Below are 72,089 nucleotides of genomic sequence, written 5' to 3'. Positions count from 1 at the left end.
AACCGCACGACTGTGCGTTGCATGATGAGGGCAGCTATGAACGACGAACTTAGTCGTAAGTTCAAGGATGCGCACCCAGAGGAGATCATTCAAATATTGAATGAATCCTTCGGTACTCCTGAGGATGCAAAGAGACACAAAACCTCCTGCGCAGTATTCAATGCCCGTATGCGAGAGGGAGCTTCAGTCACCGATCATATATTGTACATGATTGAGCAGATTAAATATCTTAGCAGATTTGACTTTTCATTGCATGAACAGTTAGGCAAGGATGCTATCCTCAATTCGCTATCGAAATCTTACCTACCCTTTCTCAGTCATTATAGAATGATGAAGCCTGCGGTGAACTAACATGGTTTGCTAAGGTTACTGCAAACTTTTAAGAAGGATCACCAGCTTCAGAAGGAGCCAGTAAATTTAATGGGAGGTTCATCTGCAGGGTGTCGATCTCTAGGAGAGAAAAGAAGAAAAAAGTATAAAAATCTCATGTCGTCAATCTCAAGCAGAGCAAACTATCAAAAGTTAACAAGAACCAGGCAGAGTGCTTCTTCTGCAAGAAGCTGGGTTATTAGAAAAGAAGCTGTCTTGCTTATATAGCCATCCTTGACCTAAATGGGCCTAAAAATAAGAGAAAGAAGCAATCGATTGCTTCACAAGGTACTTATATGATAACTCCTTATAATTTCTTTATTTGTGATACTACTACCGAGTATTGGATACCGAAAGTCCTATTAATATATGCAATTCATTGCAAGGATTGCAGGTAAGTAGAAAGTTTTGAGAGGGTGAGTGGTTCCTTAACATTGAAGATGGAAGTCTTGTTACAGTTCTGGCCTTAGAAACTTTGCATCTTGTCTTCGAGTTCAGTAGTGTCATGTTAGATGATTGTCATTTTTATCCCTCTTTTTTGATGAATTACATCTCTGTAAGCTTTTTGGCCAAACTTGGTTACAAGTTTATAATAAAAGATAATTTTTGTGATATCATTATGAATGATACTATAATTATGCGTGGACAATTAAAACATGGCATATATATAATATCATGACTTGTTAATATAATGTACACACCCAGTAAATATCCTAAATTAAATAATATCAGTGAATCCTACCTTTGACATTGTAGGCTTGGTCATGTGAACAAGAATATAATTGACAGGTTGATCAAAGAATATATTCTTGAGATAAATGATTGTAAATCATTGTCTACCTATGAGTCCTGTCTGCTTAGTAAGATGACTAAGTCATCTTTTAAGGAATGATGTGAAAGAGCCAACGATGTCCTAGGTCTAATACATACTGATGTATGCGGGCCTATGAATATAAGTGCCAGAGGAGGATACTTCTACCTCATTACTTTTACAGACGACCTATCGAGGTATGGGTATGTCTGTCATATGAAGCATAAGTCAGAATCATTTGAAATGTTCAAATGATTCCGTACTGAAGTAAAGAAACAAATTAAAAAGAGTATTAAGATCCTTCGATCAAATCGAGGAGATGAATATCTCACCAGTGAGTTTCTGACATATCTGGAAGAGAATGAAATTCTCTCACAGTAGATCCCTCCTGGAACACCACAATATAATGGGGTGTCAGAGAGAAAGAATCGAATCTTATTAGATATGGTCCGATTTATCATGGGCTTTGCGAGTCTGTCAATCTCTTTCTGAGGATATCTTTAGAAACTGTCTGCTACATTTTAAATAAGATGCCCAGCAAGTCTGTCGATAAAACTCCATATGAGATATGGACTGGACGTAAGTCAGTGCTCTCATATCAAAGGGTCTGAGGGTGTCCAGCTTATATCAAGTATTTAAAGACAGATAAACTTAGATCGAAGTCTAACAGATGCTTGTTCGTAGAGTACCCAAAGAAAACTAAAGGGTACTGTTTTTATCTCACCGCAGAATAAAAGGTATTAGTCAGTAGTCGGACAATCTTTTTGAAAAAAGAGTTCCTCAGAGAAGGAGCTAATGCCTGTAAAATTGAACTTGATGAAGTTCATAAGGTGGAAGGACTGATATACACAGAATTAGATTTGATTGATAAATCAAATCCAGAGCCAATAGAGGTGCCATTAAGGAGATCCATAGAGTACCACGTCAGTAAGATAGATACTACGATTTTCTGATCTGAGATGATGACCCCACTAAACTTGATGAGAACGATGAGGATCCGATCACCTATATAGAGGCCATGCAAAGGCCCGACTCGCAAAAATAACTTGAGGTCATAAAATCTGAGATGGAGTCCATGAAGATCAATAGTGTATGAACACTAGTTGATCCATCCAAAGGGATAAAACCCATAGGGTGTAAATGAATTTTCAAGAAGAAAAGAAGAGCAGATGGGAAGGTAGAGACTTATAAAGCTTGCCTAATTGCCAAGAGGTACCATCAACATTATGGTATTGACTATGACGAGATATTCTCTCCTGTGGCAATGCACAAGTCCATCCAAATTATGCTTGTTATCGCTGCACACTTAGATTATGAGATCTGACAGATGGATATCAAAACTATTTTTCTCAATGAAGAGCTAGAAGAAGAGGTGTATATGATACAACCTGAAGGATTCACATCCACAGATGAGTCAAAAGTGTGTAAGCTAAATAGGTCTATTTATGGATTTAAGTAGGTGTCTAGGAGTTGGAACATGCATTTTGATAAGGTGATCAAACGTATGGCTTCGTTCGAAATAGAGAAGAGCCTTGCATCTACATGTAGGCTTTCAATTTTGTAGTCATCTTTCTTATGCTGTATGTGGATGATATACTGTTACTAAAAAATGATATCTCAATTTTGCAGAGTGTGAAGCTGTGATTATTATCATAATTCTCTATGAAAGACTTAGGAGAAGCATCCTACATCTTTGGAATGAAGATCTATAGGGATAGATCTAGAAAGTTGCTTGGATTGTCTCAATCTACGTATATCGATATCTTGTTGAAGTAGTTCAACATGGATAATTCTAAAAAACACTATCTTCCGATAGGTCAAGAGATTATTCTTTTCAAGAAGGATTGTCCGACAACTTCTGAGGAGAGAGAATGCATAAGTAGAATACTATATGCTTCGACAGTGAGATCTATCATGTACGCTATGATATATACGAGATCGGATGTGGTCTATTCACTAGGGGTAGTGAGTAGGTACCAGTCTGATCCGGATGAGAAGTATTGGAAGATTGCAAAAGTAATTCTTAAGTATTTAAAAAATATTAAAAATCAATAGCTTATCTATGAGACAGTGACCTAAAACTTGTGGGATATACTGATTCTAGATTTCAGTCAGATTGTGATGACAGTAGAAGCATGTCGGGCTACGTATTTACTCTAAATAGAGGAGCTGTTTGCTGAAAGAGTTTCAAGCAACATACTGTGATCGATTCTATATGCGAAGCGGAATATAATGCGAAGCGTAATATATGCGAAAAGGAGAGCTTAGCCGACCCTTTCACTAAATCTCTCGGGATCAAAGAGTTCAATGATTTCAAATGGAATATGGGTATAAGATACTATCCCAATTGGCTTTAGTCCAAGTGAGAGTTGTTGGGAATTGTGTCCTAAAATCAATCATATGATGATTGAGTTCATCTTTGTATGTGAATTATTGATTATTGAATAAAAATTATTCTGATATTTTTTATCACAAAGTGACATCTTTCTTGAACTCCTGTATGGTAATGAAGTCCTTAGAATTATGCTAGTGTACGATAAAGAGAAGATTTATCGTATAGTTCTTAAACATATTCATGACCAAATGATACGTCATTATAGGACGATGATGTTTATCGAGTGGAGGTCGTTGTGTGCTATATGGATTAATTATCCTCTTAATCAAGGAGTGTGGTGACACTGGTATGGCATATAGGTGAGATGTAAGGGTACATCATCACAAAATAAATGACTCACCTGCTGAGCATTCTACTGTCAAGAGCTACTCGTGAAACACATGAATATAAGTATCCTTCAGATCTGAGATCACTATAGTGACTTGCAAGCAACTCACTGTGCTTTGATGCCGAACTATCTGAATTTCTAATGCAGTGATGGAAGGCTACTGGATACAGTCAAGTACTTGCGAAGTTTGTGTATGGATCAAGATGGGATTGACCTCTCTAAATTATTAGAGTTGAGGTATCACTATATTTTAATTTAGCAAAGTCTTGGCCAGGGTAATCCATGAGATGGATTTGAAAGGTTGAAATATAATGCGGATGAAGTAATCTCAGCTGACAATTAACCTGAGACCATCCTAAAGCATTCAGAGTCAAAAAGATAAATTATGTGGTAACCATATGTATGAATTCTAAAATATTTTTTTACGATAATTAGACCTATCTGAACGTCGAAAATTATTGTTAGATGGTATCTTGATTAGTGCAGGAGTTGGTTCTTGTGCTACCAGCTTAGTGTTTGAACCTATGGAGTCACACACACAAGTCAGACAAAATAGGAAGGAATTGGCCTATGTTTATATATCTAATTTAAAAGTACTTGACTTGATTGAACATATAAGCTAACTTAATTGAGAGTTAAGTTATGGATCAAATGGGATTGAAGAGTTAACTATGTCTAGCTAGCACTACATATGAGGTTCAGATTTGATTTCGGAGATGAATAGTTTCTGATCTATGATCCATGAAGCATATGAAAGATTGAATTTAAATATTGATTAATTTTAAATTAAATCTGAATTAATTAGGCTTAATTAGGTCCAAAATTCAAGTTAGACTTGGTACAAAAGTCCTAAAGAGTTGATTGACAGTCTTTCAAAATTATTTCAAACAAACTTCGAATTGGATTCGAATTGGATCCATTTCGATGAGGTATGAAAATTTTTATTTGTACTAAAATTTTTCTCTCATGTGGGCCGACCAACACCTAGAATGGTGTTAGTTTGAGGTATCCCATGTGGGTGAGGGAGTGGATGCAAATTGGTTGTCATATGTGATGGCAATTCTATCTTATATAAGAATTCTTCCTTCATGAGTATTGGATTGATTCAAATTAGATTTGAGTTAGGACTCTTATACTTATTAGGTCATAAAAATTATCTATAAATAGAGAGGGTCTCTACCTATGGATATATAGCAAACAAATCAGATCGAGAGGAAAGAAAGAGAGAGAGGCGTGAGAAGAGTGAGAGGTCCCTTCTTCTCCTTGGCCCTCTCCTCTTGTTTTCGCTCCTCTTCCCTTGGGCATGGATCCATCTTGGGCATCCCACCTGCTGGTGTGAGGTGTCACACCAGCAAATCTCCCCCCTCGTTTGATTAGATTGTGAAGGCAATTAGATTTGAGTTCATCCTGCTTTCCTGCGACGTCTGACGTACATGCGAAGTAGAGGATCTGCATATTCAGGCCTCCATGAAAGTTTATATCAGATTATTTGAGATTTGATCTCTGATTCTACTGCCATTCAGATAAGAATTTGGTCCTTAATCGTATAGATGAATAGAAAAATTTTTAGATGCAATCTGGACCTTCCGAAGAGATACAGTTTTCCTTCCCTTCAGAGTTTAGGTGAGAGTCCAAACTCCTTTGGACTCTTAATTTTTGATGCCACCACATCTAATCTTTTTGCACCCCATATACCTCATGGAAGAAAGGATTTAAGAATCTTTCTTGCATGTCAAAAAGGAGAGGAAGGCATGGAAAAATTGGCATCCAAAATTGAGTTGGCGTGGGACTTGATTGTGGCGCATGGAAGAGAGGAATTTTATCCACATTGGACTCTTCATTAGGTGGCTGGATTAAATCAATTAAAACTCTAACCAATTCTAATCATATTAGGAATTGATTAGACCCAAATAGATAGAAATCTAAATTTGATTTGGAGTCCAAACTATTTAAATTAGGTGTCACCTAATTAGAGAAGGAGTCCTAGTCCTTTTGGACTCTCACTTGGTGCTTGAGTCAAACTCAATTTAATCCTAATCCAATTAAGATTTGGTGCATCTAAGAAAATGAGAATTTCTAGTCTAAATAGAAATTCAAATATTCTTATTTAGATTCTAGTCTAATTAGGAATTGAGTCAAACTCAAATCCTAATTCAATTAGGAATCATTCTCCTATGCAATTTAGATTATCTTATTACCCAATTAGGTTTGATCAAATCAAATCCATATCAAGTCAAATTAAATCTAATTTAATTAAACTTGATGCAAGCCCCATAACTCAATCAAATTGAGCTAATTAGTAATCTAATTGCTAATTAATCCTCCTTTAACTCACTAACTCTTTAGCGAGTTACGTAATGCAACTTTTGTATTGGATCAATCATTAATCAAATTGATAATCAAATCCTATCACGATTCATAATCATAATTCAACCTTCTGATCAGTCAAAAATCTCTTTGTGTGTGATTCCATAAGTTCTATTTTATCTAGTAGTGAGATATATTGTGATCCCTATCACAATATCATTGAAACTCTTTTCAATAGATTGGAATCGTTCCAACTATGTCTACCAAAGATCATCGATCATCAAGATGATACTCGTGGGTCTCACAATCCATCAGTGACACCTAACAGTATATAGTGATAATCCAGCAAAATAAAAGATGATGAACCTTTAGGTACAACTAACATATAATATGATATAGTCCTTCTATCATGAGTTCTGACCAGATAGCAAGTCATGGATAGATCATCAAACTTTATCATGGATCATATGATAGATTCAATCAGCTCAAGTCTATGTATGATCCTCATGAAAAAATTTTTTCATTAATCACACTGCTATGGCATAAACTTAAGGACTCAGCTTCATAAATCTCATAGGACTACTTCCTTCTGCTAGGATTGATAGATTTCATCTAGGTGTACATCCGACTCTTACAGTGGACCAACATCCACTATAAGGGCTCATTGAGATCCATATTTATGTGTAGTCAAACTCCAACAGCCTCACTACGAGCAGCTGTAGCACCGTAGATCAAAGGATCAGTCATACAACTATAGCATCGAGAAAGTCACTAACGAGTGAGCAGATATCCATGTGACTTCTCGTGTTGGTCACGCTCAGTGCTAGTTGTTCTCTAACAACCACCTGCACTCTTGCTTCAGTATCACTACACCGCAAACTCGAGATCCATCTGTCCCAAGGAAGGGATCCATGCACTGATCTATCTGGATCAATCACCATCCTCATGATGATTCTATGACCAAGAGTAATTTAAAAATTAACCATCAATGATACAAGTCTTAAATTCTCAACTCTTTGAGAATATGTGTCATCATCTTGTTAATCCTTTGGATGATTCATGGACACATAAAATATGAATGGTAATATAAATGCCCACAAAGTATAAGAACATATCCTAGAAATATAATATGCGTCAGTCAAGATTAGCTTCCAGGACATACATCTAACAATCTCCCGCTTGCACTAAAGTCAATCTGCCATCTACCAAGCCCTATCTTCATAAGATAGGCTTTAGTCTCTGGCTAGCTAAGTGACTTACCAGTGGGTTAACCACATCACATGTGGAGTTTGCTCTCTGCACCTCTATGTATTTTTATTTGAGGTAGTCATGTATTCTGCTGCTCTATGTGCTTGGATATCTGGTGAGACCTAGTCTCCTTAGCAAGGGCTATGGTGCTATTATCTTTGCAGTATAGTGTCATGGCATCTGATGGCATGACATTTGTAACTAACATTAGAACTAGAATACATCTAACACATTTACAGTGTACTCAGCTTCCATCAATCGATTACTTGGAACTCTTCCAAGGTATCGACATAGGAACACACCCTATGATGTAGACATTCTACCATCAACATCAAACATAAAATCTGAATTGGTGAATCCTTCCACTCCTAATTTTGATCCTTCTCTAAATTAAGAATAAATCCTTAATTCTTCTCAAGAGCTTAAGGGTATTTTCACAGCAATCCAATGCTCTCAGCCTGGATACAATTGATATCTACTCGTGTGATTCACAATATTAACTATATCAGTTCAAGTATATTATATGGCATACATAAATATCCAAGAGGATAGCAGATCCCTCTCTGCGATTTCTATGCTGAACCCTTTCAGCATCTAGTCTCTGTATTTTATCTATGAAAATACAAGCATCCAATTATATCTATCTCTATAGATCTTTAGGATATTTGCTTTATGTCTTTCATGAAAAATTCTATATACAACCAAATTTTAATCGATATTAGTATTGAACACTCCTACTGACCCTTTTGAAAATATATAATTTCTTATTTTTGATCAAACAATTAGATCATATCATCGAAATGAATGTTCCAACTTCAAGAGTATTATAGACTTTGTGATCTCTTATAACAAGAAGTGAAATCCAAAAGCTACTCCATATAGAAATCTTTAAAAGATATCTAGTCAAGAAAGCTATTTCATATCCTTTTTTTAGAGTTGATATCTAACATCGCCTCATTGTAGATTTTAGAATTATCTCTATATTTTCTATTTCCCATGAGAAATAATTTTTTCTACATCCTCTGTTAAGCAGACCTAAGTATCTTTTGAGAGGATTGGAGATCCTATTATGTGTATGAGGTGGAGGGGGAATAAACATCTACTGGCTTATCAACAATAGGTTCTTTAGATCCTATGGCTCATTGCTTTTCAGAGATACTCTCTTTGAGCTTAACTTTCCTCCCACTGCTTCATCTTGGTTAAATAATTTTCTAAAAAAAAAAGCATGTCAGGTCATAATCACATTGTAATCCTTTCATAAGGTAGTATCCCAAACTCTTTTAGGATGAGCTTTATAGACCTATTCTCTAACATATCCACCTACTGTCCTTGGCACAGGCTGGACATCCTTAGATCTTGAAATAATCAAGATTCAGTTCTCACCATGCCATATCTCATTCGATGTGGTAGAAACAGGTTTAGAGAGAACCCAATTCTATAGAAATAAAGCATGTCCCTAAAGAAATAAAAATAAATCAGTGAATTCTATCATGGATCAGACCATATCTCATACAGTATCATGACTCTTCTTATCTCGCTGAACTGAGATGTACTAAGAGAGGTCCAATATGAAACTATGCCATTTTATGAGATAATCAAAAAAAAAATTTTCATTGGTATTGCTTCCTCGATCTGATCGAAGTATCTTTAAGAATTTTTTGATTTGCTTCTCTACTTTACATCTGAATTCTTTGAACCTTTCAAAAATTTTAGATTCGTATCTCATATACTTACCCATACCATGACTAATCATTGGTAAAGATAATAAAACAAAGATAACTCTTTTTGTTAGCACATCATATGGGCTACATACATCAAATGTGTATAAGGATAAGTATCTCAGTGGTCCTTTTTTTTTTGTCCCATAAGAGTAGTTTGATCATATTTTTTTAAAGAAATGATGCACAAACTAGATATGACTCAATAGTCAATGAGCCCAAAGATCTATATTTTTTCAGTTTGTTAATCATTTCTTCTCCAATATGACTTAGCCTAAGATCCCATATATACTCAAGATTTATCTCAACTTGGATCTCTCAAATCCAATGGCATTTACTGTTTGCTCAATTAAGTTCACAGATGCATCACTATACAAATGATAGAGACTGTTCTAAGAACTAAATCCAAACGATAATCACAAAAGACAGATACTCATAGCCACAGTAGCAACTCTTGCCCTATTACCAATTAAGGATTACTTCCTCAGCCCTCTACCTTCTCATCGACTCTATATAAAATCACTAGAGTCTACAACTCAACTGAGAGAAAAAAAAATCATAAGGATTGTATTGAGCAATTTTGATATGCCTACTCTAGGCATGTCTTTGTTTCTTTAGACTCTCCAGATATTTACCTCTGAACTCTTTCAAGGTTCTTTGTTAGTTACAATTTGATCGATTCAGATTAGATGCCAAGATGGTCATTCACATGGTAGTTTACCATAAACTATCCATATAAACTAATCAAGAATCACAGGATCAAATTCACAAGCAATTCCTTATGCATGGTCATGTCGAGCCTTTTAAGCTCCTTCATGTCCTTAATCATCATCAAATAACGATCATATACTGACTGCCCATCACGCATCTCATATGCTATGTGACTCCGATTATCTCATAATACTTATAGATGAATTAATATGTCATTGGCAGTGAACATGTGCTCATGCATACGTTGGAGTTTATCTAACATGACCTTCAATATATAGCATCTATCTTTATTATCATTGTCCATCCACTCATCAAGTATAGCTCGTTGACTTTGGATTGGATAGGCTGTTAACATCAGAATAACCTAATAGAGAATATTGCTTAATTTTTTAAAATTTAAGAATAATTCTTAGGTTTATGAGCCGGTCTATGTAATTGATTTCGGTTAATCGGTTGATATCTGAGATTTAAGCTAGAGGATTGGAAGCTAACATAATAAACAGTAGAGAGCAAAGATTCTAATTGGATGTTTGTACTTATTTGATAATTTGCTCTAAAAATTTTTAGATGCAAAAAAAGACTCTCACTATTTTATCAGATCTCTCACACTCTTCGAGTGGAGAAACGAAAATTCTAACACGATAACTGAATTTTTAGTGGGTGCTGCAGTCCCACCGATGCCGTGCACCTCACCTAACAGTTATTGGTAATATGAATAAATATCGATGCGTAGATAACTCTTTGTCTAGATGCTTTCTAAGTATATTGTAGCTACTTGATCTCTAAGTTATGTGGGCTCATCTAACAGTTATTGTCCGCACTCCTTAGTTAAGTCAGATCCACCGTTCACAAGTAGATGCAAAGCCATCATTGGGTCTCTCACCTAATAGTTATTAGGCCTAATCCCATCTTTATCTTGGAGTAACTCTTTGCTAATAGAGTGATTGCGTATTTTCGATGCAACTGAACCACTGTGACCAGTCGAGAATAATTAATGTCGATAGCACGCCCGCACATCTATAATGGTGGAAGACCATTGGACTTAATATTTACAGAAAAATTTAGATTTAGATCTCATTTAATTAGTCATCACATAATTGATCTAATTGGCATGGGCTAAATTAAATCGCCAAGCAATCATATTTGAGACTCAATCTTCCAAATTAGTCAGATAAGTAGAGATTGATGGGGGTCTTCCGTTGCTTTTCTTAGATACTAATAAATTGATCAAATCAACGAACGAAATCAATTAAATAACCATATTTTAATTACTTATCTTAGATACCAATTGGTCAATTGATCCAAATAGGTTAGCTTAGGTGAATCAAATTCGAACCATAGAGCCAAATTAAGTCCTTAGGTTAATCGATTCTATATATGAATGTCAATCGATTTCAATCAACAATAATTATATGATCTTAAACTCTATTGATCTTATCCTAATCAATACTTGACTCGATTTGATCAATTGCTAAATTGATTTAGACTCAATATGATCTAATCAGAAATCCTAGATATAATCTAATTATATGACCTAATTTGATCTACCCATGACCAATCCCTCATGTATAAATACTAATTTTAGATCTTAAATCTAAATTTTTAGATCTAAATTCTTTGTATGAAAAGTATGTTTTGATCTCGAAATAATTTCATATCATACATACAAACACATATCATATACATGAACAAGTTCAAATTATAGAAACAAATTTTAGCCCTAAATATACTTTCATATATCATATAATTTGATTACCTAGGGGGAGGTGGCTATGTGATTATATGTAATCTTACTATCCTGCGATCTTGCAATAAGAAAACTTCAAGATCAAAATACCCCCATCAAAATAAATCAAAATAAATTATGGGTGGTCTCAGTTATTGAAAATAGAAAAGAAAATATAATGGATGATGTCATGAAAAATGGTTGGTTTCAAAATTAAGTTGTTCCTCTAGAAAATAGACAATAATCAATAAGTAAGGATGGGGGTACTTTGAAAAAATTAGCTTATATTCTATGTAATCTAAATTGTATATCAAATACTGTAATATAGGATTTTCTGTAATTTGACAACAATATTACTGCACATATCAAATACTGCAATATAAGATTCTTTGTAATTTTATCAAATAATCACATTCCCTTTGCAATCACATTATCATAGCAACATTATCTATGTAATACACCAAACGCCACCTAAGATAATGGAAACAATATCAACTGCATCAAAGCACCTAGCAAGCAAGTAAAGGCATATCCAATGTTGCAAGCAATGAATTTGGTAATTTAGTATTGCTAGTGAGAATTCAAGTAGTTCTGTTCTATGGATTGCCTATTGAAGTAATGGACTACTTCTGCTTATGACTCCTGAAAAAGAAGTCAGTACAAATTACAACCTACTACCTCATCTTTACTGATGGCAAAGGACTAAACAAACATTATTCTTCACACAAAAAAAAAACTAGAAATTATCGACACAAAAAAGTGCTCTCTAACCAAATGCAAGCTTTTTCTCTCAGACAATTGATTGAAAAACTCCACCCTGAAAAATAACAATTGAGAGTGAATACCTTTAACATTGGGTGCTTTATATTTGTATTATATGTTTTCACACGTGCATATTTTGGTGCAGATGGAAAGCATTAGTAGCATGCAGCTTTAAGTGAAGTTGGACAATCGCGTGAACAAATCAATTTCTACCCAAAAATAACACCTTTTTTTATAGATTTGAAATATTTATGGAATATGATCTAAAATTTGTTGATGTAAATTTAGCTTATATCCTCTAATGCAGATTAGTTCCTATTTCTAGTATGGATTTTGCTACGATGCTCTAAAAGATAATTTAGTCTTTCTATAATTGATTTATTTTTTGACCATTGGATTAAAGATAGATGCTTTGGATTTCTCCATTAGCACTCAGTGGGAGCACCAAATATGCATGACTGATGCGATAAATATTTCAAAGATCAAGATCAAATTGAATACTATTTTTTTTTTCAAAAGCCTTCTTGCCATGCTACTATCCCAAATCACAATTTTCCATTGGGGGTGGGTGGTGGAGTTGGGGAAGATCCGAGGAGGAGTTGGGGAGGGGGGATGTGCACTGAAGGTGGAGGAGGGGCGGGGTGGGGCGGGGCAATGTGGGGCAGTGGTGGCGTCACTAAAGGTAGAGGAAGAGAAGGAGGAGGAGGAGGTGGTGGGCGTGTGCACCAAGGGTGGAGGAGAAGAAGCGGGGCATCGAGGTCATCACCAAGGGCGGCATGAGTAGGAGGTGGTGCAGTCGTAAAAGTCATGGGAGGGAGGGCAGTGGCTTGTGGCGGGCGATCGCGGGAGGGGGGCGGCCTATGATGGAGAAGAAGAGGAGGGGAGATGTCTCTAAGAGCGAGAAGGTCTGGTAATTCAGAAAAATCTCAACATCCACCCTCCCATTCTGCTCGCCCTCAGTCAAATGCCACAAGGCCCCACAACCCTAACACCATTACCCATAGTCGAACTTGTCCTCTTGCCACTGGTGTAAACACCATTCCATTAGGTCCTACATGCTATCGAGATGCCCTCACTCATAGAGTTTCTCATTCCTCAGGCTGTTTTCCTCCATGTTCAATGCTTGAACCTGGCATTTTAGGAAAGGCTCCCAAGTTCGTCCGAATCCTGCATCCATCCTCTGTTAGGAGTTGGCGTGAAGCAAAATCCCGAAAACAACATCCTTCTTCATCATTCGCTATTGTAGTTTCATCACTAATAAAGAGTTTAAGTCTTCTCACCAACCAACTCACTATTCCAATGGACGGGACCTCTCAGTTAACAGTATTAAAATTGATGGATATGTACCTAGTCATTTGGCCATTTATGGTAAATCAGACTATCGATGGAATGGCGATACTACAGTCCGCCATTCCTCTACACCTTTGGCATCAGCGCCTTTGCCGTTCACTACGTCAGGTCAACATTCATCACTTCCCATCCCTCCTCCCCACTCCGTCCACTCCTTGGCTTTTGAAAAAGGATACTGCTATCGTTGTGGGGATTCAGGCCATTTCAAGATTGAATGTCAAAACCCTCTAAGATGTTTTCGTTGTAAAAAATTTGATCATCCCTTCAAATGTTGCAAGGTGCCCCTCATCATTTGCCAGAAACCTCCGATAGTCCAAACCTCTTCCAAAACCTATAGTGAAAGCCAAAGCCCTGAAATGAAAAGATCAGAGAGCTAACAGAGCAGACATATAGCCAAAGCTTTTCTTGCATTCACATTCGAAAAGGCTGTTGCTTCTTCCTACCTAAATCGTGCAGCCTTTGTCAAGGTGTTTGGAAGAAACATAAAAATAGATGATGTTTCCCTCACTCTTTCTTGGAAAGCTAGAGTATATGGGTCTGGTTAGTCAAAAAACTTTCCAAAGGTAACACGTTCTTTGTCGCCTGCCCTTCTTTTGAGGTTGTTCAAAACCTTGCCACCCTAGGGCACATCAAGGGTGATGGTTTGATGGTTTCACCCTTCTAGTGGAACATGGGAATCAAACAGTTGATGGCATCTCCAATCAGTTTTGATTTAAAATTTCTACCAGCTTGTTTGACCTTTCTCTCATTTACTGGAATGTCAACACAGTGACCAGCATTATAGCAAGGAGTCCCCCTTAGGGCTAGCCACTCCAGTATTCGAATGGAGGACCTAACTAGTTTCGACCTCCACTTCCTATGTGAAAGTCTCGAGTCTATGCCAGAGTTCATCAATGTCACCATCAGGGCTTTCTGATATCGAGTTAGGCTAGTTGTTAACTTCTCAATTCCTTACAACCCTTACCTCGACTAGTCATCCTCCTTCAATAACGATCTGGGTGATCTAGGTGATTCCAAAGTGAAGTTCTAGTTTGGCTTAGCGTATCATAGCCATCCCCGTGATCCCGATCATCGACATGGTAGTTTTTTAAGTACAAACTCACTGGAATGACGTCCCTCTCCATCTAGCTCACACCTCTAAAATCAAGGTGCGCTCTCTCTTTTGGAGTGGCTCAACAGCCCTTTCTCAAGTTTTCAGTTTAATTGTGACCATGCCTACATCCTGTCTGATCATCCCAATATTAACTCTACCATCTATATCCCTTTAGATCTGCTCAAACTAGCCATATCTCTCCTCAGAATAGTGCCTACCATACCTGTAGAGGTTTCAAATTCAAATTTTCTCTTGGACAGCTCGACCACTATTGAATTGGCCCCTGCTAATGGTTCTTCCCAAGCTCATCTTTCTTTGGATGCTGCTCATGAGATAATAGGCTCTAGCACTCCTATTGGTCTGAAACCCCCCCTCCCCATGCCCTCCCAGACACACATTTTCATTACCCAAGTCTTTGCATCTACATCCTTCAGAGCATCTCCCATGACAAATCATCGACACCCAAGCCAACCATAAACAAGAGAAGTGCCCAAATTCATTCAAAAAAACTTAAATCCTTGGGTATCGTCGAACATCCACTTCCTGTTGAAGACCTCCTCTTTATCAACTCCCTTAAGGCTGGAGACATATCAAAGATGGCCAAGAAGTGCGGTCTGCTACTACCTGAAGACGATAAGGCCTCCCCCATCCTGCATATGAAGGCTCTCGAAAAGGAGCGTTGCTCATTTCCCCTCTTGGCTGGAGGAGACATAGCATCTGCTTGAGAAGGTTCGTGCCCTGCTCATTTCAATAATGTTTTGGTTTGCAATATCTATGGGAAGCTTTGGGCAACTTTTTATGAAATGGGTAGTGAGTCCTGCTTCTTTCTCACCTAAAGCATATGCTAGCTTGTCTTCGGAGCTAGTGTTTTGTAAGTGGGTTACTATATGATCTTCCTATGCTTTATGTTCCTTCTTCTTAAACTGTATCTTTTTTAATGTTGAAACAATGGTTGCACTACTCTATCATCTGCTGGATCTTTGCCTTCTTACCATTGAGCCTGAATATTCTCTCATGATTATACTATTTTAGAATATTCGAGGATTGGGTTTATCCTCAAAAAAATGTCTGGCTAAGGAGACAATCAAGAAAGGGAATAGTGCAATTGTATGTTTCCAAGAAACAAAGCTGAGCCATTTTTCTTCTCCCACTATTAGATTAATTTGCGGAACCAAATATGACGGGTTCCACACACTAAAGGCCATTGGCTTTGCTGGAGGCCTTCTTACAGCATGAGTTCAAGATGAAATCGAGGGAAAGCCATTCCATAGAGGAAACTTTTCATTGAGCACTGAGTTTTATTCGAAAAGATTAGATGCCAAGTTTGTCATCACTAATATTTATGGTCCTTATGACCAACTCACTTGTCTGGAGTTCTTCTCTAAACTTAAAGATCTTGATCGTTCAATTAATATTCCTTGGGCTATTATAGGAGATTTCAATGCTACCAAGTTCCGTACTGATAGGGAGGGAGCTACAGAAAGCAATCATTCCTCATAGATTTTCAATGATTTCATCTTCTCATAAGGGCTATTAGAGATCAACCTGTCTTCATGCAGGTTCATCTGGTCAAACTTCAGAGATCAACCCTATTTGGCCAAGCTTGATAGATGCCTTGTATCATTAAAATGGTATAATTTTTTTTCTGCTTCCTCCCTTTCGCCTCTACCAAGGATACTTCGGATCATATTTCCCTCCTCTTATCCCCAAGGTGGCAGCATTCAGTCTGGAATCTAAATTGAAGCCATTTCTATTTGAGAACCTTTGGTTTCTATATGATGGTTTTGACAACTTGATTAAAAAATGATGGTCAGAATCCCTATCTTCAGAGGATGGCACTGTAAATATGGTCCTCAAACTTAGATACCTTCATACCAATCTTAGGAGCTGGAGTAAATCTACAGTCAGAAACATCATCACTAACAAAAATATCATTTCAAGTCAGATAAGTGAATTTGATGTGTTGGAAGAACAATGCGGCCTTGACTCTGAGGAACGAGCCTCCAAGGCGGACCTTAAGATGAAGTTTGACTTCATTCTAAAGCAAGAAAAAATCATGTGAAAATAGAGATCTCGAGCTATGTGGTTGCAAGAGGGTGACAGAAATATAAAATTCTTCCACATCTCAACATCCAACAGATTGAGGAAGAATCAGATTATGGAGATATATCACAATGACAAAGTTCTCAAATCTTAAATAGAAATTGAGTAGATCTTCCTATCTTATTTTCAGTCCCTTCTTGGTACACTGGGAGTTAAGCTTGCAGACATCGATTGAGAGAATCTTTGCTCTGGTCCTCCACTAGATTTGATGTCGCTCATCTCTCCATTCACTGCTAAGAAAATCAAGACAACAGTTTTTAGCTTAGCCAAAAACAAATCCCCCGGCCCAGATAGTTTCCAAATCTCCTTCTACTAGAAATATTGGGATTGCATTAGCAAAGATATCCACAAGATGTTCTCAGCACTCTATAGCAGTGAGTGCAGTTTTTTCAGATTCAACTATACTTATATTTCTCTGATCTCTAAAAAATCGGACAACCCTCAGTTTGAGATTATAGGCCCATTAGTATTGAAAATGGGATGATCAAGATTATTTTCAAAGTACAGTCAAATAGGCTCCAAAATAAAATAAACGATCTGATGTCGGACTGCCAATCTGCTTTCATTAAAGGGCGTTTAATTTATGAGAGCTACATTTCTGTGGCTGAACAAATCTCATCCATTAGGCACACCAAACAACCCACAATCCTTTGCAAAATCGACTTCGAGAAGGCGTTCGACAACATGTCATGGGATTTCTTGTTTGATCTCCTTTTACATAGAGGCTTTGACATCAAATGGTTAAGTTGGATGAAGATCTTATTTTAACTTCCAACTCAGCTCTAGTTATTAACAACTCTGTTGGAAAATGATTTTGAAATTGAAGGGGGCTTAAACAAGGTAACCCCCTCTTTCCATTGCTCTTCATTCAGGTCACGGATGTCCTTACTAATATTCTTAAGGCTACTAAAATAGAAAAGCTACTAAGTAACTATTGTCCAAGCAGTCTAGAGGGATTTTCTCAATGCCTCCAATTTACTGACGACACCCTACTCTTCTCAAGCGCAGAGAAATATGACATCAATGATCTCAAATTGATTCTATATAGTTTTGAATTGATTTCGGGTTTAAGCATCAATTTTTATAAAACTCAGCTGTTTGGGATTAATATCAGAAATGAAACCATTGCTGCTCTGGCCTCCATGCACGATTGTAAAGTCTCCTCTCTTCCCTCCCATTACCTGGGCATACCATTGCACCACTCAATGATTAGCAAAGGTGACTAGACATTTCTCATAGAAAAAATTTCAAAGAAGCTTAGTGGTTGAAAGCAACAAACATTTTCATTGGTGGGTCGTCTCATTTTGATCAATTCAGTTCTTAATGCAATCCTAGTGTTTTGGATGTTGGTGATGAAAATTCTAGCTGCAGTCATTCAGATAATCAATCAGAAATGCAGAAAATTTTTATGGGACAGTCAACTCCCACATAGCAGCATTAAGAATCTTCTTAACTGGAAACAAGTATGTCGACCTGGATGATATGGTGGTCTTGGTGTTAAGGATCTTACCATCCTTAATTAGGCTCTCCTCTTGAAATGGTGGTGGAGATTTTTAAGATTTCCTCAAAAGCCCTGGTGTCAGCTAATTAACCACACCTACTACTCAACAAGATCTGTATTACGGACATCTCGTTGTCTGCTCCAGCTAGCTTCTCCCTTCTGGAGGAACATCATCAAACTGGGGGCCTTATACAAGTAGTGGTTCATTTAGTCTATCGAAAATGGCTACACAATCTTATTTTGGACAAACCATTTGATCGATGATAGCGAGCTAAGTGTCTTATTCTCCAATCTCTTCTTCTTTGCTACTAAATAAAACTGCTCTGTGCATGAATTCTTGTAGCAACCTGAACCCCAAGTTTCATTCAAACATCCTATGAATGCTCTCGCTCATAGAGAACTCCAATACCTCTCTACCCTTATACAGAACTTCTCCCTCTACTCGGATCTGGATAACGGGCAATGGAAGTGGGGTTCAAATGGTGTCCATAGAATCCACTCCTATTACAATTTTTTAATGCATGGTTGTATGATCTCACCTATAGGGAGAAGGTTCTAGGGGCTCCCAATCTCGGAGAAGGCAAAATTATTTTTCTGGTTTACTTATCATGACAAGATCTTGACTAGGGAGAACCTGGCAAAAAAAGGAGTTATTACTTCTGAGAATCGTTTGTTATGTGATGATTTTGGCGAGTCTCTTAACCACCTCATGATGTAATGCTCATTCTCAAGACTATACTGGCAGATCATCTTCTCATCACTCAACATCCCTGACCTGCCACCTTCCTTTTCAGAAGTTTAGAATTCATGGAGACATTCATCCCAAGTCAGAGCCATGTTTTCTGCCATAGAATGCTTATTCATAACATCGGTATGATACCTTTGGAAAGAAAGAAACGCTAGAGTCTTCTGTTTTCACGCTACCATGCCCCCTACAACAGCTAAAAGAGCAATCTCTATCTATCTTAGTTGGCTAACGGTTGCTCCTCATCTAAATATCAGTTATATGCTCTCTCATCTTTCTCAGGCCGTGCTCTGAATGGAGCCCCAATATGTTGTATTTTTTTAAAAATGGTCTGCTCGATAATGCTCACGTAAGTGGTGAAAAGTGATCGTATATTCAGAGGGTGACTGCGTACAAGTTTTTACAGGTTCTATTTTTATAGGTCCCTTATGGGTTTTATAGATTTTTACAGGTTTTGTTACAGATCTATAAGTTTTCTTGTTAAATACACCTTGCATTGCATCATTTCTGTAAAGGTCAAAACCACTGGTGGCGTTCAAGGCTCTAGACGAAATGTGAGCTCTAGTTTTGGTACAAGTCTCTATTTACCTTCCAGCGAATTAAGATGTTTGGATCATTAGTTTAGTTCTATCATTATAATATCTTAATATTATAAATATCTCTCTCAATGGTGGAAGCATCTTACTTCCTCCATATTCCTCAAAAAAAGAAGAGGAGGGGGGTAGAGGCAGTGCGGTCGTGAGTAGGGGGGCTGTCTATGGCGGAGAAGAAAAAAGAGGGTGGGGGGGCACTGTTTGCGACAGAGAAGAAAAAAGAGGGTGGGGGGCACTGTCTGCGGTGGAGAAGAAGAGGGGGGGCACAGAGATGACACGGTCATGTGTGCGGTAGAGAAGAAAAAGGAGGTGCAGTCTGCAATAGAGAAGAAGAAAGGAGAAGAAGAGGAAGGTGGGGGGGGGTTGGAGATAGCGCGGTCGTGGGTTGGGGGGAGGGTGGGGCAGCCTGCGGTGGAGAAGAAAAAGGGAGGGTGGGTCTATGGTGGAGAAGAAGAAAGGGAGGGGGGGTCTGCAGTGAAGACAACGTGGTCGCGGGTGGAGGGGGTGTGGGTCTGCGGTGGAGAAGAAGAAAAGGGGAGGGGGGGCGAGACGGCACGGTCGCTAGAGGAGGGGGGCGGCACAAGGATTTGGGGGGGGTGGGGGCACGAGCACCAGTGAGGGAGGTGTCGGAGAAAGGGAAGGGAAGATTGTAGGGTGGGGTGGCACGAGCACCAGGGGTAGGGGGGAAGATCGCTGGGAGGCAGGCGGTGGGCAGAAGGCGGGGAGGTGGGCGGGTGGTGGCGGGTAGCGGTGAGGAGAAACAAAGAAGAAGGTGGAGGATAAAATATAGAAATAAAATATAAAAAAAAGATAATAATGTAATACCTTAAATACCCTTTATAATAAAAAAATATTAAAAGAGCACTATAGCAAAACCCTTCTAGTATTCATACAATGAAATTTAAGAAAATGAACATCTTAGATTCATCGGTCTTAGATAAATCAAATAACTCTAAAGTAATCTAGCCATCAATAGAGATAAGAGCAAAGCCTGAATCAAAGAGCAATCCAGATTACAAAATATTAAGTAGAGCAATGGGATAACTGACTGTATTATTATCAACATGTGGAATGTAATAGGATGAGAGCAGGTGATGCATGAAATGTCTATATAGGCAATGGTACAAGCATGTGATGCATCAAATGTGATATAAGAAATTGACTAGTTGGAAAGGATTTGCCATGGCTGCCAATTTTAGAAATTTGAATGTCAAATCTCATATGAAGCTCAAAAGAGTGCCCATACAACCTCTTCTATCATGCTTTCTGAGCTAGTTCAAAGCTTCGAATCAGATAGTTTCCCACTATGCTTCTTTCAACGCTTCGGGGATTTGGTTAATGGTAACCTCCTCTTCCTCTTCCAATAGTTTTATGATGGCAATATTGACCTCACTAGAATTAACTATGTCATTCTCTCCTTAATCCTTAAGAAAGAATCTGCTAGGGTATCATATTTTTGGCTTATCAGTCTCATTCATGGCTATATCAAGATAATCACTGACGTTTTGGCTATTTAGTCATAATTTTTTATGAATGATTTTATTGATCATGCTTAGATAGGTTATATTAAAAGAAGATCAATAATGAACCATATTCTTTATGCTAATAAAATTTTGTATCACTTAAGAAAGGTAGATATAGATAGAATTATCTGTAAGATGAATCTTTTGAAAGCTTTTCATAAAATTATTCACAAGTATTTGCTTAAAATTCTTCTATTTTCATGATGGATTAGATGGCCAAAAATCAGCCCTACCTCATGCAAAATTATGATAATTGTTAATGGTGAGATTTGTTAATGCAAAATTATAAAGGGTATTTTCTTAAATATCCTTTATAATAAAAAAATATTAAAAGAGCACTATAGCAAAACCCTTCTAGTATTCATACAATGAAATTTAAGAAAATAAACATCTTAGATTCATCGAACTTAGATAAATCAAATAACTCTAAAGCAATCTAGCCATCAATAGAGATAAGAGCAAAGCCTGAATCAAAGAGCAATCTAGATTACAAAATATTAAGTAGAGCAATGGGATGACTGACTGTATTATTATCAACATGTGGAATGTAATAGGATGAGAGCAGGTGATGCATGAAATGTCTGTATAAGCAATGGTACAAGCATATGATGCATCAAATGTGATATAAGAAATTGACTAGTTGGAAAGAATTTGCCATGGCTGCCAATTTTAGAAATTTGAATGTCAAATCTCATATGAAGCTCAAAAGAGTGCCCATACAACCTCTTCTATCATGCTTTCTGAGCTAGTTCAAAGCCTCGAATCAAATAGTTTCCCACTATGCTTCTTTCAACGCTTCGGGGATTTGGTTAATGGTAACCTCCTCTTCCTCTTCCAATAGTTTTATGATGGCAATATTGACCTCACTAGAATTAACTATGTCATTCTCTCCTTAATCCTTAAGAAAGAATCTACTAGGGTATCATATTTTTGGCTTATCAGTCTCATTCATGGCTATATCAAGATAATCACTAACGTTTTGGCTATTTAGTCATAACTTTTTATGAATGATTTTATTGATCATGCTAAGATAGGTTATATTAAAAGAAGATCAATAATAGACCATATTCTTTATGCTAATAAAATTTTTGTATCACTTCAGAAAGGTAGATATATATAGAATTATCTGTAAGATGAATCTTTTGAAAGCTTTTCATAAAATTATTCACAATAATTTGCTTAAAATTCTTCTATTTTCATGATGGATTAGATGGCCAAAAACCAGCCCTACCTCATGCAAAATTATGATAATTGTTAATGGTGAGATTTGTTAATTGGATTTTGTGTAGATGAGGATTTAGGTAAGGTGACCCTCCACTTCTTTCATTTATCTTTATTGTTGATCCCCTTTGAAAAATACTTAAGAAAGCTGCAACAGCCAGGCCTTTTGAAGGACTTGGAAAACCATGGATCTTTGATGGAACTAGGATCTTGCAATATACAGATGATATATTTGTGTTCGGCCGAGCAAAAAAGGATCACATTACTGTCTGGAGATAATTCTTTTTATCTTTGAATCGTATCTCTACTCTATTTTCTGGAGATAATTTTTTTTAGCTTTGAACCATATCTCTATTCTCCATCAATTACTAAAAGAGTTCAATATGCTAAGTTGGATGAAGACATATAGACAGACGAAGTACAAGAATTGGCTTAATTGCTTTTATTCTCCTCTTCTACTCAATTTAGCATAAGACTTTTCTCATCAACGAAGTATGGGCATGCCACAAAGTTTGTTTTGACAAGTCAATGGAAAGACAAATAAATAGATACGTGGGTATGCCATCAGCATTAATAAAGTTGGAAAGAAGATAATCGAAGAAAAAATATGAGAGTAACATGAGTCCATATATCTTAATCTTTAAGAATTTTCACCACTATCATACTACCATTTAAGAAAGATAGATTGAAACATGAGCTATGGTAGAAAAATTCTTAGTCAATACTACTGTTAAGATACCGAAAAGTAAATGATAAAATAAAGCTAAGATAAAATGGCATTCATTGATATCAATAATCAATGATTTTCTCTTCTCAATATTACAATTTGATATTTATAAGAGGCTTCCTATAATTGGTAAGATAGGTGCAAACACTCAGAATATCACATATGTTCTATTTCATAGAGGTGCCAAGCAAGGGCATAGAGATGCCTACTTGGCTATGTGGTTGGACTATTGCATAATTATTTGTATGTTTGAGGGAAAGACTTAGAAGGACTAGCTTAAGTGTGGCATATTGAGGCACCGCATGGATGTTTGGATTAAGAGAGTACTCTCCCATGATAGCTCAAAGAAGGCTTCCATAACTCAAGCCTTCTCTTCCTTAGAAACCTTGGAGTTCTCCATCTCATCCGATGAGAGCCTTGTGCTACTTGGATCTTGGACTTGGGCTTATCCACATTCTCTCTCTGCACACAACTGCTAGAGGCACCACCAACACTTGTTCTAGCGGATACAAATTCCCCATGACTTGGTTGAATAAGAAAGAATTTAGATCCTACTTATTGTTAGGATAAGCATGCTTTATTGTGGTCACAACTAAATTACTTACCTGCGTAGTAGCAATTCAGGAACTCCAATCAAAATTTTCTTTTTAAGGGGCTTGGTTTTTATCCTTATACCATTCTTCTTCCCGGAGATGTACATGCACCAAAATCCATCTCAACTAGCATATAACTTGTGCAATGCATGGGTATAATTTTTTTTTATCTATTTTCAAATTATTCTTGATGTATAATATAATAGTGTAACAAATTATATTTTAAATATTTTATAGGTTTGTCAAAGCTAGAATTATGTCATTACAACATTATAACAGATGTTGCTTGAAATCATGGAGTAAATTACATATGTGTAGGCTAGAGTATATATTATACTAAATTTTAAATTCACAATTAATTTGAGTTTAGTTAAAGCTAAATTATAAATATATAGTTTGAGATCATATATATATATATATATATATATATATATATATATATATATATATATATATATATATATGATTATTTTGAGTTTAAGCTAAAATTAAATATGATTATATGAATATATAATTGTCATATATAATTATAAAAAATTAAAGATATAGCCATTATATATTATATATTATATTAAATAAATTATAAATATTAGATATATTTATTTCAATTGTTAGATTTTTTAATTATTATAATATTTATATAATACTTAAAAAAATATTATTTTATAATATGTAATTATTTAATATATGATTTTAACCAATACATTCATTTTATTAATGCATGATTTTTATCTTATTAATGATAAATGGAATGCAAGAAATACTTAGATTTTATTATTAATTCTAATATTCACATCGTAACTGGAGTGTTTAGGAATAAAAATTATATGGGGTAGGCATATATGCCATCATATAGGATGGGCCTAATTTTATGCCACACTTTCTTTTTCGTATTTTAAAAAAAAAATCTAAAAATCAAATAAGGATTAAATTTCTCATATTAACACAGTCTGTTAGTTTTATAATTGAAATAATAAAAAAATAAATACATACTTAAGAGAGACTTTTCGGGACCTTCCATATCCTTTTTCTTCCTCATCAAATTTTTCTATTCATTATCTTTCTCATCAAGCCATTTTTCCTACTCATAAGGTCTTCCTTCGAGTCTCTTTCTTCTCTTCCAAACCCCATGCATCATCTCTCATATTCATGAGATTTTTCTTGAGACTCTTTCTTCTCTTCCAAATCCATTTTCTTTTCTAAGATCTTTGCATCTAAAAGCTTATAAAAATTATATATTATTTTATCTAGAAACGTATATTAAGATGTTGAATAAATATTTTACTAGGTGTGTATCAACTAGTCATATATTATATACTAATGGATACTAAGTTTGGTAAATTATGTGTCAATTTATCTGTATATGTCTATTGGACTGTTGTTGGATGTACATAAAAAAAACTTACAATATATATCAGTAAGCTATTTAGTATATATATCATTTGTCTATGTGCCGTGTAGTAATGAATGCTATATTTTGAAAATTATATGTATCACTTTACTTAGAGGTATGTATTAGGATGTTAGATGAATATTTTACTAGGTATGTATCAATTAGTTATATACTATATATTGATGAATGTTAAATTCAATAAACTATATATCAATTTAGTTGTAGATGTGTATTAGGTCATTGCTGGGTGTATATTAAAAATTATTTATAGTATGTATTATCTGAATGTATATTTAGAATGTATTATGTGATCATATAAAATGTATCGTTAGAAAATATATGTTAAAAATAAAAAAAATATTAAACTAATAATTTTGTTAATAAAAAAATTTTAATTTTTAAATTTATTTTTTAATATTAATATTAAAAAAATGCGGCAAACTATAAAACCACCCCATATGATATTTTATAGTGCCCATATGATTTTTCTTCGGTGTTCGGTGCATGGACGCTACCTGTGCAAAAGCACACACGTCAATGGACAAACCACAGCCGTCCAATGAAAAACGGACGAACGTAATTCCAAGGTCCCACACCCAACCAAACCATACCGGCTCTCCAAACACGGGGACCACAGATCCCAGCCTCACGATCTCCAATCAACGGCTCTAGCTTCCCTCTTTCATTGCAAAACCGACGGACCCATTTGCTTCGTTAATTAATAAATTTATGTTTAATGCTCTGTTTGTATCACGAAATGTCACTCCCCTCTCGGGGTCCCTAACCTCTGCTCTCCTTCTCAGATCTCTCTTCCTCCCTCTTTCCCCACCCTTCCTTCTCGAGTCGATAAATATATCCGGTCCCTGGTCGATTCTCCCAGCCCCAATCTTGGATTGCTTGTCTCGAGATCTTTAGTGGAAGCAATGGTTGTTTGCAAATGCCGCAAGGTATTCCCGATCCAATTTTCTTAGCTCTCTTTTCCCCCTAACTCTCGTATTAGATTTGATTTTTATGAAGCCTTTTCTCATTCTGGGATTTTTAATGGGCTGCGGAGTATTGGAAAGAGAGATTTCGTTCATTCAAAGAAACCGTTTACTATGCGGGGTTTTGATGAATTATGGCTGTTCTAGTGTCGCCATCGATGGATTTGTTTTGTTGTAATCGTGATCAATTGGTTCGTCGTTGATTGGAAGCTGGTTGAAGGGATTTGATTCCAATTCTGTTTGCTAATGGTTGACATTAGCTTGTTTGGTAAGAATTGATTCAGTTAGGGTGTAAATTCAGCTAATCTACAATGCGGTAATCGTGTTTGAGAAAAGGATTGGTGCAAAAGTCTGGGTTTTGGGGGGATTTAGATGGGTTGGTTATTTGATTTTGCTCTGATAAAAGGGAAACCATGGATCTGTGCAGTAACGTCTAGTGTTATTGAGTAGACTTTAGCATTACATGGTCCTTAATCTCAAGCATGGTATGCTTAGCTGTACTAAACGTTTTTCATTGTTTCGTTTGATATCTGATCCTTTTTTTTACTTGTGGTTTTTTGGATCATTACTAGTGGAGGTTTTTGGTTTCAGGCGACCAGGCTTTATTGCTTTGTTCATAAGGTGCCTGTTTGTGGGGAATGCATCTGTTTTCCAGAACACCAAATCTGTGTGGTAACCATCTGGACTTCTGTCATAATATGCATGTAGACACTTTTCTTTTTAAATTCTAGTTATGATGATTGCATGGAAAAAATGGCACATCTGGAATTATGATTCATGAAAAAAAATCATCACATCCTGGATAATATTCAGCTAAGAATGAAAAATTGCCATTCTATATAACATAATTATATTTATGAAAGTAATCAAGCATAGAGCTTGGTCAGTTTACTCAATTCAGTTGATTTACAAAGATTTTGTGGAGGCAACATCACGAACAGGATGTTTAACATCTGAAATGTTGCATCATGCAAGTGTATTTTGCATGTCCCCATTATTCTGTATATTGGTCAGTGCAGAATTTTTGCAATGTATGTATCATATGCTATCTTTGTCAGGTATAGCTGATGTCATTTTTCTATTATTTTATAAATCAGAATGAGACGCATGCAATTTGATATTGTTTCTTCTCTTCTAGTACTATTAGATGAATACCTTTATGATGGCTTTAATAATGTTAGAGAAGAGGAGGCAAGTACAAGATACAAAGCAAATGAAAAGATGATGACATAACAGATATAGCAATAATATATTGCTATCCATAGTAGCTTCTAATTGTTAAACACCACTACTGCTAGGTAAAGTTCCAACTTTTTCGTTTTGGGTTTTATCCACTCTACCGTCTAACCAAAACTTTGGTGGGAAGTGAATTTGGATGCTTTTTTCCTTCGTGTTTCTGTGTCTCTATGACAACATGCATTGGATGTGCCAAACTCTAGTCTGCACTAATATAAATTATGGATGCTTGCATCAAATTCAGAATAAGATCTAGTTATTATCTTCACCTTTACGAGGCATCATGATGTCATTTTGAAGCGTGCTTTTAGTCATACTTTCCTCCCATTACTGCCACCTGAGGTTACTGAGAGTACACTCCTTATTCTTAATCTATAGATACTTGAAGAAAACACTATATTATGGTCTAATTCAAATACTTTGTCATAGCTAATACTAAAGCATGGACTATTGGTCTCATTTTCTTTTCTCTTGGTGGTAGTGTTAGGGGTGGGGCAATAGCTACTGATAATTGAGAAAGATGTTTCTATTTGAATATCATAGGTATAAAATACAACTTTAGATATTTCAACCAACTAGAAGAGCCTTATTAGAAAAGAGTCCAACATTTTGACATGGAGTGAATTGACATAATGCTTGTTCTTTTTGTTACATTTACAGAATATATGTACAAAATGCACATTTGACAAACATTATGCTTATGTATTGAAGCATACTCTTCAAAATTCATGATTGTGGTTTTTAAACAGCTTTAGACTTATGCATGTGGGAACCCTTCTTGGTATTAGAAGAAAAAAGTTTTGGCTTTTTGGATAAAAATAAGGCATCTTAGATGCCTGAAAGGCATGAAGTGCTAAGCAGCATTTTTAACTTATTATGGGGTTTGGAAGTGGGCATAGCAGTACTTCAAAGTCTTTCAAAATCATTAAGCTCTGCACAGCACAGAACATGCATAGGCAACTGCCCAACTGCCCACACATTGTCATTCTTGAAACTTCTTTCTTCTAGCAACCAAAGGAAAGCTTTTCTTCAAATTGTGAGTTATCTTGTGACCTGTGTTTTCTGCTCTCTATTTGGTAGATTTGTTTCTGATATGGAATCATGTTCTTATAAACCTACCCTGCATATGCTTTATGGAGGGTTCACAAGAGATGCTATAGAAGAAAAAGGAAATTCGTGTTTCAATCCCATAGTTTGCTACATCAATAGTGAACAGAAGACTCATTACAACAACCCGGTCTCATTTCCCTCGTGCTTTTTAACTATTTTCTAGATGGGCATATTCTTTATGAATTTGATAGATGAAAAACTTATGTTCATATTTGAATTCTCACATTAGAACAGTGCTAAAAGAAAGAAAAGAATAGATGATAAAGAAAATGAAATGAGAAAAAGGAAAAAAAAAGGCCTCATCCAAGCTGTTGGAGAAACTATTTACTATTATTTCTCCTCTTCTTCCTCAATCTCTTGTTTCTCCTTTTCTTCTGTTCCACCTGGGCTTTTCAATTATCTGAACCGAGGTTAGCAACAAAAACCTTCTTGAGAATATGGACTTGGGATTCATGGAGTTAGATGATAGAAAAATAAGGGCTCAAGTTCAATGTTTCTCACTAAACACCTATAAATGTGTTCAGTTGGTCATAATCATGCATCTGGTTATGGATGGTGATTATTTACTCTCTTTTTTTTAAAAAAAAAATTGATCTATTAAGAAGCAGCTAACCTACAGGCAATGATGAAGCCCATGATTATAGGGAGCCGTTTTATCACCTAACCTCATGGGGTGGAGGAAAAAAAAACTGGGAGAATGCAAAAAGATTTGCCAAACCGTGGTTGGTATATGTTGAAGCATTTTGGGTTTGGGAAAAATCTAGAAGAGCTTGTGAATATAAGATATTTAATCCCACTGACACCACCTGCACACTAGCAGCCAACTCAAAAAATTCGAGTGGGATGCATATCTGAATTAGATACATGTTGGACACTTGGATTCTTATTAAGTTCTTTGGTCGCAGCTTCTAAAGATTGGTGGAATGTTAGACTGTTCCAACTATGATTTTGACCCTCCATTTCCATTGTGAGGAGCGAGTAGTTGTTCTTTTTAAAGGGATATAGAAATTGAAATAACTTTACTAAATGATTTTTCCTTAAATCTTTGAGTTAATTGAGCAATTTGGGTGAGAAACATTTATATGAAAGGAGCTTAATATACATTTTCTTTTTTTGCATATAAACAGTTATATGTTTAAATGTCTATAGTTTAGTTAAATTACATATTATCCTACATATCCCTGTATCTCTTTTTTTCCCCTCTTGCCAGGTCTAACACTTGGATATGCATCTGAATTATATTCTCATGTCTATGTCCATGCAACACTGACTGATACCGCCATTCCAAAATTTGTTGTACTAGTTACCATCAACATTTTGCACTGGCCCCATCTTCAAGTGGGAAGATTAGTTGTGCTACAAAGATGTTGATCCAAAATTCCTTGTTCTTAACTACCATTGCCATTGAAAATCATTTCTTGCTCAAACTTGCCAGTGCCTAAAATGCACCAGTAAGCTTCATTCTTTGGAGATAAATTATCTCCTAAGCATCTTTTATTGATTATCATAATCATGTGAATATCTTGATAACGGCATCCAAGCATGACAAGTTTATATTCCCCTTCCCCTTTATTTTGTAACAGTAATTTTTTGCTTGCATCTTTTCTCAGGATGTTGTTCATTCTCTTTATTATTTGTATTGACACATCTTTATGCACATGTAACATGTATACATGAGACTTGGGTATGTGTATAAACATATCTGCAGTTACATATACATGAAACTATTGTGATAGCTTTATTGCATTGCAATAGCATAAAAAATTTCTTCTTAATGTTCTACGACAGGACCTGATCACATTTATTTTTCTCGATCTTTTAGGTTAAAAAATACTCTGATTGGGTAATTGATGGAGAGTATGATTGGCCTCCTAAATGCACTTTGTGTAATGCTGCACTCGAAGCTGGAAGTGATCAGACTACTCGATTGGGTTGTTTGCGTATGTGATACTTTGCCTGTACATTTATAATTTTAGTTTTCAAGAAAGTTGTATTACTAGAAAATATCATGAACCTAAAGAGCTTTCTCTTTTGCTCATTTCAGATCTTATGCACACAAATTGTTTGGTGTCACATATCCAAAGCAATCCAGCACAAACTACACCAGCAGGATACATCTGTCCTGCATGTTCTTCACCTGTAAGATGCTGTGGGAGAATCTTTGCATAAATTTTTCTTGTTTGTACTACCTTTTTCTTTTCTCTTGGCAATTAGTAGTTTGATAGTATTTTCTTACAACTTGAATGAGCAAAGTAAAATAGAAGAAATGCATTTTGTTCTGCAATCAACCCAATTTTAGCTTTTGCTTTATCTTTTTTTCTTTTTTTTTTTTTTTGGTTTGAGCCGGGGGGGGGGGGGGGGGCGTGTTGCGGTGGTGGTGGGAGGTAACAAGTTGGCTTATGTACAAAACTCATGTCCGCTGGTATCATGTTTTATCTTTATATCATTTAGAATATTTGTTCTGAATTGGTATCCAAATGCCTGACAACCTTAAACGGGGGGGGGGGGGGGGTGCGTGTGTTGCGGTGGTGGTGGGAGGTAACAAGTTGGCTTATGTACAAAACTCATGTCCGCTGGTATCATGTTTTATCTTTATATCATTTAGAATATTTGTTCTGAATTGGTATCCAAATGCCTGACAACCTTAAACCAAGGTTGAGATGTCCATTTTTCAGGTCAGCTATGTCTTACCTCTACAGACCAAAACCTCAAATATACATTAGGTAAAATATAAGGAAAAGGGCGGTAAATGCTCTATCATAAAATATTAAAAATTAGAAAATGGGCTATAAGAAAACTTTATAGGTTTACAAGTATTTCATCCTAAGGTTCAATTTACTACTAAAATTATTGTTTGTTTTAGTTGATTCATAAATTTAATGAGGAAGACAATTTTTAAATCCAAAATAAATTATGAGATAGAAAACTTGGTAGCAAAACTGTAAACATGCTCTAGGTAATGAATACAGTAGACGTCAAGTATATATTATCTTTTAATAATAGTATTATGCACAGCTATCAATATGGTATAATTTGTTGACACATTTAATTGTCACTTTCCCAATGTTTATTGAAATGTTAGTATAAGATTAGCTACTGCCAAAGGCTTTTGCATCACCATGTTTGCTTCCCTCGGTGCTTCCTATTTGCTGGCTGCTTCCCTGCTATTAATTGGGAAATTATATACTCCATCTAATAGTGCCTTATCATGAAGACCAAGAGCATCATTATCGTTGTCATCATTGTCGTGTCCTTGTTTCTAATTTGTTTATGGTGAGGTTTTATGTTTCAATTGAAACCTATCTCGTCAGCTGAAACTGATTTGGTTGCAGCTGAACTGAAATTGACCCCCAATATCTGGTTTTGGTTAGTTTTGGCAGTTTTGGCCTAACTGACCATATTCAGTCAGTTTTGGCCAAAAATGATCGAAACCAAAAGTATATGCTTTTCTTTAAGTTTCCTGTTGGTGTTCATGTCATATTGGAGCCATTAACTTGTTACTTGAATATGTATGTTTTGTATTTAGAACTTTCAATGTCTTTTTTCTTGAATAAAATTAAGGTATAGATAATAAATATGACTGTTTCGGGCTGAGATCTCTGTTATAAAAAAAGCCCTTATTATCGTCACTTAAAAGACTAATGTAAACAACTAATACAGTTCACCTCATAGGAGTAACATCCTTTTTTTAATATAAAAAAAGTTATAACTATAGGCATTTTGTTATATAGCCACTTAACTGTGAAATAATGAGTAAGACTGCCTAAATTCAATATATGTGTTAGTTACACTGAAAAATGAAGAGTAGTAGGCACTAAAATGCTTCACAATTGCCAATAGAATGAATTTTTGACCAGTTCATGTTCAAGAAGGAAATTATATACATTACATATCCATAGTACAAAATACTAGTATGCTAAATAAATTTCACTTATATGTAATATTAACTTAATCCTCAAATTGTTAAAATTACACATATAAATAATATATGTAACAAAAAAAGTATTCTAAAATGTTATTCAATAACTTTTCCAAGTTTGTTTACTTTTTCTTCTTTTTTTTTTTTGTGTGATTTTTCTTTATTTTTTTGCTAAATCTCTAAAACTTGGAGTGAAACTTGTGATACCACCAGAATTGCCGAAATTAAAACTCCACAAGCCTGATTGAAACTGAAACCGAAACCAAGTTTTCAAACCTTGGTCCATGGTTGTCATCAAGACTCTGCCTACTTGCAATCCATCTCCAATCTTGGGATCAAATGTCAATATTCTACCATGGCTATCACACCATTATCAGCATCGTCCTTACATAGTGATTCATTGGATTTTACTTATGTAATCCAAGTTTTGACTATTCCTTGACCCGATACTTAAACACTGATCTTCATGTTCTTAGCTTCACTAGACCTACACCTAGTGGTTTATTTGTTAATCATCGATATTGTTCAAGTATTCATTATCTTATCCATTTAAAAGTAGGTGCTTCTTCATTGCTAGTCCGGTCATCGACAGGGATATGTTTTCCAATATGTAAATTGGCTGACAGGTTTCTCGATAATACACTGCAGCATACAACAGGTTCACAGCTAATGTCATTTGGACAATGTGATGCTTTGATTTTAAAAAAAAAATTTAAACATACATAGCCAGCTAAAAATGCTCCCTTATTTGTTCTGGTCCTGATGTGAGGGTCTATGCTCGATAATAGTTAAAGCGTACACTGCTTGGAATTGAGTTTCTATAGGAATTCTTCTCCAGTTTTCATTATTGATAAGCATAACTATCACAATACTAGATACCTATTCTAACAAAGCATCGGCCTAGGCTTAGGCAGTGCAGGGAGGGTCCTGTTTAGATTTTTATTTTGGCCCTGGTTAGGGTATTAGGTGTTTTAGGCTGGTGGATTCTAACTACTCCTTTCTTATTGGTCCTCAAATGCCTTAGTTACAGCTTACAAATTTCACTAAAATTTGATTTTACTTTTCTAATTTTTCATTAAGTATTTGTCATTTGACTTTTGGTAGAGTTGCTTATTGTTCTTGGTCACTAGGATTATTGATCATTTCTCTTATCAATTGATGCTACTGGAATATTTGAGTATTAGAGGCCGACATGTCACATTACGCTTAACTAGATCCTTAAATAAATGTAAAAAATGTTTCCCTATTTACCTAGTTTTGGTTAAATATATTTTGATAGTTTCCTAAAGTTTTTTTTACATTTGCCTTTTTAATAAGACACTCCTAAGAATCCACTTATGAGGCCACCTTTCCTCTAAGCACTATGCGGATTCCTTGGCTGCCCACATACTGCAACCACCTTTTAAAACACTATTAAATTGAGCTAGTCCTCATTTTTGCTAACATTTTGTTGAAGGTACTGTTCCTATCACCAAACAATTTTCCATCAACTCTTTATCTATGGCATCCTATTTTTCCTTCCACTTCATCTGCCCTCATCTGTGAACATGATACTAGGTCTTTTATCTGATTTAGGATGAATACTGGGACTTGAATTCAGTTACCTTTTTCTCTCATCTATGGCTAGGGACCACCCTATATCCTTGTCACAATTATTTGTATTAATGGTCACAAGTTGGATTGTCATTAATACATGTGCAATTTGCCTTCCATGTTATGCCTTACTCTGATGATGGACCACATGACCTACAAATGATATTTCTTAGAAAAATAGCAAAAAAAAAACTTATGTAATCAGTAAAAAGCAAAACTTAGGTACCCTGTTTTTTGAGAGAGCAAATATGAACAGGTAATCAGGTATCCTTTGAGCCAAAATACTAGCTCCACAAATACATATCATGACCAGCTTGATAGATTATATTCTTATCCATAAAAAAATTAAGGACATGTTTTATGGATTGGCTGAAGTTGATTGATGAGAATGCTTGATGTATTTTCCTTTATTATATATATATTAATGGAAATGTTTATAGTATTTGTTGGGTATAAAATATCCACAGCCGAAGTCCTCAGCGGGATCGACTACATGACAACTCCGCCCGGACTCCTACGGGAGCCGGGCTCCGTCACCGACAATTTCAACAGCGAGCAAACTCCGCCCGGACTCCTACGGGAGCCGGGCTTCGTCCTCAACTCCAACAGCTGCAAGCAGCCTTCGTCCGGACTCCTACGGGAGCCGGACTCCGCCGACAACGTCAACCGCAAGCAGACTCCGCCCGGACTCCTATGGAAGCCGGGCTCCATCCTCAACTCCAACGGCTGCAAGCAGCCTTCGTCCGGACTCCTACGGGAGCCGGACTCCGCCGACAACGTCAACCGCAAGCAGACTCCGCCCGGACTCCTACGGGAGCCAGGCTCCATCCTCAACTCCAATCGCTGGTAAGCCTCCGTCCGGACTCCTACGGGAGCCGGACCTCTCCTTTGACTTTAATTGCAGGGAAACTCCGTCCGGACTCCTACGGGAGCCGGACTTCGTCCTCAACTCCAACAGCTGCAAGCAGCCTTCGTCCGGACTCCTACGGGAGCCGGACTCCGCCGACAACGTCAACCGCAAGCGGACTCCGTCCGGACTCCTACGGGAGCCGGGCTTCGTCCTCAACTCCAATAGCTGCAAGCAGCCTTCGTCCGGACTCCTACGGGAGCCGGACTCCGCCGACAACGTCAACCGCAAGCGGACTCCGTCCGGACTCCTACGGGAGCCGGACTCCGTCCTCAACTCCGACGTCTACAGACAGATCGTGTCCGGACTCCGTCCGGACTCCTACGGGAGCCGGGCTCCATCCTCAACTCCAACGGCTGCAAGCAGCCTTCGTCCGGACTCCTACGGGAGCCGGACTCCGCCGACAACGTCAACCGCAAGCGGACTCCGCCCGGACTCCTACGGGAGCCGGGCTCCATCCTCAACTCCAATCGCTGGTAAGCCCCCGTCCGGACTCCTACGGGAGCCGGACCTCTCCTTTGACTTTAATTGCAGGGAAACTCCGCCCGGACTCCTACGGGAGCCGGGCTTCGTCCTCAACTCCAACAGCTGCAAGCAGCCTTCGTCCGGACTCCTAAGGGAGCCGGACTCCGCCGACAACGTCAACCGCAAGCGGACTCCGTCCGGACTCCTACGGGAGCCGGACTCCGTCCTCAACTCCGACGTCTACAGACAGATCGTGTCCGGACTCCGTCCGGACTCCTACGGGGGCCGGACTCCGCCAACAACTACAACCTCAAGTGGACTCCGCCCGGACTCCTACGGGAGCCGGGCTCTGTCCACAACGTCAGCTGCTGGTAAGCCATGCCCGGACTCCTACGGGAGCCGGACTCTGTATCTGATTTTGATTGCAGGGGATTCACCCGGACTCCCACGGGAGCCGGGCGCCACCCACGACCCCAATCGCAAGGAGGACTACGCCCAGACCCCTACGGGGGCCGGACTCCGACCGCTGCCGAGCTTCAGCCAGCAGATCTGCACTCCCAGGCCACAATCACGGCCACGATCTTGCTCCACTTTCTGCGGCGGACTCCGCGCAGCTCCATCACTCCCTGACAGGCCGCAGTAACGGTCGCAACACTGCTCCACTCCCTGCGACGGATCCCACGCCCACGCGGCTCCATTACTACCTGACAGGCCACGATAAACGGCCGTGATCCTGCTCCACCTCCTGCAACGGATATCGCACGATTCTCCCATCCGCTGGCAAGATGCGACAGCATCCGCGCCCCACTTCCCGCGGCAGATTCCACGTGGCACGCCCCAGTGATGGCCACGGGTCTACTCCACTACTCTTCGCAGTAGATTCCTCCTGACTATGAGCGGCCCACTACCAGGCGGTTACAAACGTCGCCATCAATCCGTTACCTCCTCCGCCTATAAAAAGGGGGATCCAGATACGTTATTCTATAAGCTCATTTCTTATCTCAAAACTCTGCTAAATTCTCCGTTCGAGCACTCCATTCTTGTTGAGGCAGAGAACTGACTTGAGCGTCGGAGGGTCTTGCCGGAGCAACCCCACCTCCGATTTAGACTTCCTTTGCAGGTCCCGGCGGCGACCGCGGCTTCTCCAACTCCAGCTTCTCCGGCGCAAGCAGATTTTTGCACCAACAGGATTGGCGCTAGAGGAAGGGGCCTGTGTCTTCGCAGTACCCTTGTTCTTAAAGGAGTGTTCAACGGAGCCGCCTCCGATCGTCTCTCCGACACCCACTCCTAATTTTTCCCCGCGAGATCCACGCTCGATGCCTCCACGCAAGGCGTCCACACGACGGTCAATGGCCTCCGCGGCCAGATCTCAGGCTCCGGCCTCCCCTCCTGTTTCTCAGCCTCCTCCTCCAGCGGCGGCGGTCGGCGCGGAGCAATTTGACTTGCTGGCACAGCAGGTCAGAGGCCTCATCGAAGCTGTGCAAGCAATGCAGCAGCAGCAACTGCAGGCATCGGCGCATCCGGAAAGGGCATCTCCGGAATGTCAGAACCCGACGGCTGGGCGGGCCACCTGGGCCAGCCGCCCCGTCCTTCCCGGAAAAACAAATCCGAGGGTAGAGAGCCCTCAATCGGACCACGACTCCACCCCTGGAAGATCCCTGCCCCCGCTCTGCTAGAGGATCCTCGAGACTCGAAGTCGAGAGGATTTCCTGGACCGGAGGCTCCAGGAGATGAACCGACGGATTGAAGAACTCCGCCACGCGCCCCCCGCTTATGGTGAGGATATTTGTACTGACCCTCCCTTCTCTCAAATGATCATGCAGGAACCGATCCCGCCAAACTTCAAGCTTCCCCAGTTCGAAAGCTACGACGGGACTTCGGACCCGGTTGATCATCTGGAGGCCTTCCGGACGATGATGCTGCTTCACGGCGCTCCTGACGCCATCTTATGCCGGGCTTTCCCGTCTACTTTGAAGGGAGCAGCGAGGAACTGGTACTCGGCCTTGAAGCCGGGTACCATCTTTTCCTTCGATCAAATGAGCCACCAATTTGTGGCCCATTTTGTCAGCAGCCGGCGCCCCCGGAAGGGTTCGGAGTCCCTCATCAACATCAAGCAGAGGGAAGGGGAGTCCATACGGGCCTACGTCAACCGCTTTAACATCGCGGCGTTGGAGGTTCGGAACTTGGACCAATCAGTTGCCATGGCCACCCTGAAAGGTGGCCTTCAGAAGAATGATCTTTTGTTCTCCCTGGAGAAGAAGTACCCCAGGGATTTTGCCGATTTACTGGCTCGGGCTGAAGGATACGTCCGAGCGGAAGAAGCCTTCAAAATGAAGGACGAAGAGACAGCAAGGGAGCGGCAAGCGGGAGATTCGAGTAAGCCCGCAGTTGAGAAAAGGCCAAAGGAAGCCCGGCCGCATTCTCGATCCCCTCCTGGACATAAGCGCACCCATACTCCACCCCGGGCACGCAGACAGAGAAGCCCGGACCGCGGGGTTCGGCGGGGTTCCCCACTAGGGAGATTCCGCAACTACGCCCCCCTCAACGCCTCGAAGGCCCAGGTATTAATGGAGGTCAGGGAGCAGCTCCCTAGGCCGGAGAGGATGCGCACACACCCCAGGAAGCGCAATCCCAACAAGTTCTGCCTCTACCACCGCGACCACGGCCACGACACAGAGGAATGCATCCAGCTCCAGGACGAGATCGAGGAGCTCATTCGGTGAGGTCGACTCGACAGATTCATCCGCCGCAGGCCTGAGGGTAGAGGAGACCGGCCAAGAGCCCTTCCACAGCCTGAACCGCAGAGAAGGGAGGAGCAACCCGGGGACTGGCCTCCCATCGGGACCATCGACTCCATCACCGGAGGGCCTCAAGGAGGAGCGGAAAAACTGTAAATGTATCACTTACGATTTCACCTTGAATCTAATTTCCTTTCTACTTAACGTGCTCTTCCCACCTGGCGTGGATTTATTATGACTGGATATGATCCCTCCAAAAACAAAGCCATGTCAGGAACAGGAGGAGAACCTCGTCCTGACATGAGTAAAGTTAAAGGCCCGGTTCTTTTAGACCGGATGGGGGGAGAGGCCTTACAACGCCCTAATGTGCCCCCACAGCCATGTCAGGAACAGGAGGAGAACCTCGTCCTGACATGAGCAAAGTCGAAGGCCCGGTTCCTTTTAGACCGGATGGGGGGAGAGGCCTTACAACGTCCATATGTGCCCCCACAGCCCTGTTAGGGACAGGAGGAGAACCTCGCCCTAACTTGAGCAAAGTCAAAGGTCCGGTTCTTTTAGACCGGATGGGGGGAGAGGCCTTACAACGCCCTAATGTGCCCCCACAGCCATGTCAGAAACAGGAGGAGAACCTCGTCCCGACATGAGCAAAGTCGAAGGTCCGGTTCTTTTAGACCGGATGGGTGGAGAGGCCTTACAGCGCCCTAACGCGCCCCCACAGCCAGGCTGGTAACGAGAGGAGAACCTCACACCGGCTCGAGCAAAATGGAAGGCCCGGACTCCTACGGGAGCCGGGTTCCGTTCACGACGCAAAGGAAGACTTCACCCGGACTCCTACGGGAGCCGGGTTCCGCCTACAAGGAAGACTTCACCCAGACTCCTACGGGAGCCGGGTTCCGCCTACAAGGAAGACTTCACCCGGATTCCTACGGGAGCCGGGTTCCGCCTACAAGGAAGACTTCAGCCGGACTCCTACGAGAGCCGGGCTCCATCCACGACTTCTGCAGCAAGGGTTAATGGTGGCGAAACCTGACCAGCTAACAAGATCAGATGAAAGGAAAAAGCCCCCTTCCAACGACGTCTACATCAGGCAAGTCAAATGGCAAGAAAGGTTCGGCAGACAGCGATATTAGTGCAGCGCGCGGACGAGGTAACGCAAAACGCTCTTTTTATTCCATTTCCGATATACACACTACAAAGTCAGGAAGGCCGAGGAAAGAAGGGCAAAACGACAAAAAGGAAGTAACTACACGATAAGACAGAAAGACAAAAAGGACTCTAAGGAGGTCCTGCTCCCTCCGACCTAGAGTTATCTATTCCGTCCCTCAACCAGGACTGCCTCAGATTCTCTATTTCTCCTTCTAGCTCTTCCCTCTTCCGCAGCGCGTCCTGGAGCGCCCGACGAAGTTGCTGGCTCTCAGCCTCCGCCTCTCGACGTCTCTTCCTCAAAACTTCGGACTCCGCCTCCGCGTCCGCGACGGCCCGCCGCTCAAGTGCCAGTTGGATCTTCACTTGTTGCAGCTCGGCTGTCTTCTCCCCGAGGGAGACAGAAATCCCCTCAACAGTGCCTCTTAGGGCTTGGAGCTCTTCAGAATCTTGGGCGGAAGTAAGCTGCGCCCTGTTAGCCAGCTGCCTCTGGAGACGAACGACTTCGTCGGCCGCCGTCCGGAATCTCCCTTTATACTCTTCCACCTGCCTGCGCCAGCTAGCCCGCTGTACGTCGCGGCTCATCTCGACGTCTTGAAGCTGCTTCTGAAGGTCGGAGACCTTCTGCGACCATTTATGTTCATCATCGACCCGGGCCAAGAGCCGGGATGAATTTCCTTCCAGCTGGCCGATCTTCCTCTTCGCAGCTGACAGTTCCACCTTAAGGGCGCTGATCCTGGCTTCTTGAGCCCAAATTCGATCGCTGGTGCTTTTCTTGCATTCCTCGAGTTCCTTTGCGAAGTTCGCCTTCCTCCGGCTGTAATCCATGATCGCCTTCACGTGGAGACTCCGAAAGTGGGCGGCCTCAGCGGCGGCTTCAGAATGGCCTTCTCTCGATTTGCGGAGCTCGCCTTCCGTCTTCTTCAACTTCTTCGTCAGGTGAAGGACCTCCTTTTTCAACCGCTGGATCGTCGATTTCAGCGGGACCCCCAGGGGCAAGGGGAGTGCTTCTGCAGGACACTGCCATCGGAAGGTAAAAGCGTCAAAGAATGACTCATTGCAAGAAGAAAAGCAGAAAGAAGGAGAAGGGGGAAGGAGAAGCCGTCCACAACAAGAAATTCGACTTTATTGAATGATTTTTGAAGAAGACAAACGGAAAAGAAAAATTGCGACGAAGTAAAAGTACAAAGATCCGAGGTCTCAGACCTCAGGGGCGGGGGGTGGAGAACTCGGCGCGGGGGTTGCGACAGCAGTGGCGGCCGACGAGGGATCGGCCTCGTCTTCAGACTCCTCAAGGAAGCTGAGGTCGAGCTCGGGGAATTTGCTGGCCACCTTCTCTTGGCAGAGATCGAACCCCTTGATGAACGCTTCCTGGCCGAATTGGACGTTCAGGTCCCTCATCTCCGCGGAGGCCTTGAATTCCTCCACCGCAAGGGCTCTGGCCTCCGAGACCAGGACCGGAGTTTGCTCGACCAAGTGGGCGACCTCGGCCTCAGCCTTCCTCACCGATTCCTCCAAGATCTGCCTCTCCTCCTCCCGGGCCTGCTTCTCCCTTTCCAGGGCCTCCTGGAGGGCGGCGACTTCGGCCGTCTTTGCTTGGAGGCGAGCAACCTCGGCCTGGCAGCGTTCCTCCACCTGAAGGACGTCCCTCCTCGCACGGCTCACCGCCTCGATATAGGCGAAGAGCTGGTGCCCAATCTGCAAGGGCGGCTGGGGAATGAGAACAAAGGCCAAGTAGCCGTGTAAATAAAGATCCGCTTACCTCAAGGAAGGACCCCAAAGAGTCCCAAGCCCGCTGCTCAGGGTCGGCGCGGTCGATCCTCTCCACGACGTCAGATAGAATGCAGCCGTCGATCAGCCGCCTGATCAGGTCTCTATCATTGAAAGGATTCTCCGACCCCTCCTCGGAGCAGAGGGACTCGTCTGCAGCAGTTCGGTGGCTACTCGCCCTGCGAGCCATCGATTTCCTCCTCCCTGCGGCGGGCGCCTCCGTGGAGCGAACCCCTGGAGCGGGGGCCCTAGTCGGCGGGCTCCTCGAGGAGGCCCGGGGGGCCACTGGCTCGACATCTGAGGGAATGTCGATGGCCGGAGTCGCCTGGACGGGCGCAGCCAGGCTCGTCTCCTCCACCCTGGCCCTCTTCGCCGATCCGAAGGTCCCAGCGCCTTTTCTCTTCTGAGCCCTCATGCCCCTGGCGAGCATCCGCGCTGCTTCGGCGTCCATTCCTAAAAAAGAGAAGAAAAATGGGAAAAAGAAGCAACACCAATCAATCAAGAGTCAGAAGTCAAAAAAAAAAAAAAAAAAAAAGAAGAAGAAAAAGAAGAGAAGAAGAAAGAGAAAGGGAAGGAAAAAGAGGTAAAGAGAAGAAGAGAAGAAAGGCAAGAAAAGAAAAGATAAGATGAATACTCGCTGGATCCTGGGGGCTCAGGCCGACGTTGAAAAGAAGTTGCTCCCTCAGAAGATTAGGAAGGGAAGGAGCGGGATAAGTTAGAAGCTTCTGGGCGGCCTGGAGGTCGTCCTCCCCCAGGCTGGGAGCCCGGCGGACAGAATCCCTCAGAGAGCCCCAAGGGGGCAGGCCCAGTTCCAGGGTCGGGCAGTGGACGAAGAGGTATTTCTCCTTCCAATTGTGGATTGAAGAAGGAGCGCCTTTCAGCAACCCCTTCTTACCGAACTGGGAGGAGAAGTACCACCAATCCTTCGCCGAAGGATGGCGTTTGAAGGTATAAAAATGCCTAAACAAGGAGAGAGACGGCAGGACCTCGACTACGTGGCAAAGGGAGAGAAATCCTATCAAAAACCTAAAAGAATTCGGGGCCACGGAAGCCAAGGAGATGTCTAAGAAACGGAAGAGGGCGGCAACAAAAGAAGGAAGCGGAAGCCGAAGTCCGGCACGGAACGCTTCCTGGTACAAACAGAAGCGACCAGGTGGAGGATTACTGGCCCGGTCAGAAGGGCCTGGCAGTTCCAAGTCGTACTCCGGAGGAACTCCATACTGAACCCTTATCAGAAGGAGTTCCTCCGAGGTCAAGGAACACGGAATGGCGCCCGGCGCGAAAATCGGGCAGGGCCCGGCCCCAGATGCAGGTTCGTCTACAGAGACGGGAACCTGAGGGTTTGAGGCGGAAGAGCTCTCAGAACTGCAGGGAGCAGAAGAGCCAGAGGACATTTTGAGTAGTTTCGAAGGGGGGATCTAAAGGACCCTAAGAAGACGGACCGAAAGGGGAACGAGAGACCACAGACTAACTCGGAGGGATGCAAGAAAAATAATGGCAGAAATGAAATCCCTAGGTGATGAGAAGAAGGTTGGCACTAACCTATATCACTCTGAGGGACCTGAGGGACGGGAGATGCCTACGGCTCGAGAAGACGCTCACTGAAGCAGGGCTCTCGAAGAGAAGACAGACGCTGGTGAGAACTCAGGAACGGAGTAGGACGCCTAAAGGTGGGAAGACGGGTTTAAATAGACCCTGGGATCCGGCGCCATAATGATCGCGAATCCCCCAGGCCAGTCCGCATCCGACACGTGTCCCACTCCCCTCTGGCAGGCGGCTAAAAGCGGCTGACGGTTGGCAGGATTATAATTGCGCCGTACCTAGACCAGTGTACCTGCGGGAATTTCGAAGCGTCCCCTCGTACCGCTCCAATTCGAAAAGACTCCGGCACGCGCACATTTAATGCCGAAATATCTGGAGGCGGCAGTGCGTAGGATTCGAAGGGGCGGCTTCGGCTGTGCCCATCTCTCTGTCTGTACTTCCTTCGTTTGAAATTCAAACTCGGAAGTAGGGGGATCGGTGTTGGGTATAAAATATCCACAGCCGAAGTCCTCAGTGGGATCGACTACATGACAACTCCGCCCAGACTCCTACGGGAGCCGGGCTCCGTCACCGACAATTTCAACAGCGAGCAAACTCCGCCCGGACTCCTACGGGAGCCGGGCTTCGTCCTCAACTCCAACAGCTGCAAGCAGCCTTCGTCCGGACTCCTACGGGAGCCGGACTCCGCCGACAATGTCAACCGCAAGCAGACTCCGCCTGGACTCCTACGGGAGCCGGGCTCCATCCTCAACTCCAACGGCTGCAAGCAGCCTTCGTCCGGACTCCTACGGGAGCCGGACTCCGCCGACAACGTCAACCGCAAGCGGACTCCGCCCAGACTCCTACGGGAGCTGGGCTCCATCCTTAACTCCAATCGCTGGTAAGCCCCCGTCCGGACTCCTACGGGAGCCGGACCTCTCCTTTGACTTTAATTGCAGGGAAACTCAGCCCGGACTCCTACGGGAGTCGGGCTTCGTCCTCAACTCCAACAGCTGCAAGCAGCCTTCGTCCGAACTCCTACGGGAGCCGGACTCCGCCGACAACGTCAACCGCAAGCGGACTCCGCCCGGACTCCTACGGGAGCCGGGCTTCGTCCTCAACTCCAACAGCTGCAAGCAGTCTTCGTCCGGACTCCTACGGGAGCCGGACTCCGCCGACAACGTCAACCGCAAGCGGACTCCGTCCGGACTCCTACGGGAGCCGGACTCCGTCCTCAACTCCGACGTCTACAGACAGATCGTGTCCGGACTCCGTCCGGACTCCTACGGGAGCCGGGCTCCATCCTCAACTCCAACGGCTGCAAGCAGCCTTCGTCCGGACTCCTACGGGAGCCGGACTCCGCCGACAACGTCAACCGCAAGCGGACTCCGCCCGGACTCCTACGGGAGCCGGGCTCCATCCTCAACTCCAATCGCTGGTAAGCCCCCGTCCGGACTCCTACGGGAGCCGGACCTCTCCTTTGACTTTAATTGCAGGGAAACTTCGCCCGGACTCCTACGGGAGCCGGGCTTCGTCCTCAACTCCAACAGCTGCAAGCAGCCTTCGTCCGGACTCCTACGGGAGCCGGACTCCGCCGACAACGTCAACCGCAAGCGGACTCCGTCCGGACTCCTACGGGAGCCGGACTCCGTCCTCAACTCCGACGTCTACAGACAGATCGTGTCCGGACTCCGTCCAGACTCCTACGGGGGCCGGACTCCGCCAACAACTACAACCTCAAGTGGACTCCGCCCGGACTCCTACGGGAGCCGGGCTCCGTCCACAACGTCAGCTGCTGGTAAGCCATGTCCGGACTCCTACGGGAGCCGGACTCTGTATCTGATTTTGATTGCAGGGGATTCACCCGGACTCCCACGGGAGCCGGGCGCCACCCACGACCCCAATCGCAAGGAGGACTCCGCCCAGACCCCTACGGGGGTCGGACTCCGACCGCTGCCGAGCTTCAGCCAGCAGATCTGCACTCCCAGGCCACAATCACGGCCACGATCCTGCTCCACTTCCTGCGGCGGACTCCGCGCAGCTCCATCACTCCCTGACAGGCCGCAGTAACGGTCGCAACACTGCTCCACTCCCTGCGACAGATCCCACGCCCACGCGGCTCCATTACTACCTGACAGGCCACGATAAACGGCCGCGATCCTGCTCCACCTGCAACGGATATCGCACGATTCTCCCATCCGCTGGCAAGATGCGACAGCATCCGCGCCCCACTTCCCGCGGCAGATTCCACGTGGCACGCCCCAGTGATGGCCACGGGTCTACTCCACTACTCTTCGAAGTAGATTCCTCCTGACTATGAGCGGCCCACTACCAGGCGGTTACAAACGTCGCCATCAATCCGTTACCTCCTCCGCCTATAAAAAGGGGGACCCAGATACGTTATTCTATAAGCTCATTTCTTATCTCAAAACTCTGCTAAATTCTCCGTTCGAGCACTCCATTCTTGTTGAGGCAGAGAACTGACTTGAGCGTCGGAGGGTCTTGCCGGAGCAACCCCACCTCCGGTTTAGACTTCCTTTGCAGGTCCCAGCGGCGACCGCGGCTTCCCCAACTCCAGCTTCTCCGGCGCAAGCAGATTTTTGCACCAACAGTATTGATACCATATCTTTATCATTCATATGCCTCTACTCTTGGAGTATACCCTTTAAACCCTTGTCTTTTTCCACCAAGTTTTGTATGTCATGTACTTTTGAACCCTTCTAACAATTTCTTGTCCGTTCTCTACTTAAAATTGCTGCATTTCAAGTACACATCAGAAAATTTTGTTTTAGAAAATTAGAATTATTATCATACGACTGGAAAATCATGTATTCAAAAGCGCTAGGTGCCTTATGATATTTTTTTCCTTGGTTTATACATCTCGAGTTGAGGGTAGAAACTTGCCAACTCCTTGGACCATTTGGATGGAAGAATGCTTTTTGCAGCAGATTGTAATATTGATCCCTTTCAACTTTAAATTATCAACTATGAAATTATTCTACTTTTATGTAAGTTTGTCCTGAAAATCAATGCATGAATTTGCTTGATGTTAAGTAGCGCTTTGTTGTTGCAGGTATGGCCTCCTATAAGCATTAAAGATACAGGATCTTGCCTCCACTCAAAACTCAAGGAAGCAATAATCCAGGTAAGACCATTATAAGTTTTCTTTCTTGAGTGATCATTATATTACTGTTTTCTTTCTCTACCATTCCTTTATCTTACAAAATCTCACAACCATATTTCTAACTTTACAAGCTTCTCTCCATCTATATATGTTGGCTTCATGATTGCATTCAAGGCTAAATCCTTGATCAACATAGGTGACAATTGATTAAAATAATATGCGCTAGTTGACATTGGTAAATAAGTCTATTCTTTAATGACATGATACATTCTGATTACTAGTGACTCTCTATGCATAATTGCATATCATTGTCCTAGTTTTTCTTTTCCTTTTTTTTTCTTTTTTAATAATGCTCACCTGTTTAGGGCTGGATAGTAGTGGCAGTGAAATTATATTGTTTATTTCCAGACATGCCTAACCACATAGACTAGTGTCAATTTGCTCTTTTTTGTTCATGATACAACAATTTGCTCTTTATTAATATTAAATTGTGGGATCATGCTGAATATTTGATTTGTTGGATAAACTTAAAGTTTGATCCTTAAAGTAAACTTCGAATATCATATTCAAGAATTCTAGGTTGAGGTTTTATTTCCTGTGTCACAAGTAAACCTTTTGGTGCCTTATTTATCATCCTTGTGAGTTTAATCACAATCCAAGCCTTCCAGGTATCTAGCCGTTTGGATATTGTATCAAGCTTCCAGAAGCTACATATAGCAAAGATCTAGCTGTTCGACTCCATGCACCAGAACTAGCCTTTTTGGATTTCGATTTGAACTTCAAGACGTCAGATCTATTTCCCTATGAGATCTAGCTTCTTTGGGTTTTCCTTTTAGCATCCAGAAGTTCTCAAGGACATGAGATCTGTTTCCTGCCCTTTTCATTTAGAAGCAGTGATTGTCTACTTTGTGATCCCTTTTCCTTTTACTTTTCTTTTTGGTTTTCTAGAGCATTGATGTTAAGTAGTAATTCACCATCTTACACACAAAAGGTTGCATTGGAATTTTATTTATTATAAGTTAAAATAATGGAATTGTTAATCACCCATGAATAGTTCATGAGATTTTATGCTAGTAACCACTACGGCAACTGAAGGTCAACCGAGTGTTTTTTGTATTTTATGAAGCAGTGAACATTTGGTTCAATATTCTAAAAGAATGTGAAGCTGGACAAAACTTTAATATATAATCATATCAGCCACTTTTTTTGCTTCCTGTTTAAAATAATATATTAGAGAAGTGATCAAGGTAGTAGTTGAGCTACATTTGTCTAAATGCAAATGTCCTTTCCTTTGAATATTGATTGAGCATGTGTTTGTTGCCTTATTGAGTTTTAGTTATGTTAACATCTTGGATTTCAAGCCAGTGCTTAGCATATTTTAGTTGCTGTGACTCTAAGCTATACTAAGGTCAAGACATTTTGGATTCAACTCAGTAACAGTTGTTGCCAACTCTTTGATGTTTTGCAGAGTGGCTTGGAAAAAAATGTATTTGGAAATCACCTTGTCTCGTTGCCTGCAGCAGAGAGCCGTGTTCCTCCTCCTGCTTTTGCTTCAGATCCACTTATGCGTGCATCTGGTGTTGAAGATAGAGATAAAAGTAGTGCAGATTCATTTCCCAAAGAAGGAAAACACCCGGATGAAATATACACATCTGCTGTTGGAACAGGTTCTACTAAACTTTCAGAACCAGAGATTGTTGAAATAGATGGTCCTAGTTCTTTAGGAAACCAATTTAAACCAGACCAAGAGCCCAACTTCATGAAAAATGCAAGCCCCAAGGGGGTAAGTGATATCTGAGCCAATAATCAGCCCTTTTCAGTGCTTTTAGTGTCAAATTTAATTCATAGACTGTGCATTCATACAAATGTAAATGGTGCTTGACAAGTTTTAACATCATGCAGCCTGGTGCTACCACAAGAAAGGGGACTTACCATGTTGACAGACAAAATTCGGAAATATCATATTATGCTGATGATGAAGATGGAACACATAAAAAGTACACAAGAAGGGGTAAGTTATATGGAAAAAAGCTATATCCCTAATCATACTCTCTATTAAGTATTTGAGGATGTGCCCTTTAGTTAATAAGGTTCATCCGGCTTGAGATTATTAACATGGACTCTATTTCATCTATATTGGATCGGAGCTATTAATCCTATTTCTTCATTGTTTCCTAATGGTAACTAAAAACAAAGTATTTAAAGATCAGAGGGTCAGTACTTAGTGTTTCGATGCAAAAAATTGGCACCCGCAGGTGCTAGGATGCCAAAACCATCCATACCAGTACTAGTATGTACCATATTGATTGGTCCATCTTAGTGTGTATCAATGGTTCTGTACCAACACTACTAGTTCATATTGATGGTTTTGTATTCTTTTTCTTTAAATCCTACAGTGGCATCCTGTGCTTGAGCTGTTGAAGTCATTGCATAGATGTGGCTGAAATGGGTTTTAGCTTGTTGTAGACCACTGTTATGTTTGTGCAGTTAATATTGCAGTCTCTTATCATATCCATGTGCACAAAATGCTGTATTATGAATCTCTGCATATAGGGTTTGGTCCATTCTTATCCAGCTAGTTCTTATGGATGCATTTGGTCATAAACTGGTTTTGGACCTTTGTCATGGCATACGCTGTGACGTTGAATTTGAGGAGGCCTTCCTGGCACAGGCAGGACCTGATCTGCCTTTTTGTGGACCAGTGCATTTTGGACTTGAGTCCCACCCATGCTAGATCTATATTGTCCCACAGTACCATCCCTCGTGTGGCAAAGGGCCGGGTGCTCTGCTTGGGCTGGTACGGGGCTGTCAAGGACGTCTTCTGTGTTCCTGGCTGGAACTCAGTCCAGCTATGTGCACACCTGCATCTGGCTCCAGGTGGAGACTCAAGTCCTGGCCCTGCCAAGTCCATATGATTCTAATTTTTGAACCCTCAGGGTGTCCAAGTGTTGGAAGCTCTTCTAGGGTGGTAGGGGACTACCAAGGGGGTCTTCATCCACTATTATTTTAAGCTGATGTGAACTCCTTATCCATATGATATGACAAAATTTATCCTATGTTTGTTTGGGGTCATGAGAGGAAGGTGGATTTGGATTAGAAGGATGGATGGCTCCATCCACCATTTGATTTAAAAAATCTTAGGAAGTATGGATGAAAAGGAGGAATTGCCTATCCACCCGGGCCCATAAATTTACATCCTCCTAGATTGGGAGAATGGATGGATAAAGCATGTAAGAGATGGATTTTTATGTTGACAAAATTATCGCTTGTTAAGTTTTTAATAAAATTCTAACACTTCTTCATCTTTTCATTCAGTTCATTTATATGTATTTTTTATTTTACCTATGCTATTTACCCTATACTATTAAAAAATTAATTACTAATTATTTTAATTTTAGCATATAATTTTCATTATTATAAGTAAATAATTAGAATTATCTTTTATTTTTTATTTATAGTCACTCTTTTTTAGTTAACTATTTGTATAAAATTAATTAACTATTTAAATTAAATTATAAATTAATTAGTTATTTATAAATTAATATATAAATAAATTTATTCATATATAACATAATTTATTAAATTATTTATTAAATTAAATTAAATATTATATAAAATTTTATATAATTATAAATGATAAATGTCATAAGTTTATATATTGCTCTATTTTAGTATAAGTGTTATAAATTGATAATAATAATATTTTTTTATCAAAGGATAGTTTCGTAAAAATATTATACAAATATCATCCATCTTTTCATTCATTTTGTACCAAACAGAAGAGAAAATTATTCCCATATATCCTTCTATATTTCACCAAACATATAAGAGGATGAATGGAAGATCCATTCACCCTCTTCCCTATCCACCTTTCCTCCAATCCATCTTTTGTATCAAGATTTGCAGTCTCGGTACCGGATCTTATACTAGTATCATCTTATTACAATATCGGTACATAGTTTGGTACGATGGAAGATAGTATATTGACTGTCAAGTACGATATGGTACTCCCCATATTGGACAGTACAGTAGACAATGCTTTGTACCAAACAAAGGGTTAAGATTGTTCAACATGGAATCCATTTATATGTACTGATGCGTGGTACAATCAAATGGAAAATCTTAGTTCTGACTGTTTTATTATTATTTCACATTAATTTAGAGACTGATTACTTGTATCACTTGTTTGTAAATAGATATATGTGTAATTTTGTGTTTGATCATGTTTAGGACCATGATGGTTCTTGTACATAGTAGCTATGGCTTAATAAATATACATTATTTTCCCTAGAGCCTTATTGGATTCAGGGAGCATGGAAGGACTAAATTACAACTATTTTGTGCACAAGGGGCTTCCATGAATGTAAAATTCTTCAGGGAGTTCTATATATTCTATAATGACAGAGAGAGAGAGTTTCCTGCCCACTGCTGCTGTCAAACACTTCCTTTAGCTATTAGTGCTAGAGAGTGATAGAAGAGACAGGAAAATACTTGCAACTTGCAAGACTTAAGATCCTGGGAGTGATACTTTCAGAGCTTGAGAATTATGGGAGCCCCACTTATGGTCCCTGTAAAAGAACCTGTTCATGTATTAGTCCCAATACTGAGGTAAATTTCCAATAAATATGCAGCTGTATGATTTCATAGTCGTGTGGGATGTTATTATTGTTTTGCACTGATAGTGCACATGATTTGGCAGTCCAATTGATTAATCCACTGCATGCAGACAACTTTCTTCTTTAGTTGATTTACTTATTAGTTACCGCATTCATATAAAGCAAAGACTGCTGTGATGTTTGTGAAACTGGATATCAACAAATATCTGATGCTTAATTTGTAGATAATTGGAAACTTTACATCTACATGGTATAAAACTAATTTGGTGCAAATGTTGATTGTGTCTATATGTTAAAAACACTTTTATATTGTAGGTTATACTGCCTATGCTTGTGTTGGCATGTATATGTGCACGCATGTGTGTGTGTGAGAGAGAGGAGTGGATTTATTAACCATTTACATATCAAAAAAGAAAACTTCACATATCCGTTTATGAATACTTAACTGTTTGCATATACAAGGTTGCACATGCAATTGGATGTGTCATGATGAATTCTATCCGAGCCCCTTCCACTTTCTTTTTTTCTCCCTACAAACTTAGTTTCTATGCTATAGTGGTTACACCTGGACACTTGAGATCCATGCAAATCATGCTGGTGAGATCTAGTGAGATGTCTAAGGTCAGGAAGCAGCTGAGTGCTTATTTACAATAGTTTTAGTTTACAAATTGACTAGCTATAGTTAGTCATTTGGGCTGAGTTTAACATGTGTTAATTGTTTCAGCGTGGTTCTCTGTTATTTTGCATACTTGGAATGATGTTTTCGGAAAAATAATCGCTCTGACCTGTTCGACATTGCCTGAGTTGCGCTCCCACCTCGGGTTTAAAATTTTTTAACTGGGTCCTTGAAGTTAGCATGTTGATCCAATTTGATCTTGCTGCCGACCTCCATCAACTGGACTTCAATAAAAATCTCGCATGATGGTCATGTGAGTTTGGAACTTGCTAAAGTATGTAATATACCCTTGTCCTTGTCGAATTAAAGAGAGAAATCTCTCAGCCTTCTTCACCCCATTCGATGACTCTCTTTCACATGTTGCTCTACTCACTACCTCACTGTCACCTCTTCCCCCATTGATGTCTCCCTTGGCCATTGTCCTTTCCTTGGTGATCGCCACAGCAGGAGGCTCCACCTCCATTGTCCTTGTCATGTTCAATCTCAACGGTCCCAAGAAGAAGCCCTGCTTTGTCGAGATGGTCTGTTTCTCATCTGTCGTTGCTAGTGACTAGATCCACCTTTGAGACCTTATCCTATCATCATTGCCATGGCCTCTTCTATCTCCATCGGCCCTTCTTTCTTATTCTTTCTTCCCCTATTTTTCTTCTCCTCTCCCAACTCATGACCTCTGCCTTCCAACATCATTGCCAAAGTAATGATCCTCCATCCCCTCCAAAATCCTTTATATATACTCTCTAACCCCCCACTCCCTTCTCCTCTCCAAAAAAAATCCCACCTTTTTCTGCCAATCTTGAGCTCGAAGCCCTTGCCATCATCGTTCTCATGGCTCTCATTGTGAGAAGACTTCCAAGTGCAAGTACAAGGTGAGGGACCTCTCCTAGGCCAACTTTGACTACCTTGAGACTAAGCTTGCCAAGGATGAGATGCCTAGGCTCGTGGACTGCCACTTGAAATTTGGACCCTCCCAGCCCTTCAAGGGTGCTTGCATCTTTAGCTCCGCCCACATGACCATCTAGACCATAATCTTAATCTGACTCTCACCACCTTCGGCATTCAGTTCTGCTAGTGCTCGTGCAATAATTTCTCCACCAAGGACCACACCGCCTTCATTGCTCATGACTCTATCTTCGCCTAAAAGGGTGAGACCCTCTAGGAATACTAGTGATGCACCAAACAATGCCTCAATAAGGGCCCCGCCATGGCCTTCACCTCATCATCGACTATGATAGCGACACCAATCTCCTCATCCATGAGGAGGGGAATGTCGAAGAGTACAAGAAGACTAGCAAGATGCTTGACCCAATGTCCACCGATAATGCTGAGTCCCAAATATTATTGGGGATCATCAGTGACAACCTCAAGATGGAACAAATACATCAATATGTAGGAGAGGCTCGTTGACGTCTCCAAGAAGACAAGCACTAGCATGAAGAAGAGGAGGTTTGGGGGGGCAAGGATGGCAGGGTGAGATGGGTGTAGGAGTTGGTGATGGAATAGACCATGGCAATGATGTTGATGCAGGAGTCACTGCTGAGTGGGAGGGATGGGGGGTGAGGAGGAGCTTGAGCTCCAGTGGAGATTGGGCTTGGTGAGGTCGAGGGCTTAATCTAGCAGGGCTAGTGCTCAAAGGCATCGATATTGTGGAGGCTGAGGAAGACATGCTGAGAGATCATGGAGAGGTTCTTATGGTTGCCGATGGTAAAGGGAGAGGAGGTGAAGGCATATAGGGCTAAGAGGTTGGTCGAGTGATGGAGGGCAAAGGAATAGGGTAAGGTGTGGCTGAACCAGGTGGTGACATTGCCAATCTTAATGGAGATGGAGCGCATCGGGACAAAGGAGGGAGGGGTGAGCTCAGATGATTACAAGACTCATCGGGATCTTTGTTTTCTTTTTCTTTTGACTGCTGTCCTATCGAGGATGGTTTAAGATTGTGTCCAAAGTTGGGAGAGGAGTTGTGCTCTTCACAACTCGAAGATGGGGGCTGGATGATTGCTCGAGATCAACAGAGAATTGCCATGAAGGGAAGACAAGACTGCAGGATTGGAAAGAAATGGCACTGTTTAGGAAAAGCAAAGAGCTTAAAATGTTTAAGGGGGACGGTATTTTTATCATTTGGGATGGTGCACTATTGGTGTTGGGTGGCAGATGGGCCACAGGATCATATTTTGTCAATCTGCTCACTTATAGGGCCCAATTAAAAATTTTTAAACCCTAGGGCATTGGTGTGCAGCTCAGGGAATGTCAAGGGGGTCAAAGTCTAATTTACCCTTTTTTGGGTTATCTGAAACAAGAGATTAGAGTATATGTTAATTGATTCTGTCTGGATCTTGATGATCTTGCATACATGGAATGATTTATTAAATCAGCATATATTAGCATGCAAGTAGAATATATGCTTAATTTACTACAAGCTATACCAGATTACGTCTGGAATATGTGGAACCTCATGAAAAGTGTTGTTATTGGAATTGCAGGTCCTTTCCGTCATAAATTTTTGAGGATGTTGCTACCTTTCTGGTCTAATGCATTGCCAACTCTACCAGTGACTGCTCCACCACGCAAAGATCTAACTAATTCAAATGATGTTCTAGAAGGACGTCTGCGGCATCAAAGATCATCAAGGATGGACCCAAGGAAACTATTGCTTGTGATGGCAATCATGTAATGTTCTAGATTCCTTTAACATTAAAATTTACTCTTTATTCATTGGCTGTTATTGAGCCCAAAACCTTGATCTGGTGTTGTAGTTTAAAATTTTGCTGCTATGACCATGAAATAGCCTTAATGCTGGATGAACATGTGAATTTGTCCAGCTTATTTTGCTGCTGTCTATTGACCTTCACAGGTTTTGTTAGTCAACATAAATCCAGCACATCATTCTTGAATTCACGTATTGTGATCACAACTTTCAGAATATTGCTTTCTTCGTAGTTGATAGACACTAGTAATCATTATGTCTATTTTCAGTATTTCTGGTTCAGTCTGTTTTCATGTTACAGTAGGAGCTCATCTCTTCATATATAACCACATTCATATGCTTGCTGGTTCATTCCAAATTTATCAAAGTGCATAACATTGGTCCAGGCTGCTTGCCAGCATGAATAGTGTTTATACGATCATTTTTTATTTGATAACTCGTTTGTATCAATGCATATTGGGTTCTTGTTCTAACAAGTAGCCCAAACATGGCTTGATGGTGATGGTTTAGGTTTTTCAGTCTCATGCTGGAATACCAATTTTTCATCCAGCACAAGTTTCTTCCTCCCTGACAGTGATTACTGTACGCAGAAATCAATGCAAAGAAGCTTAATATGATATCTGTGTATATCTGCAGGGCATGCTTGGCAACAATGGGCATTCTGTACTATCGATTGGCACAGCGCAGTCTTGGTGAACAAGTGCCCGAAGATGAACCTCAGTAGGCACTGTTTAGCCTTTTTCCATGCTAGGTTTATGGGGTATTGTTTCATAAAGTTTCTGGTCTCTGGGCCTTTGTTCCCGGCCATTTCCCTTCCTGTGAATTTGTTGAGGCATAGCAAACATACAGCCGCTGCACTGCTCCTTAGAGAGTGGTTAAATGTTGATTATCAGTGCTGTTGAAAGAACCTTTGCTTACTAAATCTTTATCTCCTCATTTAGCCATTTTCCTCCCTTGGAAACCATGTACAACTTTTGGATACATGTTGTTATCTGTTGATAGCCCAATCTCTTGTGCTCCTAGGTTGGTGCATTATGTCGTCCTTTGTTGCGATTCCCATTTTTGCAGAGAATGCTAGCTATGCTTGATTTGCTGTTTCAGATGCCATCAACTCAATCTAAAACGTATATTTGCCAAAATCTGTTTGTTTCCTAAGGTTTTTGAGGAGTATAACAGATGCGATGTAAGTTTTCATTGGATTAGACCGTCCTCTCTTGGATGTATGCACTTTATTCTCAGGAAGGGTTCGGAGCCAGGTCCTCAGTTTGAAACAATGTGTGACCCCGGTGACTTGAGTAATGTGGAGATGCTTATGATTTGCCATTAACATGTGGTACTTAATGTATATGGTTGCTGATTATCGATACAATGTTAAAAAAGAATGTCTTTTGTACTCGTGCAAATTGATGTTTATCTACAAGATCTCTCCTCCACAATGAGTGCTTCTATTCTTTATCAGTTGAGATTGATGATGTTCAGGGTGCAACTGACTTAGTGGGTCTGCAGAAATGGACATAAATAGTCAACTAGTAATATTTTTTGTCACGATGTTTTTTCCATTTATTTAAACATTCTTCGATTGGGGATTCTTTTGTGACTTAAGGGAGAAACCATGAATCCAACTGATAAATGTTTCTATTCTTCATCAAAGCAGTTGACTTTAGTAGATGTGGGGAAAAGAACCCCAATAGTCAGCTTTTTTATTTTTTTTGGTTTGACTTGCAATGTTCTTCTCTCTCCATGGTTTCTCCATCAGTTGGACTTCTATGTAACGTGGGGGTTATTGGTTCGGTTCAGCATCTTCTTATTTATATGAATTTATAAATGAGAAAGGCATAAATTCAACCGCTGAATGTTCCTATTATTCAACTGTTGAAGCGTTGCTGCATTATGTGTTTATGATGTATTTTGAGATGTTGGGTATTGGAAAATAAAGCCTCACACTCAACTGTGAATTTTTTTTTTTTGGCTTGCACTTAAATCTATTGTGGCCGGGGTACCTCTATTTGTTTAAACATTCTTCCATGTTTATTGGTCCAGTTCAAACATCCATTTGTTTATATGAATTAAGGGAGAGCCATAAACCCAAGTTGCAGTTATGACCAGCATCTCAGTATTTCACGTCAGATTGTGCGTGTCCCCCCATTTTCTGTTGGTTGCTTCCTGTAAGCCCTACATAGCTTTCATCCTTGTTTCCAGGACACAAACTAGTGTCAGTTTCAAACATTCCACATCTGGATCAGGTAACGTAGACACTCTTTGTGATAACCTTGTCCACTGCATGAATCTCAAAATGGCCTAAAAAAAACAAAAAGAAAAAAAATATTGCCAAGAGTTAGCAATCCGAGGAGGAGGTTTGGAATTGGGTTGTTTAAAAATTTTAAACAAATTTACTTTTTAAATAATAATATTTTTTAATTTAAAACTTAACTAAGTATTTGTGATGTGATCAATATATGCAGCAACAAAAGTAAATGATTCATAAAACTTTGCAACAAATAATCCAACAAAAAATAAGAACTACAAGAAGTAAAGAAAAAAAAGTAAGAGAGCAGTACATAATCATAAACACATAAATTTTATAGTGATTCGGTGCAATTCGCATCTACATCCACTCTCTAAGTTTTTTTTTGAGATTTTTACTATAATCCTTCCTTGATTACGGTGTGTTTGTTTTTTCAGACTCACAAATAAAATTTAGTTGGTTTTTCGAGATCACCAACTAAAATCTTATACTGTTAGTTTTTCAGACTCACTAACAATCCAGTTGGTTTGTCGGGCTCACCAATCAAATCTTACACTCGTCCAATTACGGCTTTGGACTGATCTAATCTCTAAGTTTCTTTTTCCTCAAAGAAACTTGTAAAGAAATCATAAAACAAGCAAAAGTATTCAATTTAAATAAAATAGAAAAATGAAACTATTTTTCAGCACGAAGAAGAGGCCGGAGAGTGGCTCGATTGAAGCTTGATTTTTCTTCTTTGAACGTTGAGAGGATGCTTGAAAAGTTATGGATGATTGTTCTTGAAATACCCTCTAAATTCAGCACTTAAAATCTCTCTTTTCCTTTCTTGCAGATGTGCAATATGGCTCAATCTTATTCTTGCAAATATCTCACTTTAAGCTCTCATTTTCTCAAAAACTTGCTTCCAATTTGATTCTCTAGTCTTAAATATATTTAGAGATAACTGAAGAGTGAGTTCTAGTTATTGGAAGCTCTAAAATGACCATTGGAGTGAAAAAATAGTCGTTGAGCAACGGTCAGAAAATTAGCCGTTAAGTCTGTCAGGAGCCATCGAGTCGGTTCGAACTGGTCTCAAGTCTGCTCAATTTGAGTTCGAGCTAGGTCGAGCTTGTTTCTAGCTGGCTTAAACTGCAAAAATGAAGATTCAGCTTTCTGGAGTATTGACAGAGCCAGCTTGGATCTTGTTTCGAGCTAGCTCGAGCTGTAGAATTCGAAATTCACCTTTCTATCCACCTGAGAGAGCTAGCTCGAATTTGTCTCGAGCTGGCTCAAATTGCAAACTTAAAAATATTTCTTTCTATCAACCTGAGAGAGCTGGCTCGACCTACAGAATCTAAAAATCTCTTCTTTGTCACCCTGAGAGAGCTGACTCGGATCCATTTTAAGCTGGCTCGACTGCATGCCAAACCAAAGTATCAAGGGCATTTTGTACCAGAACTGACTGAATTCTTGGATGGGTCGGCTTTAAATTTTTCAACTTTATTTTTCTTCATTGTTTAACCTTTCAAACTTGAATTTCTTGATCCTAATTTCTTCTAAATAATATTTTCATCTTTCAAATTTATTTTCTTCATAATGAGCCATCCTTGTTTCAGTGAAGGAGTCGGCTCATCTTGCTCTAGGGTCGACTCTACTAAGTTTAAACTTGAATTTTCTTCCTTAAAGACTTTGACTTAGTGAATTTTGTGAAGATCTTTTCCAATGAATATTTCTTCAATATTAACACCTGAAAAGACCTATAAATATTTTTAAAATACATGATTAGATATATGATATACTCAAAGTTTGGCAATCATCAAAATCAATCGCGGGGTCAACAATCTCTTCTTTTTAGATGATGGCAAAACTTTTAGTATATACTAAAGAAATAGATAATGTGAACCAAGACATTATGAATAATGAATTAAACTTCATAAAGATTCTTAATGAGCTTTTAGTTCATTGCACACATATATTTCATATGCTCATGTCAAAATAGTATATCAATTCAAATCAATGAATATTAAAGTTTCAAGTATCAAATTTATTGAGTTTCTTAAGCATTAACCTTTTAAGTATATACTCAACATAAAGTTTGAAGCATCAAATTCATTAAGTTTCTCAAGCATTAATCCTTTAGGTATATACTCAACATACTTCTCCTCCTTTTTGACAGCATCAAAAAGCTCATAGGAGGAATCAAGAAATAATATCAAAATCAATCGAAGTTCAAATAGAGAAATATATCAAATACAGAAAATTTTGATTTCAAAGGAGTATCAAATTTAAACTATATGGCATATCTGATATCAAAATAAGTATATTTGACATCAAATTCATATTGATACCACTCTCCCCCTTTCTAAATGGATCAAATTCAGATTTTTCAAATCGATATTAAAAGATAGAACCTTTCAAAAGATTTAAGCCGAAAAAAAAATATAACATACAAATCAATATTTGTTCTTTTCTTTTCTTAGTAAATTTTAATCAATTGAGTTTTGAAAAGGTATGTATCGGAAATGTATCAAAGATAGCATCAGAGCAAAAATAATTTTATAAAAATATTTTATTGTACATCAAAAATTTAGTGATATCTTTATATTTTCAAATAATTTGCAAGATTGAATTTTAAAATTTATTTCTTGGAGTAAGAATGAGTTTTCAATTTAATTTAACTCCACTTGATTGTCAAGAATGATAAAATTAGTACATGAAAAATTTAGATTCATAAATGAGTTTTAGAATTGGAAAGTTATGTCAAAATCAATTTATTTGAAGTGAGAATATGTTTCAACTTTACTTCAACCCCAATTAATTATCAAAAGGTGTTATCAATCAAATCAAACAAATCATATTGAATAAACACATGAAAGCACAAATTAAAAAAACTATAAAGCGATTGATTGAGAATTTAAGGTCAATATTCAAAATCATTAGTATTTTCAATCAAATCAAATTAGTTAATTCAATCAATATCTCTCTCTCTGAATATCAAAAAATTTTATTACATGATGTTTTCTCCCCCTGTTTCAAATTTCATATTGAATTTTAGAATGATATAGATTCAAAAACTTTTCTTCCTCTTTTTAAATAAAATAGATATATCAAGTAGATTCTTAAATTTAGTTACAAAATTACTTTAAACTTAATAGATCCCAAAGAAATAGATCTTTTTAGAATTGAGCATGTTGAGTAGATGATTCAAAGCAAGACATAAGATGTATTTAACTTTATAAAAAGTACTTCTTTTTTTTCCTAAAGAAGTATTAATCAATTTGATTTATAAAAATATCAATCTTTAGAATTTGTCTCATAGATATAATGTTAAGGTTATGCAAAATATATTTGAGACAAAGCAATATTTTTGTTTTGCCAAAAGGTTTTAACAATTGAGTACAGAAAAACATATGATACCAATTATGAAAATAATCTTCTTTATGCTATTTATCTTGAAAATCAATCCAAATAGTAACTTCTTTAAAAAAAAAAATTTGATACCAAATGAAATAAAATTTAGATCAAATCAAGGATTCCTTAAAGATTTGATGCCACTGAAAGATCAAAGAAGATAAAGTTTTAGATTCATTACTTGAACAAAATAAGGATTCGTATTTTCAAATTTAGTTTGATACAAATTATGAAAAGTATTTTAAAAAAATGATCAATCGATGCAAAATAATTCTGATACTAGTTAATTATCAAAATATTGATACAATCAAACCATGTAAAGTGTGAATGATGAAATCAAATATAAATAATTTTTTAAAAATAAATCAAGGTAATAGAGGTATACAAATAAATCAATAATTTTTATTTTTATTAAGTTTCAAAGTATTTTCTTCTTTAAGTTCTAATAATGTTATCTCCCCCTATTTTTTATAGTTAGTACTAAATGATTCATTTATCTTGATACTCCTCCTTGTTTTTAATCAAATTTAAATGTCTTCCTTTCAAAACTCATCCTATCATTTTCAAATTTAGATCAAACTATTTTTGGGCTTGAGTGTTTAGGAATTTGTTATCAAGACAAGTTATTTTGAAATAGATCATATAAGATTCAAATCATCCTCTTCTTAAACAAATATCACTCAATTAAATTCAAAAAGGCATGAAAATATGTATATTTTATTTTTTTTATTTTATGTCAAATGAGTTTAAGAATATAACTATCTAAATTCAAATTTGAGATGAAATGTTCAATTCCTTTTGCCCAAAAGATTGGGACAGTAGTTTGCAAGGCAAAAACAAAGATACCAAGTATGAAAAGTATTTTACAAAATAATTTTTTAAATTAATTTTGATACTAATTAATTGTCATAAGATCAATCCATGCAAATCATAAAAGTACATCCATAGATTTTCTTTCAAGATTAATAATGATTTTTAGAATGAATCAGTAGAACAAATAGATCAAGACAAGCATAGAATAAATAATCATCAATATTTTCAATTTTTATTGAGTTTCCAAAAAGATTTCTCTTTTAATATTTCAATAATATTTTCTCTCATTTTTTACAATAAATGCTAGAAAATTTATTTTCTCGTTATTTGTACACAAGTAATACATTTTCTATTAATTTAATTCTCTTAAGTCAATACAATATAGGGGACTAAGAAAACTTGCTAAATTTTAGAGAGATAGGATTTATGCCCACAAATCTTCATGCAATTTTTAAAGATATTTTAATAATTAAGCATCTTATTGGAAAATGTCAAGATTAGTTTCATTTATAATTTTTGCAATCTAAAGGATTCACAGATAATTAAGCTTCTTTCAATTTAGATTTATCAATTACAAATTTTAATATGGAAAAGCTAGAATATCATGTTGAATTTTAAGATCAGTTCATTTCAAATTGATTCAAAACATGAAACATAGAGGAGAGTCTATTGATTTTAAAATAAAAACATTCAACTTATTACAAACATCAAAATCAACAAATTGTATTAATCTTATCAATAAATGAAAAGTATTTCAAGTAAACACAATATGAAATCATATTAATAAATCATTAAAATAGATTCAATCAAAATAATTTTAACAATCATTAATGGAATGATGTGAGAAAGGTTTAGATTATACTAAACATCATCATCCATCCAAATTCATTTCCAAGGCATCCATCCATAATTTTTTTTTTCATTCCATTGGATCCTTGGTGTACCTGTAAAATTATTTACTAATTTTTGATATCTAAGTTATCTTGGATTCATGAAAGTTAGAGCATATGATCCCTTTTGGAATCCAAATTTGTTTAATAAAAATTTAGCCAATTATTTGAGCATTATATTCAAAAATTTTGTGACCAACATTATTACATTTAAAATATTTAATTAAATAATTTTCAATTAAAACTTTGTTAAGAATGTTTTTGATAAATTTTTATTTTCTCAATGAATTATATCCAATTTAGTTTTATCAAAAATAGCCCTTTGATTATTTAAAATAGCTTGAAGCTTTTGAGATCCAATTGTAAACTTTTAAAGCATAGACTTTAAGCTTTCAATCTCTTTCTTTAATTTGGTATTTTTTTAAAATTTTTTTTTTCAGAAATCAAGAATTTATCTTTCTTATTCTCTAAAAATCTTTAAGATTTCAAAAGTTTATCTTTTCTTCAACTAGGGATTTTTCAGATTTTGCAAGATTTTTTTTTCTTAGTTAAAGCTTCTATATGTTTCAAAAAAATTTTTTTTTTTGATTATATTTTTTATATTTTTTAAATAATTTTTTTCATTCAAAATTTTATTTTTTTCTTCAGCTAAAGAAAGATTAGATTTTTTGAGCTCTTTATTTTTCAGCCTTAACTTCTTGAATTCATGCATTAAATCATTAAAGACCTCAAACAATTCATCAAATATAAAATGGAAGGAGTTTTTAGAATTTACCTCATCTTCAATGGCCATGAGACAAAGATTTGATGCTTTCTCTTCCTCATCCGAACTCGATGTATCACTCTCTATATTTCTAGCATAGCTCTTTTTTTTGCTCTTTTGGGATGCTTTTTAAAGCTAGTGATTTTTTTTTTCTTCATTCTCCTTCTTCTTCATATCTCTCTCTTTGAGGAATTTCTTGAATTCTTTTGTTAAAAGTGCCATGTCCTCATCATCTTCTTTATCTTCTTCATCTTCTTCTTCATCCGACTCATCGCTTTCTCCATATTATGCAGTGGACTTGAAGGTGATGGTTTTCATCTTCCTTGACTCCTCTTCTTCTTTTTCTTGAGCCATATTTAACTCATGGGTCATAAGTGAATTTATTAATTCTTTAAGGGATAGCTTTGTAAGATCTTTGCTTCTTGTATGGCCGTCACCTTTGCTTCCCATTCTTTTGGTAAAGATCTTAACACCTTGCAAACAAGATCATAGTTAGAGTAGATTTTGCCAAGACCATTAAAAAGCATTAACAATATAAGTGAATTTGAAAAATATATCAAAAATTGACTTCTCATATTTTTTCATTTTAAACATTTTATATTTATGAACAAGCAAGTTGATTTTGGACTCTTTTGCTTAGCTTGTTCTCTCATGAGTCACTTTCAATCTTTTTCAATTTTTTTTAGCCGATGTACAAGTAGATATTCTATTGAATTCATGCACATCTAAGGAATAATAAAGTACATCGATAGTTTTTGCATTTAATTGAACCATTTTCTTATCATTTTTATTTCAATCCCTTTCTGGTTTGGGATGAGACTCTCCATTTATAATAATAGTGGATGTATGAGATCCTCTAGTTATGATTTTTTATATATCATAATCTAGAGCATATATAAAAATTCTCATTTTAGTTTTTTAAAAAGAATAGTTTGATCCATCAACAAATGGTGGCCTAGAAGTAGATTGTCCTTCGGCAAATAAAAGACCACTTAAGATTGTCATGATCTTTGGCTCTTGACCGCTAGGTCAACAACTAATATTAGAGCACCTGCTCTAATACCATTTGTTGCCCAGAGGTAGCAACCTAAGAGGAGGGTGAATTTGGTTGCTTAAAAATTTTAATCAAATTTATTTTCTAAATAATAATGTTCTTCAATTTAAAACTTAACTAAGTATTTGTGATGTGATCAATATATGCAGCAGCAAAAGCAAATGATTCACAATACTTTACAATAAATAATCCAACAAAAAATAAGAACTAAAAGCAAGTAAAGTAAGTAAAGTAAGAAAAGCAAGAGAGCAATGCACAATCACAAACACAGATTTTATAGTGGTTTGGTGCAATCTGCACCTACGTCCACTCTCCAAGGTTCTCTTAAAATTTTCACTGTAATCGTTCCTTGATTATAGTGCATTTATTTTTCCAAGCTCACAAATAAAATCTAATTGATTTTTAGGAATCACCAACTAAAACCTTACACCATTAGTTTTTTTAGCTTACTAACAATCCAGTTGATTTTTCGGACTCATCAACTAAACCTTACACTCATTAAATTATAGGCTTGGACCGACCGAATCTTCAAGTTTCTTTTTCTCAAAGAAATTTGTAAAAAAATCACAAAATAAGCTAAAGCATTCAATTTAAACAAAACAGAAAAATAAAATTATTTTTTAGCACGAAGAAGAGATCGAAGGGTGGCTCGATCGGAGCTTGATTTTTCTTCTTTGAATATTGAGAGGATGCTTGAAAAGCTGTGGATGATTGCTCTTAAAATATACTCTGAATTTAATACTTAAAACTTCTCTTTTTCTTTCTTGTAGATGTGCAATATGGCTTACTCTTATTCTTGAAAATATCTCACTTTAAGCTCTCATTTTCTCAAAAATTTGCTTCCAAATTGATTCTCTAGCCTTAAATATACTTGGAGATGGTTGGAGAGTGAGTTCTAACTATTGAAAGCTCTGAAATGATCGTTGGTGTGAAAAATAACTGTTGAGCAATGATCAAAAAACTAGCCGTTAAGCCTGTCAGGAGCTGTCAAGTCAGCTCGAACTGATCTCGAATCAGCTCGATTTGGATTCGAACTGGCTCGAGCTAGTTTTAAGCTGGCTCTATTAGATGTGTGCCCTAGAAGTCAATTGTTGGCAGACACATTATATATTTTCAGGATCTATTCTTGTATTTATAAATTTTTATTATTAATAAAGAGTATTTTTATTTTCAATCATGTTTATGTGTCCATGATTTGTCCTAAAAATTAACAAAGATGATATTGTATATTCTCAAGATATTAAAAACTTGAGACATATATTATTAGTAGTTAGTTTCTAAATACTTTCAATCATAGGATCGTCATGGAGGATAGTGATCAATCCATTTAAGATTGGTGCATGGATCACCTCTTTTATGGGTAGACGAGTCTCGAGTTTATGGTGTGATGACACTAAGATGAAAGTGCAGGTGGTTGTTAGAGAATAACTTGCACTAAGCATAACCAACACAAGAAATCACTTAAATATCTACTTATTCATCAGTGGTCTTCTCGATGCTACAATGGTGTAAGTGGTCCTTTGACCTGTAGTGTTATTGATAATTCACAGTGAGGCTACTGAGTTTAACTGCATATTTTTTTGATCCCTAATCATTCAGATCTTTATTGTGTATATTGGCTACAATAGATTCAGATTCATTATTAGAGTAGGATGCACCTAGATGGAATCTATCGATTTTAGTAAAAAAAGAGAAGTCCTATGCGATTTGCAAGATTGAGTTCAGAAAATCTTCGATCGAAACAAGTATGAATACTAAAAAAAAATTTATAAAATTCATAAGTGAACTCAAGTCGAGTCAATCTAGTATATGACTGACAATAGGGTTCGATAAGTTCTCTATGACCTTCATCAAGTCGAGACTCACGATAGAAGGACTGAATCACTTGGCAACTGCACCTAGGGGTTAATATTTTTCTATTCTGCTGGGTTGCTACTACATACTACTAAGTGTCACTGGTGGATTGTGAAAACTCACTAAGATTATTTTTAAATCAATGATCTTTGTTGGGGTGAGCTAAAATTATTCTGATCCATCGAAAGAAGTTTCGATGATACTGTGATGGAGATCATGGTATGTCTCACTATTAGATAGAATAGAACCTGAAGTGTTATAGATAAAAAAAGTTTGACCTGATCAATGGCTTGGATCAAATTTAAATTGCCAATTTGACTGATGGTTTGAATTTGAAAACTGTTAATTTATAAGTATTACAGATTTAGTAACTGTTAATTATTAGCACTGAGACTTAATTGTAAATATTATGATTTAATTGAGACTGATTAAATTATAAATTAAATTTTAATTAATTTAAATTAAATTAAATTTAATTAAGTTTGATTTAATTTAATGCTAATTGGGTTCAATTATCCAAATCAGATTTGGATTTCAATCCTGATTAGATCAGATTTGACAGCCTTTCGAATTTGATTCGATTTGGGCTCAATTTAAACTCGATTGGGATCTAACTTGAACCAAATTGACCCTAACCCTTAGAGCCTAGGTTTTCTGTGCTTTTCTCTCCATTTGGCTAATCAGAAAGAGGAGTGGGTGGTGATTTTTCTCACTATTTTTGTGCGTGCGCGTGTGAAGGGGTATAGAGAGGTGGTTTCTTGATGTTTTTTGATTAGTTAGGACACCTATTTGGATAAGAATAAAGCTTAACTAATTCAAATTAATTCTTATCAGTTGTTGGTGTGGGAAATAAGATAATTTTGTATGAGAAAACTATAAAAGGGGATGGGTTTTGACATGAGAAAAATCAATGGATTGTTTTGTGCGCTAACTACCTCACGCCCCCTTTCCTTCTCCACGCCAACCACCTCTCATTTCTTCTCTTCCATACCCCTATTCCACATCAGATAAAGATCTGAGAGAGAGCCTTTGAGAGAGAGAAAAGAATCAAAAAAAGGTTTTTTGATTTTTCTTGGTGGTTAGGATCAATCCCTAGGATCCTATACAAGGCTACTTCAAGTGATATCAAGTAAAGTGGCCTAATTCAAGCAAAAGAACGAAGCCCTATAAGGGAGCTAGCACGCTGAGGGTTTTGAAGTTCTGATCGAAATATCTCTGTATGGATAGCAGCAGAGGTCGGATGCTTGCGCGGCTACGACAACAATCCCAGACATCCGCAGGATCTGATTCGATGAAGGAGGGAAAAGCAATTAGGTGTACCTTCTTCCTGCTGTTTCTGATTTCAGATCTATGTTCATAAATTTATTTATGTATGTTAGATAATCTTAGGCTTGATTATGATTTAAAATCAGTATGATTAGATTAGATTAAAAAATTTAAAATCTACTTCTACTATAGTTACCATAATCGTATAGATCTATGCACGTGAATCAGCTTGTATTCTAACAGTAGTATTAGAGCCACGTCGTTCTAGTATATTTTAAATAAATTTTTGATCTGAAATCTAATTTATAAAAATTAGATCTATAATATTTTCATGAGTTTGACATCATTCTGAAATAAGATTGACCTAGCATAACTTTGTGATACTCAAAGGTTGTCCTAGAATGATGTAGAATATTGTAGTTTAGTAGATCTAAAAATTTCTACAGTTAGGATATGATTTTTATAAATATATGATCTAATTTATTATCCATATATTTAATATATGAAAGATAATCTGATCTAAAATTTAATAGGTTATATATTTTGATATGTTAGATTAAATTTCTAGTAGCTTGAAGATCCTAGATGTATGTGATACAGATTTTAGATCTAATTTTTGTTTGCATGCATATTAGATATATATTTTTAATTAATTTTAGATTATAAAATTATATATATGATATACAATTTATTCACACATGATCTGAAATTTAATTTTTTATAAAATCTTAGATCTGAAACCCAAAAATCTATTTTACATGAAATCCTGAAATTGTGGCTAGCTTGCCTACCGAGTCGACTCAGATTCAATTCGAGTCGAGTCGAGTTCTTGGTGAGTTGACTCATTCTTGTTGGAGTCAATTCGAGACCCTCATGAGTCGGCTCATTTGTATATGAGTTGACTAAATTTTGCAGGCATGGACTTATAGTTTCTATTCGTCACAGATGAGTCAACTCGAGTTTTAGGATGAGTCGATTCGAGTCTGTTGATAGTAAAATTGCATGTGATGCAATCTAAATTAGTTTAGATTAAAAATTGATTTGACATCTAAACTAAATCTATATCATAATGCACTATTTTGATAATTAAGATATAAAATTAAAAGATCTAAAATTATAAATTTAAGATCCAAATTTCAATTGCATAAAATATAGGGTTAAGGGTATGGGTAGCTCAATTAGGTCTAGTTTGAGCGATTGATCAAATCAAATATTGATTAGGATTAGATTAAAGTATGCTCATGACCAACCCAATTAGTTGTAGTTTGGTTGGATCGATTAACAGCCACATGTTATTGATCAACTTAAGACCTAATTAGGCTCAGTGGATCAAGCTTGAGTCAATAGGCTAACCAGATCAATTTTAATCAACTAATTTAATATCTAAGATAAGTATATAGATGGTGGTTATTTAATTGATTCTGTTATCTAATCTAATCAATTCATTGATATCTAAGAAAAGTAATGGGGGGAACCCCACATATCTTAACTTACCTAGCCATTTTGGGATATTATGTTTCATATTAGGTTACTTTTTGATTAAAGCTAGCCCGTGCCACTAGGTTAGTCATAACTGTTATGACTAATTAAGGAAGAGTCCTGAACTTGAATCTTCTTAATCAAATATTAAGTCTAGCAGTCTTCCACCATTGTAGAGATGTAGGTGCCTTCTTAACATTGATCATTTTTGGCTAGTCACAGTGGTTCGGTTGCATCGGGAGGGCACAACCACTCTATGGCATTGGATGTCCAGGGGTAGATATAGATTTGAGTCCAATAACTGCTAGGTGAAAGATCCAATGATGGCTTTGCATCCGTTAGTGTACGATGGGTCTAACTTAACTAAGAAATATATCAATAACTATTAGGTGAGGCCATAGGACTTAGAGACCAAATCTGCTGCATCTTGCTTAGCAAAGTAATAGATAAAATATTATCCACTCATTGGTTCATGCATCACCAATAACTATTAGGTGAGGTGCATATGGATCAGTGGGAGTACAGTACCCACTAAAAACTGATCACGTATAGATTTTCATTTCTCCACCCGAGAAGTATAGAAAATTCGTAAAAATAGTGGGAGCCTTGTTTGTTTATTAAAGTTTCTATAATAAATATTTATAAGTATAAATATATAATTAAAAATTATTTCTCTTTGTAATTAATTAACCATATTGAGTTCAAGCCCTCTAGCCCGAATCCTTGACACCAATAAGTTGATCGGATCAAACTATAAAGACTGACTCTAAAATTTGAGAATCGTTCTCAGCTCCAAAAAATTGACCCATATCTTAGACCAAGAGATGTCTGTGTTGTCAGCTCGCCCATCCCTTGATCAACGAGCTACACATGACAAATGGATGGATGAAGACAATAGGGCTAAGTGCTATATTCTTGCACTATGTCTAATGATCTTCAGCATCAGCATGAAGACATGAGAACTGTCAGACAGATTATGACTCATCTGCAAGAGTTGTATGGTGAGCATAGTCGCATGGCTCACTTTGAAGTCTCCCATAGATTAGAGCAAAAATATTTGATGGATAGTCCGTGCATGATCATTGTCTGACAATAATCAAAGACATTGAAGAGTTTTAGAAGCTCAAAATGAATATGGATAAGGAGCTGCAGGTGGATCTAATCATGCAGTCCCTTCCTGAATCGTATGGGCAGTTCATCATGAACTATCATATGAATAAGATTGATAGCACCTTATCCGAGTTGTTGAATCTATTAGTGATAGCTGAGGACATCTTAAAAAGTTCAAGGAAAATAATTCTTGCTGTGGAGCGGATTTCTTCCAAGAAAAAGTCTACTGGAAAGAAGAAGAATAAAAAATCTGTAAAGAAGTAAAAGATCGAGAGTGAGAAGAAGAAGAAAGCTCTGAAGAAAGTCAATGATAAAGAATAATATTTTCACTGCAATATCGCAAGTCATTGGAGAAGAAATTGTCCTGCATACCTGGCCATAGTGAAGAATAAGAAGAAGGATGTGCTTTCTGAAGGTACGTTTGAATTGCTCATTATTAAAATTAATCTAATAATTTTTATTTCTTCTAATTGAATTTTAGATTTTGATTCGAGTACTCATTTGTGCACTTCTATACAAGGTCTGAAAAAAGTTAGAGGATTAAGAGAAGGTGAGATTACTCTTCGAATCGGTAATAGGGCAAAAGTTGCTACTGTAGGTGTCGGGACCTACTCTTTGAAGCTATCATTAGGATTTAGTTTGCTTTTGAAAATTTATTATTTTGTACCTGTAGCCAGTAGAAATTTAATTTTTATTTCTATGTTAACACAAAATAATTTTAATTTTTATTTTAATAAAGATCTATGTTTAATTTATTTTGAAAATAAAATTGTTGCATGTACCTATTTAATAGACAGTCTTTATCATTTGCATATGGATGCGAGTGTTAACTTTAATGAACAAATTGTGAGTGCCGTAGGGTCTAAGAGACTTAGAGATAGGATTAGCCAAAAGCATCTATGGCATCTTAGGCTAAACCATATTGAGAGGACAGACTTAACAAATTGTAAAAAAATAGCCTTCTAGGGCTATTGACTTCTGAGTCCTATCTAGTTGTGAGTCCTGTCTTCAAGAAAAGATGGTTAAGCTATCCTTTGTAGGATAAGGAGAAAGAGCCACTGATATATTAGTCCTGAAGCACACTGACATGTGTGATCCATTTGATGTACAGATTAAGGATGGCTATATCTACTTCATAACCTTTACTGATGACTACTCATGGTATGGGTTTGTATATTTGATGCACCATAAGTCTGAGATTTTTAAAAAATTCAAAGAGTTTAGATATGAAGTACAAAAATAAATCGATAAACCTATAAAGGTTCTTCAATCAGATCGAGGAGGCAAATATCTTAGTGAAAAATTTTGGACCTATCTTAAGACTAATGGTATAGTCTCATAGTGGACACCTCAAGAGACGTTTCAACTCAACGGGATATTCGAAAGGAGAAATCGGACCCTATTAGATATGGTCTGATCAATGATGAGCTTCACAGATCTTTCAACTTTTCTCTGGGGATATGCATTACTGTCTGCTATTCATCTTTTAAATAAGGTTCTCTCTAAATCCATTCCTACTATATTATACGAGTTATGGCATAGTAAGAAGCCGAGTCTTGATTACCTCAAGATTTAAGAATGTTCAGCCCATGTCAAGCGACAGTAGGTGGATAAGTTAGAGGTTAGGTTACTTAGGGCTCATTTTATAGGATATCTTAAGAAATTCATGAAGTACTATTTTTATCTTTCAGAAGATCACAATGTGATTGCGAGCCATCATGCCTTCTTCCTTGAAAAAGAGTTTATCCAAGACAGAGATAGTGGAAAGAAGATTGAGCTCGTAGAAAAGATTTTTGAAGAGCATCGAGTCCAAAAGTTTGAAGCCATTAGTGAGCCAGTTGATATGGTACATCTTCCACCTTGTAGATCTAGTAGAGTCTCCCATCCTCTTAAAAGGTACTTAGATATTCTTACAGAGAATTTAGAGAAAGCATTCTTTGTGGAAGATAGGGACATTAGGAATGATCTCAAGACCTATGATGAAGTGATGTTAGATGTAAACTCCAAGAAATAGATGCAAGCGATGAAGTCAGAAATTGACTCCATGCATTCCAACCAGATTTGGACTTTAGTAGATCCACCTGGGGGTATTGTACCCATTGGATGTAAATGGATCTACAAAAAAAAAAATAGGTCGGATGGTCAAGTAGATACCTATAAGATAAGGCTGATAGCGAAAGAATATAGTCAACGTGAAGGTATTGACTATCAAAAAAATTTTTCGTCAGTGGCCATTTTGAAATCCATCTGGACTCTGCTTGCTATTGCAACATACTATGATTACAAAATTTGACAGATGGATGTAAAAACTGTCTTTCTAAATGGATATCTTAAGGAAGATATCTATATAGAGCAGTCTATAGATTTCGCATCTAGTGATAGTGATCACAAAGTCTGTAAGCTGCAAAGATCCATTTATAGACTCAAACAAGCATCTCAGAGTTGGAACACCCACTTTAATGATGTGATCAAATCATTTAATTTCATCAGAAATGAGGAAGAGCTTTGTGTGTATAAAAAGGTTAGTAGGAGGACTGTCACATTCCTTATATTGTATGTAGATGACATCCTCCTGATTGGAAATGATATTTTTATACTGACTTTGGTCAAGATATGGTTGTCAAAGAAATTCTTCATAAAAGATCTTAGAGAAGCTTCCTACATTCTTGGTATAAAGATCTATAGAGATAGATCTAAGAGAATGATAGGACTTTCTCCGAAAATATACATAGAGGAAGTGTTGAAGAGGTTCAGCACAGAAAACTCCAGGAGGGGTCTTTTGCCCCTTAGATATGGTGTCTATCTCTCCAAGAAGATATATCCTGATACACCTGAGGAGATCCAATGTATGAATAAAATCCTTTATACTTTAGTTATAGGGAGCCTCATGTATGCCATGTTGTATACTCGACCTAATATAGCACTTGCCGTGTATGTCACAAGTAGATATCAGTCGAATCTAGATAAAAAATATTGGATTACAGTAAAAAATATCTTTAAGTATTTGAGAAGGACTAAAGATTTATTCTTGATCTTTGGTGGAGGTTCGGAGCTGAAAGTAGAATGATACACCAATTCAGACTTTATATCTGATGTCGATGATAGAAAGTCTACATCGAGATGTATTTTTCTATATAATGATGGATCGATTAGTTGGAAGAGTTTCAAACAGTCGGTCATTGCTGATTCGATCATGGAAGTTCAATACATCGCCACCTCTGAAACTACTAAGGAAGTGTATTGGTTCAAGAAGTTTGTTGCGCAGCTGGGTCTGATGCCATCGAATGCCATTGCACTGCACTGCGACAACAACAGTGTCATAGCACTTGCTAAGGAGCTCAGATTTCATTAGAAGTCCAAGCATATAGAGCGGTGGTTTTATATCATATGCGATTATCTCGAGAAAAAATTCATCAAGGTGCAGAGAGTTGACTCCACATAGAACGTGGCGGACTTGCTGACCAAGCCTCTCGCCAGCTTCAGATCGAAGCTCACTTTGAGAAGAT

General features: G+C 38.5%; 1 protein-coding gene across 1 annotated transcript; it reads left to right on the top strand.

The window, feature by feature from the left end:
* Nucleotides 1-25,954: 25,954 nt before the first annotated feature.
* Nucleotides 25,955-54,819, top strand: LOC105057920 (uncharacterized). The gene is made up of 9 exons (XM_010940642.3): nucleotides 25,955-26,164; nucleotides 26,792-26,872; nucleotides 30,369-30,486; nucleotides 30,591-30,685; nucleotides 45,676-45,747; nucleotides 47,195-47,509; nucleotides 47,629-47,737; nucleotides 53,496-53,682; nucleotides 54,356-54,819. The coding sequence occupies exons 1-9, from the start codon at nucleotides 26,141-26,143 to the stop codon at nucleotides 54,441-54,443; spliced, it is 1,089 nt and encodes a 362-aa protein (XP_010938944.1). The 5' UTR covers nucleotides 25,955-26,140; the 3' UTR covers nucleotides 54,444-54,819.
* Nucleotides 54,820-72,089: the final 17,270 nt, after the last annotated feature.

This window comes from Elaeis guineensis, chromosome 15 (assembly GCF_000442705.2).
Source record: "Elaeis guineensis isolate ETL-2024a chromosome 15, EG11, whole genome shotgun sequence".
NCBI lineage: Eukaryota > Viridiplantae > Streptophyta > Magnoliopsida > Arecales > Arecaceae > Elaeis > Elaeis guineensis.
The sequence above is the reverse complement of the archived record's forward strand: the minus strand, read 5'-3'. Positions and strand labels throughout refer to the sequence as shown.

Excerpts from the sequence above, each read along its gene's own strand:
- LOC105057920 (XM_010940642.3), top strand. The coding sequence starts at position 26,141 with ATGGTTGTTTGCAAATGCCGCAAG. Across the intron at positions 26,165-26,791 it reads TTGTTTGCAAATGCCGCAAG|GCGACCAGGCTTTATTGCTT; the intron begins GTATTCCCGATC and ends TTTTGGTTTCAG. Across the intron at positions 30,487-30,590 it reads TACTCGATTGGGTTGTTTGC|ATCTTATGCACACAAATTGT; the intron begins GTATGTGATACT and ends TGCTCATTTCAG.